General features: G+C 39.5%; 1 pseudogene; it reads right to left on the bottom strand.

Annotated features, from left to right (window-relative positions):
* Nucleotides 1-38,415: 38,415 nt before the first annotated feature.
* LOC116523519 lies at nucleotides 38,416-46,668 on the bottom strand (annotated as a pseudogene).
* Between the last annotated feature and the right edge of the window lie 25,421 nt (nucleotides 46,669-72,089).

The raw sequence follows: 72,089 nt of genomic DNA, 5'->3' as shown, positions 1-72,089 counted from the left end.
ACCTTTGCGTTGGGAAAGAGGAGCGGAGTGGGAAAGCAAGATGGATTGCCATTGTCAGTTGCCAGGCTTCTGCCCAGTAGCAGCAGCAGCAGGGCTGGCGCCTGAGTGTATGGCGGAGACACCCACAGCCTTCTCCGGCTCACTGATTCTCCCCAACCACGCGATTTTCCTCCTTTCCAGCTGGGTGGCGGGAGCGCCTGGGATCTCCCTAGGTCAAAGCCGAGAGGAAGGGGGGAGATTCCATATGAAGGCATCCCGAGGCTCTACTTTAACCCATGTGGGAAGTTTGGGGGGGGGGGGTTGCATCTTTTCCCTGGCTTCTCCGAGCTTCATTCCTCCCGCTTCCGCTCCTTCAGCTGGAGACAATTACACCCCCCCCAAAGAATCCCAGGCACACAAACAAGCAGCTTCCCCACCGTGGGCTTTGTTCTTAACTGACAGCGGGCAAAGGGAATAGAGAGAGGCGGCGGCGAGGCTACCTTTTGCGGGGAGAGTAGGAGCTTGGCCAACCGTGGAAAGGTGCCCTGGGGCTGGGATCCAAGGCACGCTTAACTAAGCAAGGAACTTGTGCGGACCCGCCGGGGCATGGGAACTGAGGAAAAGAATAGAGGGGGGCAGGTGGAGAAGAAGAAGCGTGCCCAGCTGTCATGGGGGCTGCTGAAGCTTGTGAGGGAGATCTAGAAGCAGATGGGATGGGACTTGGAGTCCTACGATCTTGGCAAGTGGGGATTCCTGCGATGGGATTTGGAGTCCGATGTCCCTGGCGATTGGGGGTTCCTTCAAGGAGATGCGGGAATAGGGGGGAGGGGTCTGCACAAGCCCCCCCCACCCCCTTCTTTAGAAGAGCTGGAAGCATTAGAGGAGGGGGCTTTGCACATCCCCCCTCCCCCAAAGCCCAGCGCCTGCTTACAGCAGCCCCAGATCGCCAGTGTCTTCTTCACCACACGCCCCCCTGTCTATTCTTTTCCTCAGTTCCCACACCCCGGCGGGTCCGCACACCCTATTCTAGACTGACCCAACGGGCCGGATCTAAGCACCCCATGGGCCGGATCTGGCCCATGGGTCTTGAGTTTGACACTCTTGTTCTAGACCTTTAAATAAAGTCTCACTTGACATTTGTTATTGAGATTTCAGTTGAATAAGTAAATCAGAGTTGTATGGCAGACCTATAAAAAAGGAGGAAAAGCAAGACATAAGGCAATATTGTGGAGCTCATAATTACTATGATGTGTATTGTTTCCCGCTGCATTTTATTGATGTGTTAGCCTTTTTCTTATATTCCAGAGAAAAAGGAAGTGAAAAAAAGATGGCCAACATTTATTATCAATCTACTTTTCAGTTAAAGGAATGAAATTGGGCCATACCTGATTAAACCTCCTTGGCCACTCAGTCAATTCTTCAGAAAAAGATAACATTTCTCCTTGGGAGTCCATTGTCTTTATTCCTCCAATTTTAAATCTCAGGAAAGACTGGTTGGGAAAAGTGATCCAGTTGATAATATCAAATCCCACCTCCAACTCTCCATTCTGGTTGAAGGAAACTTTTTCCCTCACACTATTGTTGAATGAGATTGTTCTCACAAAATGGTTGAGCTGATTTTTTTTAAAAAAAACCAGAAATTAAGAAGTTTAAATAAACATATGTTTTATTTGTAGAATTCAATTGTTAAATCCTGGAACAGATTTAAGAAAACTAGCAAGGAATGTTATAAAAAGGTAAAGGTTCCCCTCACACCAGTGGTGGGTTTCAAAAATTTTTAGAACCTCTTCTGTAGGTGTGGCCTGCTTTGTGGGAGTGGTTTGCTGGCCATGTGACTAGGTCGGCATAACCAACTTGTAAAATGTGGTGAAACTCATTTAACAACGTTCTTGCTTAGCAAGCAAAATGTTGGCTCAGAAACTCTAGCATTTGAAGATGCAAGTCTTAAAGCTGTCAAGTTACAAGACCCTTGCACCCCAACCCTTTAGAAAAAAAATCCCAGGTTTGTTCAAACCTGACAGCTTTAAGACTTGTGGACTTCAACTCCCAGAATTCCTCCTCTCGTTCTTCATCTTGATGATGTGCGGACGGGTGGGGGAGGGAGCTGGAACCGGTTCTAAACGTCACTAGATTTGTGGAACCTCTTCTATAGAAGAGGTTAGAACTGGCAGGAACCCACCCGTGCCTCACACATAAATGCTAGTCGCTCCCAACTCTAGGAGGCAGTGCTCTCTCTGTTTCTAAGCTGAAGAGCTAGCGCTATCTGATGACAATTCCGTGGTCATGTGGCTGGCATGACTAAATGTTGAAGGCGCATGGAACGCTGTTACCTTCCCACCAAATGTGGTTCCTATTTTTTCTAGTTGCATTTTTATGTGCTTTCGAACAGCTAGTTTGGCAGAAGCTGGGACAAGTAATGGGAGTTCACTCCATTTCATGGTGCTAGGAATTTGAACCACCAGCCTTTCCGATCAACAAGTTCAGCATCTTAGCCACTGAGCCACCGTGTCCCCATATTAATGCAATATCATTAAATATTTCTTACTGAAAATTACTGCATGCTTTTGAAAACAATAAATTACAAAAACTGGTTATTTATTTAAGTTATGATTTCCAGTATATTCAGTAAGATCTTACTAGAGCCAAAGGATTGACATTGCAGCTTTGAAAAGATAAATCTGTGGCCCCTTTCACTCAATATATTGAAGACCTGATTGTTCTTGCCACCTATGAGTGGATACCTATAGATATAGTTTTAGTATGATCAAATACAATGAATTATGCTGTTCATTTATATAGAACAAGTAAATAAAATAGAGCTATATTTAGAAGAAAAATATGTTTTAGAAGAAAGCTTCCTTTGCTACCACCTCTTACAACACTAGACAACACAGTATCAACAGTAGAGACCTTCAAGTTTCTAGGTTCTATCATATCTCAAGACATAAAATGGACATCTAACACCAAAAATATCATCAAAAAAGCACAACAAAGACTGTTTTTTCTGCACCAATTCAGGAAGCTCAAACTGCCCAAAGAGCTGCTGATTCTGTTCTACAGAGGAATTATTGAGTCTGTCATCTGCACCTCCATAACTGCCTGGTTTGGTTCTGCAACAAAACAAGACAAGCATAGACCTCAACGGATAATTAGAACTGCAGAAAAACAATTGATACCAATCTGCCTTCCATTGAGGACCTGCATACTGAACGAGTCAAAAAGAGGACTGTAAAAATATCTACAGACCCTTCACGTCTTGGACATAAATTATTTTAACTTCTACCCTCAAAACTATGCTCTAGGGCACTGCACACCAGAACAACTAGACACAAGGAAAGTTTTTTCTCAAATGCCATCACTCTGCTAAACAACTAATTCCCACAACACTGTCAATAATTTACTAAGAATATATTACTATTATTCTTCTTTTCCTTCCTAGTATCTCACTCTCTCTACTTATTACTATAACCATGTTGCTTGTATCTTTCAATTTATATTGTTTTTATTGTTTCCTAGTAGGATTTGATTAGCTTATTAGTAACCTTGACTATCACTAAATGCTGTATCTTTTTATTCTTGATGAATGTATTTTATTTCCCTTTTGTACAGTGAGAGCATATGCACCAAAGACAAATTCCTTATATGTCCAATCACACTTGGCCAATAAAGAATCCTATCCTATCCTATCCTATCCTATCCTATCCTATCCTATCCTATCCTATCCTATCCTATCCTATCCTATATAACTACTTGAATAATATTTTCATGAGAATAGTATATATAGAATTGTACTGTTTGTTGATATAATAACATACCATATTAGCAATAGCAATAGCAGTTAGACTTATATACCGCTTCATAGGGCTTTCAGCCTCTCTAAGCAGTTTACAGAGTTAGCATATTGCCCCCAACAATCCGGGTCCCCATTTTACCCACCTCGGAAGGATGGAAGGCTGAGTCAACCTTGAGCCAGTGAGATTTGAACAGCCGAACTGCAGAACTGCAGTCAGCTAAAGTAGCCTGCAGTGCTGCATTTAACCACTGCGCCACCCCGCCACCTCCTTATATTTTTATTATATTTTCACTTGTTTTTAAAACACTTTTTCCTGTTCTTTTCTTCTTCTTTTTGACAATTTATCCCCATCACTATTATTTTTGTGCCTTTCTCCTTTTATTATTAATTTAAAAGCAATTAAAAATAATTTAAAAGTTGTAATTTCAAACTTTCCATACTAAAAGATAGATTAGAGCAGTGGTTCTCAACCTTCCCAATGCTGCAACCCTTTAATACAGTTCCTCATGTTGTGGTGACCCACAACCATAAAATTGGTGTCTCGGTTCCTAAGACCATCGAAAATATGTGTTTTCTGGTGGTATTAGGCGACCCCTGTGAAAGGATCGTTTGACACCCCCAAAGGGGTCCCGACCCACAGGTTGAGAACCACTGGGTTAGAGGAATATAACAATTACTGTGTGGATAAAACTATTGGGGCAATATATTTTGGAGGGACAAACTTGCAATTTAAATGCAGTCTAAAAAAATTGAAATTGTAAGAAACTAAAGTGTATCAATTTTGGTAGCTGGAAGTACATATGTATAATACTGCTATCTGAAAAAAAATGAATTTATCAAGTAAAAATGATTTAGAACATCCCAATTTTGGGGCACTCTATCTCTCTATCTCATATCACTCTATCTCATATTAAGGGATGCGGTGGCTCAGTGGCTAAGACACTGAGCTTGTCAATCAGAAAGGTTGACAGTTCAGTGGTTTGAATTCCTAGTGCCGCATAACGGAGTGAACTCCCGTTACTTGTCCCAGCTTCTGTCAACCTAGCAGTTCGATGCAAGTAGAAAAATGCAAGTAGAAAAATAGGAACCCCCTTTGATAGGAAGGTAACAGCATTCCGTGCACCTTCGGCATTTAGTCACGCCGGACACATGACCACAGTGCTGGCTCTTTGGCATTGAAACAGAGATGAGCACACCCCCCTAGAATGACTAGCACATATGTGCGAGGAGAACCTTTACCTTTTATCTCATATCAATACACAGTACTTTAATCTAATTTTCAGATCAGTAAAATTAAAGAGAAAATGATTGTTAGATAAATAAATTTTAAAAAGCCCTTTAGATTCCTCAAGATATTACCTTCCAGAATTGTTTTTTTTATTATGTTCAGTTTGGCTTCATGATTTTCTGCTCTCAACGTGAATGTAGATGACAGCATGGCATGCAAAGCATGTGCTACCACATAGACTGCATTACAGATGCTGTAGCTGTGGCCAGTCATGTCCATTTCAAACACAGATGAAGGAAGATTCTCCAGTTTCTCCTCTCCAGTGCACATGACTTCTTCTTCATCATCATTTATCACAGAGCTGGAGAATGAACATTCAAATGCGTTCTTCCAGAAGAGCTTGACAAAGCTATCCTCTTTGTCAAAGTCAGGCTTTCTCATCTGAAGAAATTTCTGGAATCCCAACACCTTCTTGGAGTGAATTGAAAAGGATAAAGCACCGTGGAGAAAGTCTATCTCCTCATTTCTTTGAAAGGGAAGTGACATGAAGTCCATCTGTGCGGTCATAACCCACACCTTAACATTGGCCAAGAGTGGTATTCCTTCCAAGTTTGACAAACTTGGAAATAGTCTCAAAACTATCATGTCATCAATTTCACCATGAATTATCACTACATTTGCAGTGCTCCTCATGATAACATTGAACAAGTTAATCCCAGCATCCATTGCATCAAGAATGTCATTGGAATAAGAAACAGTTGGTGACTTTTCAATGAAAGCAAAGCAGATACCTCTCTGGGAAAACATGGGAAGCACAAAACATGCACAAACTTTTCACCATTCTCATTATCCATATAAACCAACCCAATCCACGTCCACCTGAATTTTAGGAGTAACTGGAGAATTCCCTTGTACTGAAGATCAACATTTGGGAACATCTATTGAAAGGAAGCAATCTGTGTTTTTATATTCATCTCTGGAGCCAAGCCATAGACGAACTGAAGAAAATGTGGGAATGAAATCAGGAGATAAATTACATAAAATTAAACAGGAAGAAATGGAAGAAATTTAACTATGCATTTGACTATATAAGAAACAATCTTTTACTCAAATTGACATCAGCAAAATAAACACTATATTAGAATTTTGCAAGAGATCATCCACATAATGACATCATTTCTCACTTTATGTCAGTGGAGGAGAATATAGGTACCATGTTCCTGTGGTATCCAATTTGGTATATGCTAAAGTAATATTACATTTGAAAACAATTATGAAAGTTTCATATTCAGAGAATTTATCAATAGCTTTTCAATATTTTCTTAAATATATTAATTTCACATCCTGGTTTTATCTATCCATCCATCCAACTATCCATCCATTCATCCCCTACAGGATTTATAAATAAAGTAATGTACATTGAATACAATTAAATGTAATTTGTAAAAAGTGTAAAAAAGATGTTGAAACTCTAGAAAGAGTGCAGAGAATAGTAATGAAGATGATTAGGGGACTGGAGGCTAAAACATATAAAGAATGGTTGCTGGAACTGGATATGTCTAGCCTTATGAAAAGAAGGACTAAGGATGACATGATAGCAGTGTTCCGATATCTCAGGGGCTGCCACAAAGAAGAGAGAGTCAAGCTATTCTCCAAAGCACCTGAGGGTAGGACAAGAAGCAACAGATGGGAACTCATCAAAGAAAGAAGCAATCTAGAACTAAGGTGAAATTTACTGACAGTTAGAATCAGGGGAACAATTAATCAGGGGAAGTTGTCTGAAGTGGTGTAGGGTTTTATGTGTTGGGCTAGAAGACATCCAAGGTCACTTCCAACTCTGTTATTCTGCATGCTAAATAAATAACAAAGACCATCTATAATCCAACTAAGATATCACAAAACCCTCTGGAAGACCTTTGTCTTGAATGATTAAAGAAAGACACTGCAGATATATTTTGGTGCTAAGCCTTGTAGAACTTTATAGGTTGATGATCTAAATTATACAAAGATGCTTATTGACAGCATGATAAGAGGATGTCTCCATTAATTTTCAGGTACCCATTCATAATTTCTAGCATTTTTTCTTCATTAAAGGCAAGAGCAAAAAAAAAAAAAAACCATGTTCAATGTTTGGAATCTGTAATTAGTCTATTCAGTTTCTTAAATCCTCACCCCATCCCTCACCCTAACCCTCACCCCAAGTTTCCCAATCACAAGAGTAGAAGTTCCTTTGAAGCCCAGGTTCTTTTTTTTTTTTATGTCCAACCTCTGTATGCCAGTTATAGCATACATGGCATTCTTGTAATGTACAATAGGCATGGCCATAAGGAAAAAAAATATGAATGAATGAAAGACTTACAAAAGGCCTATGTTCCAATAAAACTTTGTACCTGTGGCATCTTGTAAACAGATAGGAGGGTTGTTAAATGAAATCCGACAGCAGAAGTAGGTCCTCCAATCACAGCTATTGGTCTGCTTTGCGCATCACAGTTATAGTTAGGGATGAAGCTCCCTTGACCAGAGAACAATTCTAATGAGGCACGATAAGTCCAACTTGCACTAAAATAGCTATTATAGATATAGAAGCCCAAAGTATGATTAGGTAAAATCTGTGGATTTTCGTTGATCTCCTTAATACTAAATTGCAATGACAGGAATTGATGATAAACTGGTGTCATGACGCTGTTAAAAAAAAAACACTACATGTCAAATAACATTTAATGCCAAATACAACATTGGTCTATTTCATTTCAGGATATTACAAAGGTTTTCCAACCATGTGTGCATAATTTACCAAAATTCCCCATTCCCTTTTTTACTCTTTTATTTTATTTTAATCACAATATTAAATTATGGGAATTTTCAAATATGCCAGTGAAAACTCCAGTCTTAATTTTATTTTTACAGCTCACTCATTAGTTTATGTGAACTGAACATTGATTTTCACTTACTAAAGACATGATCTGTATATTATTACAGATAATCAAAAATATTTGCTTCTTGGAAATTAAAAATGGAGAAGGATAGAGGTGGGGAAAATACTCAGATTGAACAGCCAAGAAGCAGATGTAGAAAGAGATCAAGATCAAGGAATATGGGAGACAAGTAAAAAAAAAGAGCATAGCAATTAAAATATTGAAGTGGGCAAGAAATGGTGGAGAGATGATTTCTTGTTTTTGGTGTTTTGATTTTTTTATTTCTTTCCCTTTTTTTGTAGGCAGGTCATATGACTAGAAGTTAGGTAGGATAGAAAGAAAATGTTTTTTTTAACAAAGGATGATATGATTTAAAGTTAGAATAAGAGATAGAAATAAGAGAAAGGGGGAATATTAGTATATACACTTTCATATAATAAAATAAGAGCAATAAGAAGAGAAAACATGGAATAATCAAATAATGACAGATTGCAACTTTATATAAATATGTGTTATTATTAGAAATATATGTTGGTTGGAAGTAATAACTACATTCTATTAATTTTAGTGCCACACTGTTCATACATTGGTATGTTTGTAAAGAAATGAATTATTATTTTTTAACTTATTAAAAAAATGCTTGCTTCTTTGAAAGCCCATGGATTTGACTCGTAGGAGTTTCCTTTGATAGAAGTTTTGCTGAGGTTAACTAACTCTTACTATGCCATCTTTCCTTCATGATATAATCAGAAAGAATGTCATTACCCAGGCAGAGAGTGAACCATCTCAATTGGCATTAGAAAGGAATATGTGTGTGTATTTTAAAATAAACTTACAGAATTTCATCAAAGAGATCGCTAGAGGGTGCTTTACTGAAGTCCATCACGGAAGACAATATGTAGATCTTAGATAAAATGCCAACAATAATGAGGTCTCCTGGTTGGTATTGCTTATGGAGGAAAGGCAATGGCTCACTGATGCTGCATTTAGCCCTTGGAATGTTGGATGCAACCTGGGGGAAAAGCACTAAAAATATTGTTTCAAATACCACCATTCTGAATGAAGCAATTCCTTCTTTAAGTCAGCTCATCTTCGCAGCACTGCCCTTCATTAATTCTGACAGTCTAAGCTAAGTCCCCAGACAGTGTGTTACTGGATGAAAGGGACAATTATCAAAGTTCAGCACCTTAACTATCTTTAACCCCAGGTGGGGAGCAGTCCAGACAATGTTCTATTTTATTGTCACAAATGAAAATAATTTATTTTATTTTGTTGCATTGCATTTCAGCATTGGTGATTCTCACAAATCATTTGGGATCTCTGCAGCTCTCAGGTTCAAATGCATAATTGCAGGGGAAGAACCAAGTAAAAATAATAGATGAAATAAAGCAATGGATAAGAAAACATGTGTTACATCTTAATTGAGATCGTATATGTTCTTTACTGAAAAAGCCACAAATGTAGATAATTTTAAAAAACCTCTTTTGGGATTAGAACACATAGCTCAATTTACCTTATCTATCTTGGGCTTATTGAAATGGGGGGGGGGGTGAAGGAGAAAATGGTATTTAACACTGGTCTACTTCAGTGTGATAGAAAGATGATCAGAAACAGAGATATTCATGAGGATATTCATCATTTCACCCACCTCGGAAGGATGGAAGGCTGAGTCAACCCTGAGCCGGTGAGATTTGAACAGCCAAACTGCAGAACTGCAGTCAGCTGAAGTAGCCTGCAGTGCTGCATTTAATCACTGCGCCACCTTGGCTCCATGGGAACTGAATCTTCCTGCTTGTGATTTTCATTTGCAAGGTGCCTCTGGTGAAAGGAAGGGGACATTAGGATGACTCTTCAGGAAGAGCTGCTCATCTTTAATTCTGGTGTGAACCTAGCTCACCCTCCTGTAGTGCACCTTGGGAAGCACACAAGTATTTACCATAACAGAGCTAATAAATTGGCAGCCAAACAACTAGTATGCATTACTATACATAGTCTCCTGGCTATGTAACAATGTTATAGGGCCATGATGTCAAGCCTATAGCATGCGTGCCACAGGTGGCACACAGAGCCCTATCTGCAGGCACACAAGCTGCTGTCCTAGATCAGATCAGCCACACACATGTGTGCACGCCTCCTGCCAGCCAGCTAGTTTTCAGGTCTCTGCTGCACATGTGCAAGGATCGGGGCACAAGCAGGAGAGATGAGTGCCTGTGCAGAGGGTGGGGTGCACATGTGAGTGTCATGCACACATGTACAGGGGTTGTGTGCACATACACAGAGGGGCAGGGGGCATGCAGGGGGGTAGTGCACACATGTACGGGGCAGGGCATACGTGGGGGGGGGTCATATGTGCATTGCATTAGGGGTGTGTTCACGTGCTTTGGGCACTCAGTGCTGAAAAGGTTAGCCATCATTGCCATAGGGTAATAACAATAGTCAAAAGTTATATAGAAATCTGGTAACCTATAAATAAAACGGATGGATGGATGGATGGATGGATGGATGGATGTTCAGGAAAGCAAACAAACAAATAAACCCTGCAATTGTGAAAGCTTTTGGTGCAGTGCTCCAGACATTTTTAAAAGCTTATATCAATCACAGGCCAAAGCAGTGTACAAAAACAACAATGCAACAAGAATGATATTAAATTAAATCTATCTCTCCCTCCCTCTCCCCCTCTCTTCCGGTGTGTGTGTGTGTGTGTGTGTGTGTGTGTGTGTGTGTGTGTGTGAGAGAGAGAGAGAGAGAGAGAGAGAGAGAGAGAGAGAGAGAGAGAGAGAGAGAGAGAGATCTCCAACCAGTGGCAGTCCTGAGGAACTGATCATAGCAATACAAGGACAAGCACTAAGCACCAGATACATAGAAGGAGAAGTCTATCATACAGAAACCACAAATCCAGATTTTTTTTGGGGGGGGGGGGGATGAGGGGATGTTCCATACAATGTTGTGGAGAATAACACAGCTAAGATTCTGTGAGACCCTCCAGATCCAAACAGTCAGGCAAATACTGCCTAATCGGCAGGCCAGGGACCAGAAGACAGCAGTGGTGGTAGATGTAGCTGCATTACTATTAGTCCTCTCATCATTCCTATCACCCATCTCCTCCCACTTATGACTGCATAACTGTATGTTTGTTGCTTGTATCCTTACGATTTATATTGATATTGATTGTTTCCTGATTGCTTATTTGTACCCGACGACTATCATTAAGTATTGTACCTTATGATTCACAAGGAATGTATCTTTTGTTTTATGTACACTGAGAGCACATGCACCAAAGACAAATTCTTTGTGTGTCCAATCATACTTGGCCAATAAATAATACTATTCTATTCTTTTCTATTCATGACACCAACTCACAGCAACATCAAGAAAAAGGAGAATGAGAAGCTCAAGGATGAATGAAAGGGAGATAGAAAATAAAAGGCAAAGTTAACAAGTACTGTAAACAGTAATAGAGTTGGAAGGGACCTTGGAGGTCATCTAGTTCAACCCCCTGCTCATGCAAGAGACCTGTACTAGGGATTCGAACCACTGAACTGATCGATAAGCTCAGTGTTGTGACTCCTACACTGAGAGAGTGGCTTCAAAATATCTCAGAAACATCATCAGAACTTCCTGTGTGAACATCAGAAGAATGCAGTCTAGGAAGGCATTATGCAGAACCCTCAAATTCACACACCTGTAATAGAGGACCTGAGATTGAGGACACGTTCCATTCATAGTATGAAAAGGGATATGTATTATATGCATAGATACAAGTATAACCACACACACACTGTTAGAATGTTCATGACTGGGAGAGACATGGTAACAAGGTCAGCCAATGAATAGGCATAGCAACTAAGTCAGCCAATGGGAGCTTAAACAGGTCTGAGTCTGTGCGGAGAATTGAAACTGAAACAAGACTGATCTCTGTCTGCTCTGAACTGTGAACTGAAAACTCCTCTCCGCTGCTGCCTGTTTTTGCTTGTAATTACTACTATGTTGGAGAAAACCTATATTGGTATTGTAACACATCTTCATGTGTTAATATGTAAATAAAGAAGTTAATGAATCCAACTGAATCAGTTATCTGTGTGTGTTTTCTGGGTTTGATTTTTATGCAACAAACTCTGACACACACACACACACACACACACACCTCTCAATACATAGCTAAAACACTATTGACTAATTCAAAAGAATTAAGGGCCATCCAGATTTATATTCTTCTAACGATTTTTGGTGCTTAGCCTTTCTTTCTTGTTTAGATCAGGTCTCCATACAATAATAAAACATTTGGGGAAAAAGATGCAAATCAATATTCCAATACTGGAGGATATGATAGAGAAAATCTCCACAGCAACCATATATTTCCCTTTTGTACTCAGGTATGTTGGAACAAAGGACAACCAGACACTGCAGAAGACTAACATGCTGAAGGTGATAAACTTGGCTTCATTGAAAGCATCAGGCAATTTTCTTGCTAGGAAAGCCACTATGAAGCTAATAAAGGCAAGAAAGTCCATATAGCCCAAGACACAGTAGAACATGTAGTTGGATCCTTCACTGCATTCCAGGACTATTTCTTCCACCATTGAACTCATGTTTGCATCAGGGAATGGAGGAGACGTTATCAGCCACACTGTGCATATAATTCCTTGAACGAAGGAGCAACTAAATGCTACATACATGGCAAGTTTGTTCCCTACCCACTGGGTGATCTTGGTCCCAGGCTTGGTGGCCATAAAAGCCAGAACCACAATGACAGTTTTGGCTAAAACACAAGAGATGACCACTGAGAAGACAACTCCAAAAGCAGTTTGACGAAGGACACATGTCACCTTGGATGGTTGGCCAATAAATAACAAAGCACAAAGAAAAGATAACAAGAGAGCCACCAAGAGAACATAGGTCAAGTTACGGTTATTGGCTTTAACTAGAGGAGTATCCTGATGTTTAATAAAAATCCAGAAGACTACAGCTGTAATGAAAGAACAGAAAATAGCAGAGCTGGCTAAAATGCTGCCCAACATTTCTTCATACATCAGGAAGGTTAACGCTTTTGGGAGACACAAATCTTGGCTATTGTTTGGGTACTGATCTTCTGAACAATGAAAACAGTCATCCATGTCTAGAAAAAAGAAAAAAATATTATTTTAGAAGCAGGATAGTTCTGAAATCCCGTTCACTAATTAAATAAGAAACTAAGAGTCAAATAATACTTGTTGACTTTGAATCTGAAAACCAAACAAATTTCTATAATTTGCACATGTATCTAACATCAGTAATAGCTAACGTTGTTAGTTGAGAAGTCATATCTGATCCATCGCGACTTCATGGACAACGTTCCTCCAGGCCTTCCTGTCCTCTACCACCTTTGGAGTCCATTTAAGCTCACACCTATTGCTTTGGTGACTCCATCCAGCCACCTCATTCTCTTCCATCCCTTTCTTCTTTTGCCCTCAATCTTTCCCAGCATTAGGCTCTTCTCCAGTGAGTTCTTCCTTCTCATTAGGTGGCCAAAGTACTAGAGTTCCATTTTCAGGATCTGGCCTTCAAAAGAGCAGTCAGGGGTGATCTTCTCTAGGACTGACCGGTTTGATCATCTTGCAGTCTAAGGGATTTGCAGGAGTCTTCTACAGCATCATAGTTCAAAGGACTCAACTCTTTGGTGCTCAGCCTTTCTTATGGTCCAACGTTCACAGCCATACACGCTAATAAGGCAGGACATATATTGCATTTCAAATAAATGAAATTTGAGAATGACTGGAAATGTTTCGTTAGAACCAATCAACATTATTATATTTGCTTTTGGTATATCAAAAAGAAGTCATGATGGGTAGGTTTGTGAACTGGTGGTATTTGTAATTGGAATTTGAATTCTTAATTTGTAATTATTCATGATACCTTGAGAACATATGCCTACAGAACCTTTCTGATGATGCTATCAAATGCAGGTAAACTAGACAGTAAATGAACTCCAAAAGTCATCTGGATAAAGTCCAGAATTCAGTAATGGGTCTTAACTCACAAGGTAAGAATCACAACATTAAGAGTCATTTTACTATTTAGGAGTTTAGAAGATCAAATAATATAAGTGTCAGGCCTGCAGCCATCTTATCTTTTGGATCTTTGACCTGCCACACTTTCTATAATTCTACTATGCATTTTTGATTGTGATAAAGTAAGGGGGGGGGGTGTATTATGGAGTTAGATGATATGTAGCCATAACAGAATTCTTTCTAGAAAGCCAAGGTCATCCCTGATAATAAGGATAGAAAGAAGTCCAATGTGATCTCTGCTTTTGTTTTAATTTGCAGTTGAAATTGTTATTGTGGATTACATAGTTAGCCACATATTTTGATTAGATTTGACATCATTGTCCATCTATCGAGTATTTCCCATGGATCTGGAATAGGGAAATGTTATTTATATTATGGTTCATTGCACAGTCAGTCAGATGTTTTGACTGAATTTGGCATTTTCATCCACCTATTGAGTCCTTCACAAGAACATGGGATAGGCGGATGTTAATTTTGATGGAGTTAAAGGTATTGTTGGAGGATGTAAGCTGTTCTAACTAAAGCTCGCATACTGACTTCAATGTATCTTCTTCACTGTATTTCAGATATTATTCCAATGCCCTTTTTTCTTCTTCACATGTCTGGTAGAATTGCAACACTACATGCTTACCTATTTTCTTTGGTAAGTAGAATCAGTCAACATCACAGCATGCATGAAGCATGATTCATTGCCATCTTTTTCTGGCCTTTTTCTCTGGGATTTTAAGTTCTATTGACACCCAATCCCTATTTCAACTATACATATGTGTTGTGGCCCAGCAGGAGCCGTTGGAGCTGCCACCAGACTCCGACAGCGAGGGGCTCTATGAGTCAGCCCTGGAGGATGTGAAGGACCCTGGACAGGGTTCCGACTCCGAGCAGGGTGCAGAGAGACTGGTTGGCCACCAGGTGGTGCCTGAGCCTTGGACCAGTGGGGAGGAGACAAGGGAGAGTGATCCAGAAGCCAGCAGTGAGTTGTTCCTGGATGCACGCCATCGAAGAGATACTCAGCGTCAGGAACAATTATGCAATTACAGGAGGTAATTGCGCTCAGCTGGTGGCCTTTCAGCTCCAGCGGGCCTTGGAGGAAGCCAGCTATCTTGACCCATTCCAGTCCGGCTTCAGACCTGGCTACAGCACAGAAACCGCTTTGGTCGCATTGACCGATGACCTCTGGAGAGCCAGGGATCGAGGCCATGCCTCCATCCTGGTTCTCCTTGATCTCTCAGCGGCTTTCCATACCATCGACCATGGTATCCTTCTGCGACGACTGCGAGAGGTGGGGGTGGGAGGCACTGTTTTGCAGTGGTTCTCCTCTTACCTCTCGGACAGGTCGCAGTCGGTGTTAGTTGGGGGGCAGAGATCGAACCCTAGGCCCCTAACATATGGGGTGCCGCAGGGTTCGGTCCTGTCCCCCCTACTTTTCAACATCTACATGAAACCGCTGGGCGAGATCATTCGGCGGCACGGGATAAAATACCACCAGTATGCGGACGATACCCAGCTGTATCTGTCCGCCCCGTGCCAACTCAATGAAGCGGTGGACGTGATGAACCAGGGACTTGAAGCTGTTAGGGACTGGATGAGGGCTAACAAACTCGTGCTCAACCCGGATAAGACCAAGTGGCTGTTGTGTTTCCCTCCCACCAATTTGGCAAATATTCCATCTCTCAGGCTGGGGGGTCAAACATTATACCCCTCAGACAGGGTCCACAACTTGGGAGTCCTCCTGGACCCACAGCTGACTTTCGAACACCATTTGTCAGCTGTGACCAGGGGGGCATTTGCCCAGGTTCGCCTGGTGCACCAGTTGCGCCCCTACCTGAACCGGGAGGCTCTCACAACAGTCACTCATGCCCTTGTGACCTCTAGGCTGGAGTACTGCAATGTGCTCTACATGGGGCTGCCCTTGAGGAGTATTCGGCAACTTCAGCTAGTCCAGAATGCAGCCGCGCGAGCGATTGTGGGTGCACCTCGCTTCACCCACGTAACACCTATCCTCCGCGAGCTGCGCTGGCTACCTGTCGATCTCCGGATACGCTTCAAGGTGTTACTTGCCACCTATAAAGCCCTTCATGGTAGTGGATCTGGGTACTTGAGAGACCGCCTACTGCCGATCACCTCCACACGACCCATTAGATCTCATCGTTTAGGCCTCCTCCGAGTTCCATCCGCTGGCCAATGCCGACTGGCCACCACGCGGAGGAGAGCCTTCTCGGTGGTAGCCCCGACCCAATGGAACGATCTCCCCGTGGAGCTTCGTACCCTCACCACACTCCAGACCTTCCGCACAGCCCTTAGAATCTGGCTATCCCGTCAGGCCTGGGGCTAAAGATTGTAACCCGCCCGAATGGTATGAATGTTGCGTTTTAATCATGTACTGTCTTATATGTAAAAGTCTGTTTTCCCCCCCTTCCTTTGGATTGTGAGCCGCCCTGAGTCCCCCCAGGGAAAAGGGCGGCATACAAATACAAATAAACAAACAAACAAATTAGGCTCCTCAAGACTGCTTGTGACACGCCCCTCTTGCAAAAGTCAACGCATTGACTAAAGAGAACGTAACTAACTTGGCAGGCTGGATTGCTGCCAAGGTTTGTCTGAATTGCTGCCAAGGTTTGTCTGACTTGCTGCCAAGGTCCTTATCTGTTTGTTTGCTTGGCTTTCAGCCACCGAGATTTTGGCTTCTTGCTATTAAAAGTACATTCTATTTAAGCTTGTCTCAGCTTTCGTTACTGGATGGAGGAGGGGGTCAGAACACATATGTTTGGGTTTTGTGGTTTTTTGAGTTTGCTATTGTTCCTGCAGACATGTCATTATTGGGTTGTGTAAAATCATCACTCCATGGAAGGATGAAGCTTGCTGGCTGTTTTTATTTGTTTTTTAACTTCTCCATACATTGATGATTTCTACTAGTTTGCTAATGAAACATCTACAACAAGATAAGTGAACTCAGACAACACAACAGGGGCTCTTTTTTCCTGTTTTTTTTTTTAATACCATGACAGTCCTTGATGAATTAAAAAATCATGATCATCATTTATTTTTGGATACTAAGAGAAGATATGCCTGTGGTTATTGATATCAGTAGATCCTTCAGCTTTTTGCACAATATCTCTTACCTTCGTTGTTAGCAATCTTCCCATCAGGACATTGAAAACAATCATAGCAGCAAAATGGCTTTGATTCTATCCTTTTCTTACTGTATCCCGAGCGGCACTTGTTATTACACAGAGAAAGTGGCTGGACCTATCCATTAGCAAAGGAGAGAATGCTTTAAATTGACAAGATTTTGCCTTCATTATCTATTTGCATATTGATTTATTTGTGACACTTTTTTGTGGCAAACCAGAAAGAGAGACTTCCTCCCAGAATGTCGGAAACAAGATCAGATTCATGTCTAAATTTCCTCTCTCATTTACATAATCCAATCAGGTATTTCTGTCCTAAAACTAAGCCCCCTTAATCTGCGCATGCACAAAATGTTTAAAAAGGGGGAAAATACATTTCTGCAATGAAAATTGTTCTGCGTATGCACAGAACCAAAAATCAAGATGGCGGACCCGTAGGAGGACAGGTTCGGGGGTGTGGCAGGCCTGGGTTGCTGCCGCTTCCAGCAACCAGGCTGCCAAGTTACTACCTATTTGGCTGAACCGGTCCAAACTGCTAGGAACCCACCTCTGGTATATGGAAATAGAAAAAGCCATGGAGGGTTTTATTTCTGAACGTAAATGAAAGGTGGGATGTTGGATCTGTAAATATTTCTAACAGTGGAATTGAAGAGACAGCGCCTGCAAGAATGCAGGGGCCTCTCCAACCGGCGGTCCACTTTACGATCCAATTCCTGAGACGGCTCCCCAATAAGACACAAAGGCTGCTGTCTGGGCAAAGTGGCAATTCTCTGTTCCTTCAGAGTGCCTTTTATTAGAAAAAGTTAGTTACAGCATCATCAGAAAGGAATGTATCAAAAAGGTATATATAATCACACATGGCATGAGTAAACTGATAAAAAGTTCACAGCATTCTACAAATCACATCATGACAAAGGGTGGGCAAAAGATTTACAAGCTACATGGCATTGAGAGGGGGAGAGAAGAGATAGAAAGCTATAACTCAGCATAGGGGAGAAAAAGGCATGTGTGTGGGAGTATCTGGTTCACATAATACTTGTTACACGAGGCTGCATTTATGACCGTGAGGCCATAAAGATGTTTCTGGTGCGATGATAATTCATCCCTTGTGTATTTGTGTTTCAGATAACAGAAGTTGTCCTTCACGCAAACACCCAGAATGAATTCCAACGCCCTCTTATCTTGTTTTTCTCAGAACTGTCTCCCTGACACGTAGTCAATTGGCTTTGGTAAATTTCCACTAGGATCTTAATTCAAATAGCTTTGTCTATTCTTCTTTTGTTTCCTAGCTAATTCACCTAGCCTGTTATGGCGACAGTCTGGTCCCCACATCTCCTCCTTTTTATTTCTTTAAAGGGGAGGCAATTACCATGGGTTGTTTCTTTCTGAATCCCTTTTTCATTGGGTAACCAGAAATTATTAATTCTGGTGCGTTGGCAGCCACCAACATTGCATTATGCTTTTGAACTGTAGTTTCAGCAATACTTTGCATAGTGGAGCGTAATAATGGTAAAATACATGGTAACATTATTAGACCTAATAAAATCATACCAATAAAAAACAATCCTTGTTTCCAATTGTGAAATATACCTCCCAACCATCCATCAGTGTCCAAAAAACCTTTCCAAGTTTGTACTGTAACATGTGCAAGTTTAGTAATACGATCAGATATTTCTTGTAACACTTTTCCATTGTCATCAATTTCCAAACAACAATTTGTAAGATTAAATTTTCCACATACCCCGCCTTCAGCAGCAAGCAAGTAATCTAAGGCTAATCGGTTTTGATATACTGCATTTTGAAGTTGACTTTGGGTTTTTCCGATTGCTCTAAATGCACTAGCAGTTTCATTAGTTATCAATTCTACCACAGCTTGCAGTCTAATAATTCTATTAAGCATATATATTGGCGTACGATAGCCCCATGAGCCATCTTGTGCCCATGATGCAGGATCATAATAAGCAATAATTCTTTCTGGGGGCCATTCATCATCCTTCCAATTTCCTATAGCTATTGCCCTTTTCTTTCTTTTATCATAAACTGTATGGCTAAGTTCAACTCCATCATCCAAGGGGATCATGAAAAATGTTGGTCGTATGGTACCTAATATACAAGCTCCATACCATCCCCCTGGTAAGACAGAAAGAGCAGTTCTCCCACATATCCAATATAATCCTGGCGGTGCTATCCAAGGTCCTTTATAGGTAATGTTTAACCAATTCAGCATTTGTTTTGTCCATAAGGTATTGTTAATTAAACTTTCATTTACCATTGTCTGGTTGGGCCAGTATTGAATTTCATTGGCTGTAGTATTTAATATAGTGGCAGTACGACACTTAGTACTCCCTACAGAATTATGGGATAAATTTATTCTCTCAATGCACCATTGTCCAATCACCTCATATTTTAGGGGCCAAGTACTATATGATGATTTAATATCTGTCATATTGAAATTTGTTTGATTATAAGGTGTAGTCAAGTTCCATTCAGATGCCAGCCAGGGCCAAGCAGATCCCATATTAGTTCCCCCGCATATGTAACAGTTCTTTACTTGTAAAGTTTTTGCTATTCCTTCTGCAAGGGCAATAAAGGTATTTACAGCTATTTTTGGAAATTTGATAGGGGATTTTAGACTTTCCCAAAAGTCACTAAAAAATGACTGCTGTAAATCCTGCCCTGTCTCTGTCATGGTTATAATTCTTAACCAAAATAAACCACCAGGATCTCTTCCTGAACCATATATTCTAATGCCGAATTGATTTCCCCATTGTTGAAGAAAAGTTTTTGTTTTAAAAATAGTAAGATTTACTTGGTTACATGTATCTACAATGCAATCGCTTTTAATTACTACCCTGGTTAACATGGCTGTGGAACTTGGACTATTCCTACTATGTGTAGCCCATGTCACACATCTCCAATAGGGGCAAAAAAATTCATCCGAATTGTCACAGTCCGGATCTTTCCCTTGACTCCATTTTTTAGGGCAAATATATTTATCCTGGTGTGTATAATATCTCTGCCAATCCATAGTACCACATGCATTGGGCCATCTAGCAATTTTACAAGGGTCAAAAATTAGCGAAGCTTTACTATCTTCATTATCCAATCGTACATTAGTAATAAATTGTCCATTGCTGTTCCCTCGTCTTAATTCTAATATATACGATATGGCTTTTTGTGTTGGATTATAACAAGTGACTTGATTCCCCTTGGTACATGCATTATATGTAATATTATGAAATACACATCCCGTGGTTACTGTCCCTTCACAGTAATATTTATTTTTATAAATTAATGTAGTGCCAATTTTACCTTCTGTCCTAACTGTGGTTATGCATTTTTTGCATACCTCAGCATCAATAGATTTTACCTCTCTTTTTGTAAGGTGGCGAAAACTGCCTCCTCCCATTGTTTGTTGATATTCTAAAAAGGACAGAAACCACTCACTAACTGGAGGGTATTTCATGCTTGCCCTGGAAGTTCTTCTGTTTTTATTATTTTATTAGGAAAACCCATTTGATGTTGTATACATTGATACCAACCTATGGAATTTTCTGTAATTTTTATTTTAATTTGTGATAAACAGCCATTCTCTTTCGGGTGGGAAATACCTCTCACATACTTGAATGCCTTTTTGTATTTTGCGGGCAAAAATCGCCATTTAGTTAAACACGGTGCTTCCGGATTTTTCAAATAACAAGTTAAAATAACTTGTGTATTGGCCTCTCCGTATGTATTATGAGGGTAAATACACATCCCTTGAGAATTGAAGTTTTCCCTAGTGGAGTACGGAATTATCGCTCTTTTTGAGCGGTTGTGTGGGAAAGGAATTTCTTGGATATCCTCCATTATTTCCTTCTTATTTTTATGTTCATATTCAAATGCCCCCCACATTATTAAAAGTACAATTCCCATCCCCATCATCATAACCAAAAAATGCAACAAAAAATGCTTACAAGACATAGGAAAAACCCAATAGTCCCAAAATCCCATTTCTTGTCCGGGCAATGGTCTTCTGAAAAAGGGACATCGAGGTTGTCGTGCCCTTGGGACATAAGAACGGCCAATGACTTGTTCCGGACGAATTTTCATCCTAAGTACTTGATGTAAAGAGAGGGATCAAGAGCTTCTTCGTGATAATTGTTATAAAATGGATTGTCAATGGCCTGTTGCACTGTTGGTGTAATACGAAGGTCAGTATGGGATGGATTGGTATAGGAAAAATATTCCTGAAGACACTGTTCAATTATCACAATATCACACGGGATTTTACACTGATTACAAAGCACACAATACGGGCAGTGGAAGCAACAACAAGCTTCACAGGGGCAAAGGCAGAACCAACACATTGGTCACAATAGCAAATTAGTAGTCTGTCGCTTGGAACAAAAATGACAGGCTTGCTTCTGGATCCTTTTTATTATCCGTTTCTACCGATTTTTCATGAAACGGTCGTATGCATCTACCGGGAACCCACAAAACCTTATCCGGGAGTTGTACTGCAGCGTAACCTCTTCCCCAGGTAACGAGTTCCACAGGTCCTTTCCACTGAGGATCTGGCAATTGTCTGTAATAAACAAGAGGGCGGGGAGAAACTACACTATTCTGAAAATGTCTGTCTGCTGCCGTAGAGGCTATAGGAGAGCCTGTGAGATTTAAAAAATTCTGAGTATACAAGGCTTTACTCAAACGGTTTTGAATTTCAGGCAACCCTATCTTAAAGGGGTCTTGCTGCTTATCAAGCATCATTTTTAATGTCAAGTTTGCTCTCTCTACTATTCCTTGTCCTTGGGAATTATATGGAATGCCAAATTTATGGACAATTTTCCACTGATCACAAAAGGTAGCAAAGGCAGCGCTGCTGTATGCAGGTCCATTGTCTGTTTTAATTTCTAATGGACTTCCTAAAACTGAGAAGGAACGCATACAGTGATTGATCACTTGTTTGGTTGTCTCTCCTCGCTGTGGGGTTGCAAAAATAAATCCTGAAAAGGTATCCACCGTAACGTGAATATATTTCCAGGGTGCAAAAGGAGGATATTGAGTAACATCCATTTGCCATATTTCACAGCGATTGATTCCTCGGGGATTAACTCCCATAGGAACTGCTGTTCCTTGCTTACTACAAGTAGGACATTGCTGTATGATTGCTGTAGCTTCTGCTTTTGAAATTTTATACATTTTCATTAGTGCCTTTGCATTTTGATGAAAGTATTCATGACTTTCCCAAGGAGTTGCAAACCCGATAAAACCTTCCCTTGCGGCTTTATCTGCATAATCATTTCCTTCTGTTAACATTCCAGGAAGTGATTGATGGCTTCTAATATGAGCCACAAAATATTGAAATTTTCTATCCACAATTAATTGCTGTAATTGCACAAACATGTTCAACAATTGCTTATCTAATGCTGGTGAAAGATAGGCATTAAACAAATTATTAATTACTTGATAAACATATAAAGAGTCTACTATCAAATTGAATTCTTGATCTTTCAACTTTTCAAAAGCCAAAATAGAAGCGGCTAGTTCCGAGCGCTGAGCTGAAGTCTGCGGGATGGTATGGTAAACCACCCATTGTCCTTGGATCTGATACACACATGCACCCCTATTTTTAGTACCGTCCGCAAAAGCTGTAACCGCTCCCTTTATTGGTAGCTTACTTTGTAACGAGGTTAATTGTAAATATTGTTGATTCAGTAACAAAAATCTATAATCTGTGGGAAGGTGGTATTTAATTGATCCCACAAAGTTACTCAAGGCTAGCTGAAGTTCATCTGATATTTGGAAATATTTTTCCCACCACGGCAATGGATACGGAACGTAAATTGCAATTGGATCCATTCCCATTACAGCTCAGGTTCTTTCTCTAATTTTCAATATTATCTGAGATAACAGTAGCGGTTTAGTTGAAACTGTTCTCTTTGGAGTATTTGCTAAATGTATCCATTCAACAACAAAGGCTTTTTTCTGTTGTGTTTGCAATAAGCACCCTGTGGGCAAATTTTCGGTGTTAAAGATTGCTGCCGAAAGGGGTACTTGTGGAATCATTCTATCCACCCATCTCTTTGTCATAGCTGTTTCAATTATCTGAATACACTGTCTCTCTTTGTCCCCTATTGTTAATACTGCAGCAGGTTCTTTCCCACCCGCCAGCAGTGCAAACAATGGTTGCAATTGGCTCGTGGTTAATCCCATATAGGGACGTGCCCAATTAATAGAACCTAAATACTGCTGTAATTGTACCAGGGTGCAATTATCCATCTCTGGCAGTTTTGGAATTACAGGTGAAGCATAAGTGGTCATAATTTTATGACCCAAATACATATATGGTGGCATTTTTTGAATTTTTTCTGGGGCTATTTTAAATCCTTTATTATAAAATTCTTGTATAATTTCTTTTATCACTTGTGAACCTACACTTTGAATATTTTTCTCTATTGCTATCAAAATATCGTCCATATAGTGGTAAAATAAGATACCCCTATATTTGGCTCTAAAATGTTTTAAAATGTTATTTATATAATATTGACAAAGTGTTGGGCTATTTAGCATTCCCTGAGGCAATACTTTCCATTGATACCTTACTGTTGGTTCACTATAATTTAGTACAGGGATAGTAAATGCAAACAATACCCTATCCTTTTTGTGCAAAGGTATAGAGAAGAAGGCATCTTTTAAATCAATAACTGTTAAAGCATAATTTTGAGGGATAATATTAGGATTAGGTAGCCCACACTGCAAAGGTCCCATTGGTTGTATTACTTCATTAATTTTTCTCAAATCCTGAAGCATTCTCCACTTCCCTGATTTCTTTTTTATTAAAAATACAGGCGTATTATAAGGGCTATTTGATAGTTCTACTTTTTGATCCAATAACAATTGTTGTACAATTTCTTTTAAAGCTTCTAATTTAACAACAGGGAGTGGCCATTGGTCAATCCATATGGGAGTGTCATCTTTTAGCGTAAGTTTCATTAGGGGGTCCATTTCATTCCAATGTTAAGGTTGCCCCAAATTGAGACAACAAATCTCTCCCCCACAAGTTAACATGTAATTTTAAAACAACCGGACGAATACGTGCCTTGGTTGTAGAACCCGGGATAGAAGCCTCTAGCCACTCCGCACTGGATTGAGCCAGTTGAACACCTCCCACTCCTTTAACGGCTGCAGCAGTTTGCAAGGGCCAAGAGGCTGGCCACTGTGCAGAACTGATTACTGACACATCAGCACCAGTATCTAGAATACCAGTAAAGGGAACACCATTAAGTACTACAGTCAAAAACGGTTTTTGAGCTTTTACCCCTGTAGTAAAGTATTCTTCGTGGGTAGTTATTAAGTCTCCCAAAGGCATTTTTTCGCAATGCCTCAGGGGGTTATATCCGTAGGGGTTGGCTTCTAAGGAAACAGGTATTACAATAGCAGCGTCCTCCCCCGCCCTGACTGTGAGCGGACTACCGCAAATACATGCCAAGGCTAGAGAGGAGATATCTGTGTCCTCTAATAAAAAGGGTGAAGCCAAAACCCTACGGGATATAAGATCCCTGTGGGGATACATAATTAAGGGAGTTGCTGGTGGAAAATGAGCCGCCAACATGTTTAATGGCAAAAAGTACACTAATCCTGGAGTAAACATTTCAATTGTTTCTGAAGCTTGAATTACCACTGATTGCACAACTGCTTCTTTTTCTGCAAAATCTACTGGTTCTCTAGGGGAGGTTACTATAGCCATGGGTTCTGATTTATCAGATGGTAATGAAACTATAGATTTATGATTTTTTGAAATAAAATTTGGACAATTTACGTTAAAAGTGGCTCCTTTAATTACCGGGCTGGAACCTTGCCCGCTATCTAGTTTCCCGAAAACTGTTGTCCATTCTCACTTTCCCTCTGGTTACCTTTTCCTCTGCATTCTCTTGCCCAATGGCCATTTTTCCCACATTTTGGACAAGGAGTTTTTGGTCGGACTCCTTCATTTCTATTATTTGATGGTCCTGCTCCTCCTCCCGGGGCTCTACATTGATTTTTAAAATGTCCAGGTTTTCCACAATTAAAACAATTTCCCATCCTAGGGCCTTTAGGTTTTTGATTATTTTGGCTAATTACTAGCGCATCGGCCATCAATTGTGTTTGATAGGTTACTGATCCGACTACTGCAGCTTTGCGCAGGTAGTCTACCAAGGTTTTTGTTGGATCCCCTCTGAGTGGTTCTAGAACCTTTTTGCAATCCTCATTGGCGTTTTCAAAGGCTAATTTTAGCGTTAATTCCTTCCTAGCTATTGCATTAATGATCTCTCTATTAATTGTTTTTTGTAGTTTCTCTATAAAATTACTATATGGTTCTCCATTTTCTTGTCTAATAGAAGTAAAACTGGATGTACTGGCGGACCCCATATCGTCCAAATGGGCAAAGGCAAACACAGCTGCTTTTCCGGAAACCTTCAGAGAGGCTCTCGGGATCGCCATTTGTTGATCATGTGTGGAGAAATTTCCTACCCCTTGCAATTGTTCTACAGGAAAATTGGCATTGGTCTCATGTAATACCACACATTGTTCTTTATAAATGGCTTTCCATAGCATGGCTTGCATCATACTAAGAGTTGTTTTTGCAAGGGAATACCACTCATTTGGTAATAAATTGAAGTTATCAGATAAACTTTTAAATAAACCCTGTACATACGGAGATTGTAATCCATAGTTCACTATGGCAGTTTTCAAATCTTTCATAACCTGATATGCTACGGGGGTAAAGACAGGATTTGCTCCTGAAAAATCAACAGGAAAAGCAGCCATGATCTGTAAATCATCTAATTCTATGTGTCCGCTACTTCTTGCTGCCTGGACTCCCGTGGTCAAAGGTCCGTATGGACACCCAGTATTTAAAACCGGATAAATGTTAGATTTTTCTCCCTGAGGAGTTTGTTGTATGATCTCCTCTTTATTTTCCTCCTTTACTTTCTCTACAACCTCTGTTGTTACTTCTTCATATTTAGGAGGGGCGGTTGGATTTATTAAAGGTGTTAATTCATCCGCCTGTTTTTCGGAAAGAGTAAATGTGTCTCCTTGATGGAGACAGAGGGCGGTTAAAACTGCTTTCCAATTGATCAATATAGATGGTGGCGCCCTTGGTTCTTCATGCAAGTAAGAACCTATTTTTGTCCATGTGTCTATATTAAGAGATCCATATGATGGATAAGATGGACAATTTTGCCAAATGTATTTCATTAATTCCTGAACTCCTTTTTTTGTAGGAAGTTCACCTCTATTCTTTAATATAATTTTGTGAGCTCCAACTATTTGTCCAATTTCCTTAAGGTGAGCCATCTGCTCTTTAGACAAATGTCCAATTTCCTTAAGGTAAGCCACCTGCTCTTTAGATAAATCTGTCCCCATACTTACGAATTTGCGCTGGGTAAGAGATGAGGGTGTTGGGCACGCCACGAGACGAGAAGCCTCTCCTGCGTCGCACCTCGATCGATTCCTGTTGTAAATGAATCACGTCGGGGTCACCACTTGAAGAGACAGTGCCTGCACGAATGCAGGGGCCTCTCCAACCGGCGGTCCACTTTACGATCCAATTCCTGAGACGGCTCCCCAATAAGACACAAAGGCTGCTGTCTGGACAAAGTGGCAATTCTCTGTTCCTTCAGAGTGCCTTTTATTAGAAAAAGTTAGTTACAGCATCATCAGAAAGGAATGTATCAAAAAGGTATATATAATCACACATGGCATGAGTAAACTGATAAAAAGTTCACAGCATTCTACAAATCACATCATGACAAAGGGTGGGCAAAAGATTTACAAGCTACATGGCATTGAGAGGGGGAGAGAAGAGATAGAAAGCTATAACTCAGCATAGGGGAGAAAAAGGCATGTGTGTGGGAGTATCTGGTTCACATAATACTTGTTACACGAGGCTGCATTTATGACCGTGAGGCCATAAAGATGTTTCTGGTGCGATGATAATTCATCCCTTGTGTATTTGTGTTTCAGATAACAGAAGTTGTCCTTCACGCAAACACCCAGAATGAATTCCAACGCCCTCTTATCTTGTTTTTCTCAGAACTGTCTCCCTGACACGTAGTCAATTGGCTTTGGTAAATTTCCACTAGGATCTTAATTCAAATAGCTTTGTCTATTCTTCTTTTGTTTCCTAGCTAATTCACCTAGCCTGTTATGGCGACAGTCTGGTCCCCACATGGAATAATTATGGAAAGCAATCTAAAATTTCACCTTACCTGGTTAAATCTCCCAGGCCACACAATAGATTCTTCAGGAGAAGAAAACATTATTTTTTGATAATCCATGCCATTGATCCCTCCAATTCTGACTCTCAGAAAAGACTGATTTGGAAATACGATCCAGTTCATAAGATCAAACCCAACCTCTAACTCTCCATTCTGAAGGAAGGAAACTTTTTCCCCTGCATTGTTATTGAAAGATACCTTCCTTACAAATTGGTTGAGCTAAATGTAAGAAAGAAGAAGAAGAAAACAAATAAAGAGAGCACAGTAGAAATGTGAGTACATAAAGAATAATGTTCCTTGCTCTTTGCAGAATGCAGAGAACAAACCCTTTAATACAGGTGTCAAACTCAATTTCTTTCAGGGCCGCGTTGAGACTGTGGTTGACCTTGGGGGGATGAGCAGGCGTGGCCTACTGGGTGGGTGTGGTCATCTTGATGCTACTCACTGAGCATGGCTGACGCGGGTGGGTATAGCCAACCAGGTGGCCATGGCCAGCTTGACACCACTTCTATAACTGCTGGCATGTTTCCTCTTGGCATTGGGTAGACCGGGCTGAAGCTACGCCATCACAATTTTTTCTCTTTACACTGGGTTGACCAGGCTGAAGCCACGCAGGCCTGATGTTTCCTCTTGGCATTGGGTAGTCCAGACCCAAGTGATGCAGACAGACCAGGCTGAAGCAACATGGGCCAGCCTGTTTCATTTTCAAGAATGGCCCCATGGGCTGGATCCAGATATAGCCCATGAGTCTTGTGTTTGACACCCCTCCTTTAAGAGTTTTAAGGGGTGTTGGGAGTATATGCCTAGTTTTGAGTAGGATACACACACACAAACAACAACAACAACAAGAACAACAACAACAACACTAGGTCATTGTTGCTTTAAATGAGTGGATGTACTTATCAGGTGTAATTAACTTTACTATAAGAAGGAGTCAAGAGAACTCACTCTCTCTCTCTGCTTGTCCTATGCTTGATGTCTTGATGACTGGAATGTGAACTGCGACTGTAAGCTATTGTTTGTTCTTTGAATTGTGTTTGGACTAATATCTACTATCTACTATCACTGCTTGTGAAGCAATTATCAGTAGTAAAGCTACTTGTTTTTACTAGCAGTGTCTGAAACTCTATTCGTGTGTTTCTACTAGCAACATTCTTTCTCTCTAGCTGTACATTCCGCTGTACTACTTTCTGTCTCCCAACAGAGATACCCCTAACAAGGGGTCTAAAAGTAAGGTAATACTGAATGATTATGCTTGCAGTTTTAGTGCATAGGCTTTAGAATAAAACCTACAAAACAGCACAATTAAATAAAAGTATCAAATCTATGAAAAACAAACAGATAAAAAACTGAGAATAAAAAATTCCTGATTCTAATTTATTTCAAGAGAAAAATAAAATGATTTGAATCAGAATCAGAGTAGAGCTGTAAGGGACCTTGGAGGTCTTCTAATCCTACCCCCTGCTCAAGCAGGACACCCTGTACCATTTAAGACAAGTGGCTGTCCAGTAAAAACCTCCAGTGGTGAAGCACTCACAACTTCAGAGGGCAAGGTCTTCCACTAGTCAATTGTTCTCACTGTTAGGAAGTTTCTCCTTAATTCTAGGTTGCTTCTCTCCTTGGTTAATTTCCTTCCGTTGTTTCTTGTCTTGCCTTCTGGTGCTTTGGGGAAAAAAAGGTGACCCCCTCTTCTTTGTGGCAGCCCCTCGAATATTAGAACACTGTTATCATGTGACCCTGAGTCCTTCTTTTCTCTAGACTAGCCATACCCAATTCCTGCAACCATTCCTTATAAGCTTAGCTGCTCTTCTCTGACTTTTTCCAAAGTCTTGACATTCTTTTTGTAATGTGGTGACCAAAACTGGATCCAATATAACAGGTGTGGTCTTACTAAGGCTTTATAAATGGTACTAATACTTATTTTATTTTTATGCTTCTGTTTATGCAATCAAGGATTGCATTAGCTTTTTTGGTGCTGCCACTGTCAACTCGTGAAGCATTCCTGACCTGCTCTCAAGTTGCCATAGGCAGCAGGATGGGAAAACTGAGCTTCACAGCTGCATCGAGGAACTTCCATTTCAGTCAAAATAAAGCACATTCCAGTGGCAACATCAAGGTCATCTTCAAGGGGATCCACAGTGACCGGAGGGAGTGACTTCTATAATCTGCAAAATTGCTTCATTGGGGAATGTGACTAATGACACATCTTGGAGGGAGGGGGAAACAGGGTCAGAGCCAAAGCATGAATTAAGTGAGGTCATAGTTGACTTCACTTGGATCGTGCCAACATGAAGCTCCTAATAAATAACTACATTTCTTTTGAAGCTTGGCTTGAGACTCATGATTTAATTAGGAGGTCGGAACTTTGACAGCCACATAATGCTGGCTCATATTTAAGTGGTCAGGCACTAGGTTTAAATGATTGATGTATAATTGTTTCAAGCACATTTGAGTAAGGAGAATATTTGTAACATAGAAATTATTATATATTATGTAAAGATCTCACTTCCTAAAGAATATGTGAATACTGGGAAAGGTGAAAATAAACAAAAGACGATGAAAACCAGTAGAAAGGTAGTTGCACTCAGTTATAGTTGCAATGGGTGCACTAATAAAAGACCTGAAAGGTAAGATTCAGGATAATTCATCCTGGAGAAAACCTGTCTACATTGTGGGTAAACATTGACAATTACTTAATAGCACATAATCAATCAAATTCATCAATAAAGTTGTTTTTGAATTTTGCAACAAATATATAATACTTGTTTTTCCAATTTATCCAATAAACTACAAGATCTTGCTTAACTATTTGAGATAAGCTAAAGACAAATTTCAATTTTATTCTAGCAGTTAGTAGTATTCATCTTTTTTTCTTTTCTTTAAACTGATTTCCTTTTAAAAAAATGAATTGGGTAAGTGCTTGGAACTGTAATATTTTAATAATTGGAACTAGGATACATTTTGCAAAACTGCAGCATGCTTGCAATATAAAGTGGAATGAAATAAATAATCAGAAACATATCACATAGCTCACTCACACTAAAAATATAATTTTAGAGATATAAGTAGAGAGTTTTGGGCTTAGACAATTTAGAATGTCCCCATCTTCAATCCGAACTAGGTATAGTACCTAAAAGCTGCTACAATGTCCACCTGTCAATGAATATTTCAGTTTGAACCACAACGACACACGAGCTCACAATAGATACAAACGTATGGTAAACCGCTCCAAACTTGACTGCACAAAATACAACTTCAGTAATAGAGTGGTCAATGCCTGGAATGCACTACCTGATTGTATGGTTTCTTCCCCAAACCCCAACAAATTTAACCTTAGATTGTCCACTCACCCCATTCCTAAGCGGTCTTTAAGGGGTGTGTATAAGCGCACCAGAATGCCTACCGTCCCTGTCCTAATATTTGTATTCATTTCATGTATTCATAATCATGTCTATACTTATATCTGTTATCTAATTCATGTTTGACAAAATAAATAAAATGACCATAAAAAATAAAAGGATGTCTAGATAAATTTAGGCTGTAAAAAGTCTTGAAGAATAGCATTCTCCGCAATCTAGGATCTAGTAGATTACCTGCAAATAGGAATAGCAATAGCAATAGCAGTTAGACTTATATACCGCTTCATAGGGCTTTCAGCCCTCTCTAAGCGGTTTACAGAGTCAGCATATTGCCCCCACAGTCTGGGTCCTCATTTTACCCACCTCAGAAGGATGGAAGGCTGAGTCAACCTTGAGCCGGTGAGATTTGAACCGCCGAACTGCAGCTAACAGTCAGCTGAAGTGGCTGCAGTACTGCACTCTAACCACTGCACCACCTCAGCTCTTCGATATGATCAGTGCTCTGCAATTTACAGTATCCTTGCTTAGAAGTGACTTAGAATTACTTAGAAGTAATGCTTTACCTTCCATAGATGTTGTTTCAGAAGGTTTAGTTTGGCTTCACGATCTCCTGCTCGGTACCTGAATATGGATGCTTGGATGTCATGCAGAGCATGTGCCACTGCAAAGACTGCATTGTAGACACTGTAGCTGTGGCTAGTCATGCCCATCTCAAATACAGTTGAAGGAAGATTTCCCAGTTTTTCTTCACCAGTGCAGATGCCTGCAACTTCCTCCCCATTTATGGAATTGGAGAAGGAACATTCAAATGCATTTTCCCAGAAGAGCTTGATAATGGCATCTTCCTTTTTCATGTTAGGCTTTCTCGTCTGAAGAAATTCCTGGAATCCCAAAACCTCCCCTGAGTGAATTGCAAAGGAGAGAGCACCGTGGAGGAAGTCTATGTCGTCATTCCTTTGGAAGGGAAGTGATGTGAAATGCATCTGAGCTGTCAGCACCCACACTTTAACTTTTTCCAATAATGGTACATCTTCCACTTGGGATATGGTGGGGATTATCCTCAAAATAATCATATCTTCAGCTTCGCCATGGATTAACACTACATTAGCAGAGCTTCTCATAATAACTTTGAAAGTTTCAATCCCAGCTTCCACAGAGGAGAACATATTATTGGAATAAGTAATTGCTGGCAAAGTTTCAATGAAAGCAAAACAGATGCCACTCACGGAAAACAGGGGTACAACGTCTTGCACAAACCTTTCACCATTCTCACTATTTGAATATAGCATCCCAATCCACGTCCACTTGAAGTGGAGCATCAATTGAAGAATTCCATTGTATTCATGGTGCACATTTGGGAACATCTGTTGATGTAAAACAACCTGCACCTTTTTATTTATCTCCGGAGTTGAGCCATAGATGAACTGAAGAAAGAGATGGAAAAGCAAGATAGAGGGAAAATCATCTTCAAGGTTAGGCAAAACAAAAGCCAGGGATTAGAAATTAAAATGGTGATTTCAAGCTTCCATTGTAGCCATACTTTGCATGTGACAGTGAAAGTGTTAAGGGAAGTAACTGAGAAATTATGAAATGTCTAGTTTTCCATGGAAATACATGAGCAGAAGATATGTAGAATTTAATTACATATTGTGACGTTTTGTCAGTCCCTGCCTAAGAAAGTCTGCTCTAATGAAATTGATTCAGTGGTAATGTTTCCATCAGATCATCCTGCATTTCATGAAACAACTATATCTGCATCTTATTAATAAAGCAGAACTTAGATTGCAACCTCTAGTTTTGAATATGATACATGTTGAAAACAATTACTTTCAGAGATAATAAAGTGCACGCAACAGGTTCAGTGGTCGATTAGTTTGCAGATTGTTTGGGTCTAGTATATTTATTTTTATACCCTATGAATTTTAACCGGTTTCTTTCTCCACAATTCAATTTACAAACTGCATTTTTCTTCTCATTTTATTTCACATTTTTCTTTCATTTCTTTCTTTTTATAAAGAGCATGTAAGAGAAAGGATTACTTTAAAATTTAAGATAACAATAATGTTGATGCTATGATTTTTGGCAGCTGCCAAAAAAGCCAACACAGTTCTAGGCTGCATAAACAGAGGAAAAGAGTCAAGATCACGTGAAGTGTTAATACCACTTTATAATGCCCTGATAAGGCCATACTTGGAATACTGCATTCAGTTTTGATCACAACAATGTAAAAAAATATGTGGAGACCAGGGATGGGTTTCAACAGGTTTGCGGCAGTCCCTGCGAACCGGTTGGTCGGCGAACCCGGAAGTAAGTAACTTTCGGGAACGGCGAAGGGCCCAGCCGCCTGCCCGCGCTTCTTACCCGGTTTTGACGAGTTCTGTGCTTCCACACATGCGCAGGACGCATACAGCGCCTGCGCGATCCTCCAGGAGCAGCTGGAGCATCGCACAGACACTAGTACGCATGCGTGCACCGCGCGCGTGCACGAGGACGCCGCCGGCCCCGTTCCAACCGAACCGGTTGGAATGGGGCGGGAAACCCACCCCTGGTGGAGACTCTAGAAAGAGAACAGAGAAGAGCAACAAAGGTGATTGGGGATCTGGAGACTAAAACATATGAAGAATGGTTGCAGGAACTGGGTATGTCTAGTTTAATGAAAAGAAGGACTAGGGGAAACATGATAGCAGTGTTCCAATATCTCTGGGGCTGTCACAAAGAAGAGGGAGTCAAACTATTATCCAAAGCACCTGAGGGTAGAACAAGAAGCAATGAGTGGAAACTAATCAAGGAGAGAAGCAACTTAGAACTGAGGAGAAATTTCCTGACAGTTAGAACAATCAATCAGTGGAACAACTTGCTTCCAGAAGTTGTGAATGCCCCAACACTGGAAGTTTTTAAGAAGATGTTGGATAACCATTTGTCTGAAGTGGTGTAGGGTTTCCTGCCTAGGCAGGGGGTTGGCCTAAAAAACCTCCAACGTCCCTTCCAACTCTGTTATTCTATTTCACAGTTTGTTTATATAATAACCCTTGAAATAAGTGGAGATATAAAACAAGGAATATCAAGTAAGATAGTCTATGAGAAGTCTAAGCATCTCTAACCCAAAAAGAATTATATCAAACAGGTAAACAATTTACAATAAAAATAATAAACTGGGCCTAAGTATGCCTATTAATAATATATAACTAATTAAATCAAGCAAACTAAATAGTTTAAGCCTTTGCAAGATACAATGGACTCATTTATTCCCTGACTCTCTCACCCCATGACAAACGAACATTACAGGAAGGAAAAAATGAATGACTTCAAAAACTTCATTTTTTCTCTGCTGGCATTGTACCTGTGGCATCTTGTAGAGGGATAGGATGGTGTCCAGGTGGTCTCCAACTGCAGATGTTGGTCCTCCAATGACAGCTATTGGTCTTTTCTGCATGTCACACCTGCAGTTTGGGATGAATCTCTCCTGGCTGGAGAACAGTTCTAACAAGGCACGATAGGTCCACGTGGGATTAAAATAGCTGTTATAGATATGGAAGCCCAGGGTGTGATTGGGTAAAATGTGAGAGTTTTCATTGATCTCCTTGACTGCAAATTGCAAAGCTAAGAATTGCTGATACATTGGTGTCATCACTCTGAAAGGAAAATCATACACATAGTTCAAGAAATGACAATTAGCAGAGTTCAAGTGTAACAGATTTTTAAAGAATTGGTATTCATGTCCGTGAATGTGGGGAAATATTGTCACTTTCAGCTGGATGTTTCTCACCAATTTTTACAAGCTCAGCACTGTAAACGTTTGATATGTAATGGTTAAACTAATGATTTCTGCCCCCCCCCTGCATAAATTCTTTTGTAATCCTATTTTCAACTGGGAAATAACTTTGGAAGACGTAATATTTGAAATACATGGTGTTGAAGCACATACCAGCACAGTGGTTTCTTAAAATACTTTGTTCATTTTTTTTGCATATTAACATGAAATCACAATTTAGCCAGATTCTTTATTTTTATCTGTTTAGTTTTCAATTTTATTCTGATCATCATTACAGTAAAAAATTCTAAACATTAGTATGTATTGAATAAAATATAATTCATTATCTAGATTTATGAAAGGGACACAGATGTGTTCCCTTCTTTGAAAATATCTGTTGGACCCACAAAATGTTAGGGTGATGGGAAGTCACAGCTCAACAAATATAAATTTGCATATATAATTTTTTCTGATTAGTTAAAATGTTATTCACTGCCTATGAGGAAACCATCTCAGACAAGATTCCATATGAATATGTGTATCTGTGTTTCAAATAAAATTACAGGATTTCATCAAAGATTACTATAAGGTGTTTCACTGAAGTCCATCTCTGTATAATATATGTAGATCTTAGACAAAATGCCTATGACAACGAAGTCCCCAGGTTCATATTGCTGGTGAAGAAAAGGGAGAGGTTCACTTATGCTGCATTTAGCATTGGAAATCATGCACACTACTCGGGGTAAAAGCACTATAATTAATGCTTCAAATACCACCATGCTGAATGAAGCAGCTTTTCTTTAAGCCAATTCATGTCTCCCAGATCTGTCTTTCATTAATTCAGATGGGCCAAGTCCCAGCATAAGTCACAATGATCAGAGTTCAGAATCCAGTTTGGAATATTGAGTTCAGAGTTCAGAATCCAGTTTGGAATATTGTGTTGCATTTTCTCATTACCTTTTTATTTTGTTGTCTTTCATTTCTGTTCAACCTGCTTGAGGGCCATGAGGCACTCAGAAGTTATTATGGTTAAATGGATAATTATAGAGGAAGAATTACCAACTGAACATTATAAATACATCATAAATAGGAAAGCTCATTGGATATTTCCCATCAAAAATCTTTGTTTTTGTTTTCCAGGGAATTAGGTGATAACCCTTTTTGAAGTGGTTCAATCATATTCCTGGAATTGAAAGTGGACATTGAAGTATAATTAAACTAGTAATTAAAGATAAATTTAAAGGTTTCCCTTGCACATATGTGATAGTTGTTCCCGACTCTAGGGAGCGGTGCTCATCTCCGTTTCAAAGCCGAAGAGCCAGCGCTGTCTGAAGACGTCCACGTGGTCATGTGGCTAGCATGACTAAATGCCGAAGGTTCACGGAGCACTGTTACCTTCCCACCAAAGTTTTCTACTTACATTTTTATGGGCTTTCAAACGGCTAGGTTAGCAGAAGCTGGGACAAGCAACGGGGGCTCACTCCTTTATGCGGTGCTAGGGATTTGAACCACGGAACTGCCGACCTTGCTGATCGACAAGTTCAGTATCTTAGCCACCGAGCCAGTGTGTCCCTTTTAAATTAGTAATTACATTGAGGATATTATCAATATGTAATCAAAAGTTCTACAAAATAAGAAAGAAAACAGAACTGAAAGAAATATAAAACACTGACATTTATTTAGTATCAGTTTATCTAAGTTACAAAGGAGACTTCTCTGTGTAATGTGTCTTCATGCTTCTGGAATTAAGGAGAAACTTCCTAACAGTGAGAACAATTAACTAGTTGAACAGCTTGCCTTCAGAAGTTGCATGTGCTTCAACACGGGATTTTTAAGAAGAGACTGTACAGCCACTTTTCTGAAATTGTTTAGGGTTTCCTGCTTGAGCAGGAAGTTGGACTAGAAGACCTCCAAGGTCCCTTCCAGCTCTATTCTAATTGATTGATTGATTAATATGGAAAGAATAAGAATGCACTGGATATGTTGGCATGCATATTTTAACATATCAGACAAATCTGGACATCTTTTAATATTACAATTTTAATATTTATATTAAATATTTTAAATAATAATCAGTGTGTTTCTAATTTGATTTATTTTGTGCTACCAAGTCATTGTCAATTCTTAGTAAATGCATAGATATATTCTCCCAATGATGATCTGCCTCAAATCTGGTCTCTCATGTCTTCTAATGGTAACACAGATTGGACAACCATTTGACTGAACGGTATTGGGTCTCCTTCTTGAGCAAGGGAATTGGACTAGAAGATATTCAAGGCCTCTTCCAACTCTCTGTTATTCTGTTATTCTCACTGTCAGGGTTACTGTCAAGTAACACCCCCAACAAAAGAAGAGTCTGAGGCTTGAAGTTCCTCAAAGTTCCATTTTATTAGAGAGGTCATATTGGGACATCTGGGAAAACCCGAATCTGAAAGTTTCCAGGTTTTCCCCACCCAAATGAAAGTCCAAATCCCTGCCAAGCACCCACATGTCCATCACATGGCCCAATCAGGCACCTTCCCAACTGGAGATGCCTCCCAGTCATATCCTTCCAGGTGCAGGGCATGGTGTCCTTGACTCTCTGAGAAAGGAATGTTATTATGACTGTATATCTGCCGTACTCCATATAATCCCCCCTCCCATTTTCTCACAACATTAAATGTGGCCGGCCTGAAGGCCCAATGCAAAAGATTCCAGGCATGACACTCACCTCCCTGCTCTTCATTCTATTTGCTTTCTTCCATTTCCAGCTTCTTCCTCTTTTCTTAGCATTAATTCAATCCAAATGTTTATTTTATATTTCTTAGATAATGTAAGCAATATTTTAAAGGGTTAGCTCGAAACTGCACTAGGTTGGAAGAACAACTTCTACTCATATGATGTGGGTTTGTCCTTTTGTCAACTCACTTGACTTAATATAAATCATCTTGTCAGTATTTTCAATGACCTGAAGATAACAGCTTATATGGCAAAAGTGTATAACTAACTGTTATATCAAAAATTAAATTTACTGAGAATGGTGGATACAGACAGATTAATAGATGCTAAAATGACCTAAACCTCAAACTTATAATCTTTGACAATATGTACTTGGTTTCCATTTATGAATTGGTTGCTCATGAAGTAACAGAAAGGCAGAGCTGTATTATTCAGTAGTCAAAATTTAATGTTTGTTATTTCAAATTGAGATAAAGTATTACCAACCAGCTATACTCAATATAGAATAGAATAGAATTCTTTATTGGCCAAGTGTGATTGGACATACAAGGAATTTGTCTTTGGTGCATATGCTCTCAGTATACATAAGGAAAATAAAATAGAATGCATTCATCAAGAATAACACTTAGTGATAGTCATAGGTTACTAATAAGCAATCAACTTATACTAAGAAACAAATAAAACAATGTAAATTTTAAGGATACAAGCAACATGGTTATAGTCATAAGTGAAAAGAGATAGATACTAGGAAGGAAGATAAGAATAATGGTAATACAGCCAGTAGATAATTTGATATTTTTGTGGGGATTAGTTGTTTAGCAGAGTGATGGCATTCGGGAAAAAAACTGTCCTTGTGTCTAGTTGTTCTCGTGTGCAGTGCCCTGTAGAGTCATTTTGTGGATAGAAGTATGTGTCCTAGATTCTGATTTTCTGGGGTTCTTAAAGCAGGTATGGAAATGAAAAATAATTTCTACAGAACCTGGAAGCTTGTATGAAAAACATGGAATTCCACACCCCAGCAGGTTCTTTTACAGAATTGCAAGTTCCAAGGAATGTTTGAAAATGTGCCCTGTTCAAATCTTCAAGGCATTCTATTTAATTCTATTTTTTGACATTTTGTTTACAAGCTAGGCAATAAATAATTCCAACATTCGTATTCACATATACTGAGGAATATACTCCAAAAAATTCAACAATGCTTACAACAATACATGAGTATAGGATTGGTGATTCTTTTTTTAAAAAAGGAAAGGCTATCCAGTATTATATTCTTGTCTTATATTTTTTACTCTTAGCTGTTCTTTCTTGTTGAGATCAGGCCTCAACATAAGAATGTAGCATTTAGGGGAAAAGATACAAATCAATAAACCAGCACTGGAAGTTATAATTGAGAAGATCTCCACAGCAACCATATATTTTCCCTTGGTGCTCAAGTATGTTGGAATAAAGGACAACCAGACACTACAGAAGGCCAACATACTGAGGGTGATAAACTTAGCTTCATTGAAAGCATCAGGCAATTTCCTTGCCAGGAAAGCCACTGTAAAGCTAACAAAGGCAAGGAAGCCCATATATCCCAAGACACAGTAGAACATGTAGGCGGATCCTTCATTACATTCCAGAACTATTTCTTCTGCCATGGATCTCATGTCAACATCTGGGAATGGGGGAGAGGTGGAAAGCCATGTAGCACATATAATACCCTCAATAAAGGAGCAGCAAGATACTATGAAGAAGCCTAGTCTTTTCCCCACCCATTTGCTTATCTTGGAACCTGGCTGGGTGGATATGAAAGCTATAACCACAATGATGGTTTTGGCCAAAACACAAGAAATGGCCACTGAGAATATAATGGCAAAAGCAGTTTGACGAAGGATGCACATCACTTTGGAAGGTTGGCCAATGAATAATAAAGAACAAAGGAAAGACAACATGAGAGCAACAAGGAGGATATAGGTGAGAGTTAGGTTGTTGGCTTTGACTATGGGAGTATCTTGATACTTAACAAATATCCAAAGAACTACAGCAGTGATTGAAGAAAAGAAGAGAACAAAACTGGTCAAAACTATTCACAAAGTTTCTTCATACGTCAAGAATGTTACAGCTTTGAAGAGACATAAGTCCTGATTCTGATTTGGATACTGATCTTGTTGACATTAGAAACAATCATTCATGTCTGCAAAGAAAATCAGATTAGAAATATGATGGTCTTGGAGATGCATTAAAAGGAGCAAATGAAAGACCTGTGATTAGGGCAGCTAGCTTAATATCTAAAAGATGAAGTTTTGTAATTTTCCTAAACTATTCTGTAGTTTCTGCAGTCAGAAAGGACTAAGAGAAGATTTGCCATTCAAGAATTTTGGGAGGCCAAATGGGAGCAGGGTAAGTTCATTTATGAAAAGAAAAAGAAAAAGAATAACTTGTTGTTTAACACATGATTGTAGATAAACATTGATTTTAATAATTCTGGTTGACATGGACATAGGTGTATTATATTTATGAATTTGTGCTTTATTAGTCACTAACTGATAACCTAGTGAAGCCTAGATATGTATTTATCCCAATCATATATTAGAGGGAGCCCCCTTGTGGAGTACTGTGAAGCCATTACTATGGCAACTCCACTGTGCTGTACAGGACAAGCCATTTTAAGGTACAACAGGCTTATCTTAACAGAACTTGAATCCAAAATGCACATTATCACTGTCAAAAGTACTGTGACTTGCAACTATAGATATAATTCAGTCGTTTTCATTTCAGCAGCCCTGACGTTCTAGAGTTATGTTGAAACACACACGGAGACACACACACACACACACACACACACACACACCGAGAGGTGTTAGCGGTGTCTTACCCCCACAGTATTTGTTTCCAGAGAATAAGTCATCTATGTACCAATTTAGTTGAAATAATTTTGTATTTATTTATTTCTTTAAAACAGATGAGAGGACATGCATGCAAACCCTTGCTCATGATGCTAATAGATGTAGTTCAAGAAACTGCAGAGTCAGGAGTGAGATTCAGCCGGGTCGGACCGAGTCGGGCGAACTGATAGCTCCAACAATCAGCTGGGGAGGAAACCAGTTTGTTCCAATGATCAGGTGGGCTCACCCACCCATCCCTGCCCTTTACTTACCTATATCCTCTCAGCTGATTCGCACAGCACAGCGGATTGCCATGCCTTAGCTGTGTTACTCCCCAGAAGTAGCATGGAAGGTACGTTTTGTTAAAACTATGCACCTGTGGGGAGCGTGCATCAGGTGCATGTATGTGTAGAGTGGAAATGCGTGAAGCAAATTATCACTGAACTGGTTGTTAAACTGGCAGAGAGGTGAAATCAAAATTCATCTGGAAAAGTAATTATTAACAGTAGTGCTACATGCTATACAGTTCATAAGCAAAAGCAATAATTTGTTTTCTAAGTGAGAGATGATCCCCAAACTTCAAGTAATATATTAGCATTCTACAGTATATGACAACTCTTACCTTCCTGGTTGGCAATCTTCCCTTCTGGACACTTAAGGCAATCATAGCAGCAAAATGGCTTCCCTTCTAATTTGTTCTTACTATATCCTGAATGACATTTGCTATTACAGAGAGAAAGTGGCTGGGACTGTCCATAATAAAGAAGAGAATGAATGTGATTGTCAGAAAATGCTTCTGAATGAACCAGACTAGATAGACTAATATTTATAAACTTACCTCCTATTACTTCCTATTGGTCATTGCATGGTTTAATATTTAGTGTTAATTAGAGAATATTTTGTGTTAATTAGAGAAACAGAATAGGGGGTATTGAGACAGATACAAAGAGAAAGAAAATGAGAGAGAGAGTGCAGAGGAAGCATGGTGGTAGGATGTTAATGAAAACTTAAGGAATGAAAACTTACTGAAAACTAAGAAAGAATGCAGTGATTTAGTAGTTTGCATAGTTAGACAATGGCTATGAACTACTTTGTTTTTAAACAATACATTCAAAGGATGAACAGAGGTAGATGCAAACATTTTGTATGGACTCATCAGTACCTACATTACAATAACACAAAATCAGCCTCAAATATAAGATCTAACAAGAACATTAATTAATTAATGTGGCCTATAACGTATGGAAGAAAGTAGACAGGATCTTTGATAATTCCTCTCTGGACAAGGAGAGGATTTGAGATCACCCACATGTGCTCATCAGACTTGAATACTTTTCCCCATGTTCTTGCATTTTATCTTCTTTAAGTTTTTTTTAGAGGAGTGAAATGATGAGATTTTATAGATTTACTATAGTTGTTGTGAAGAAAGTCTATTCTTTACATGCTTCTCATTTTTTCATATATACTGTTTACTATAGTAAATCTATAAAATCTCATCAATATGTATGTATGTATGTATGTATGTATGTATGTATGTATGTATAAATCAGAATTGTGCTGATAACAAGGCAACATAAAAAAAATGGCTTTCTGCCTGGATGGCTCCCAGAGTGATCCGATAGACAGAAAAGGGAAGTAGTATGCTCCCTCCCATATTTGGGTATACCATGGGTTGTGACACAATACATACATACATACATACACAGAGACACACACATATATAGAGTACACACAGACACACAGACACACAGACACACAGACACACAGACACACAGACACACAGACACACAGACACACAGACACACAGACACAGACACAGACACACAGACACCGTGACCCGTCAAAACCGCGGAGGACAAAATCGCGCTCGACGAAAGCGCGCATGTGACGTCATCACAGCGTGACGAAAAAAATTAAAATTTTAAATAAAATTAAAATTAAAGCAAGCCGATTCACATAAAGGTAAGGGTTAGGTTTAGGGTTAGGGTTAGTGTTAGGTTAAGGGTTAGGGTTAGGTTTAGAGCGTTAGCCCTTAGGTTTAGCGTTAGGTTAAGGGTTAGCGTTAGGTTTAGCGTTACGTTAACGGTTAGGTTTAGGGTTAGATTTAGGGTTAGGTTAAGGGTTAGGTTTAAGGTTAGGTTTAGGGTTAGGTTTGGGGGGTTAGGGTAAGGTTTTCGCTTTATTTTTACATTTTTCGATCACAGCACGATGTTTTCGTCGCGCTGTGATGACGTCAAATGCGCGCTTTCGTCGAGCGCGATTTTGTCCTCCGCGATTTTGTGGTGGAACCCACAGACACACACACACACACAGACACACAGACACACAGACACAGACACACACAGACACACACAGACACAGACACAGACACAGACACAGACACACACACAGACACACAAATAACGGATAAAGAGCCTGTGGCCTAATGGCTAAGATCTCTGCCTAGTATGCCTAGTATGCCATATAGCCCAGGTTCAAATCCCAGTAAGGGTATGGCTAGCTGATGAGAGCTAAATAGCTTGAAATAGATCTATACTAGTCTCCCTTTATTTATTTGTCAGCACAAATAAAAAAACACAAATATAACAAAGACAACAGTAAAAATATTGGGTTTCTGTCATGATGGACTCTTGTGACGAGCCGAATGACAGATGATGGAAGCAGTTAGCTTCCTCCCATAATTGGGGCTTACCAGGGGTTGTAAAAATCTAATAGATACCTTTCACCCTGGCTTCGCTGATAACGGATAAAGAGCCTGTGGCCTAATGGCTAAGATCTCTGCCTAGTATGCCTAGTATGCAATATAGCCCAGGTTCAAATCCCAGTAAGGGTATGGCTAGCTGATGAGAGCTAAATAGCTTGAAATAGATCTATACTAGTCTCCCTTTATTTATTTGTCAGCACAAATAAAAAAACACAAATATAACAAAGGCAACAGTAAAAATATTGGGTTTCTGTCATGATGGACTCTTGTGACGAGCCGAATGACAGATGATGGAAGCAGTTAGCTTCCTCCCATAATTGGGGCTTACCAGGGGTTGTAAAAATCTAATAGATACCTTTCACCCTGGCTTCGCTGATAACGGATAAAGAGCCTGTGGCCTAATGGCTAAGATCTCTGCCTAGTATGCCTAGTATGCAATATAGCCCAGGTTCAAATCCCAGTAAGGGTATGGCTAGCTGATGAGAGCTAAATAGCTTGAAATAGATCTATACTAGTCTCCCTTTATTTATTTGTCAGCACAAATAAAAAAACACAAATATAACAAAGGCAACAGTAAAAATATTGGGTTTCTGTCATGATGGACTCTTGTGACGAGCCGAATGACAGATGATGGAAGCAGTTAGCTTCCTCCCATAATTGGGGCTTACCAGGGGTTGTAAAAATCTAATAGATACCTTTCACCCTGGCTTCGCTGATAACGGATAAACATATATATATATATATATATATATATATATATATGTTGTATTTGTGCTGATAAATAAATAAAGGGAGAGTAGTATAGATCTTTTTCAAGCTATTTAGCTCTCATCAGCTAGCCATACCCTTACTGGGATTGGAACCTGTGCTGTATTGCATCTTAGGCAGATGTGTTAACCATTAAGCCACAGAGTTCCTCTCCTTATCAGCTGACCCAGGGTGAAAGGTATATATTTAAAGTCACAACCCCTTGTATGCCCAAATATGGGAGGAGGTTCACTGCTTCCATTCTCTGTCCATCGGCTCGTCATAAGAGACCATCCAGACAGAAACCCAATATTTTTTACTGTTGCCTTTGTTACATTTGTGTTGTATTTGTGCTGATAAATAAATTCATTCATTCATTCATTCATTCATTCATTCATTCATTCATTCATTCATTCATTCATTCATTCATTTCTACTTTTTCCATACTTTTTTCATCTTCTACTTTTTAGGCTACTTTTAGTTTTTTTTACTCTTAAAAGGGAAAGGTGAATACATGTACCATAAGATAAGGTGGGGAAAGACACAAAACAATGTTGACAAGCAGTCTATAGAAGTTTTTTTGATTCAAAGAATGCACTAGAATTTCTCACTGAGCAACTTATGAAAAAATCATTTAACATTAGACTGCATTCTACCACATATTCCTTAAACCCTTGTTCCCATTTGACATCTGTCTACGCTATAAGGAAACATATCTAGTCATTACAACTAAATGACAGATTGTGTAGGGTTATCCAAATAGGGAATAAAAAAAGTGATTAAGGATGTTGCATTAACTATTTCTACTCACATCCTAAACTCGTATTCTTAGTTGATCAGAATGAGATATTGTATTGCAAATCCAGGTAAGAAAATCATACACAGGCATGCGATTCTGCTGGTTTGGATTGTTTCGGGCAAACCTGTAGTTCCAGCTATCATCTGGGGGCAAACCGATTCTCTCTGACTTTGAAGTCAGCCCCGCTGCCTCCCCCACGCTATACTCACCTATATTTCCTTTCCTGAAATCCAGCTGATTGGCGCAGCAGAGTGGATTGCTGCACCTCAGCTGTTTTCCTCACCAGCAGTAATAGTGAAGGTGAGTTTTCGGTAAACTGTGCATGCATATGTTGCACACGCTTGTGCTGTGTGCACAAAATGCACACTCAGCGAACTGGTTGTTAAACCAGTAGGATCCCACCCCGATCATACCTCGAAGTTTTCTACACCTCAACCTGTCATTAATACAATATCACACTAGCTGATAATCAATAGATAGTTGGGAAGATTTTCTAAAGCTAACCATATGGCCTAGATAGAGAATCAGAAACCATGTTGTTTCTGAATGTAAATATTAGTAAAATCAGTAATTCCTGTGTGGCTTTATTAGTGGAATAATTATCATATATAGTTGAATTTAACTTCGGTGGCATACCTGGTTAAACCTCCTTGGCCACACAATTGATTTCTCAGAAGAAGAGAATATTTCTCTTTTGGATGTCATGGGATTTATCCCGCCAACTCTGACTCGCAGGAAAGACCGGTTTGGGAAAGTAATCCAATTTACAATGTCAAATCCAACCTCTAACTCACCATTCTGATTGAAGGAAATCATATCTCCTGAATCATTGTTAAACAAAATCCTTCTCACAAAGTGGTTGAGCTAAATTGAAAAACATTTTTTAAAAGAAAAACCAGATAAATATACCAAGAAGTACAAAAAATAATGTAATTTTTCTTTTGAGGAAGACAGATAGGAGGCTATCAGTGTAACACTAGTTGACAAAGCATATTATAAATTAATTCATGTTAATTGAGTTATTATTTTTTAAATACAGTAAGACGTACAGTTGCAAAGTAATAAAAAAACCTGGGACTACCTAAAAACAGATTTAAATTAAGATTTTAAAACATCCATGATTTGAATTGTGTTTGAGGAAGTATTAATATTGGCTAATATTTGGGGTGAGGATGGGGAATTTTTTTTAAATAAAATTATGCATGAACTAAACTGTAAAAAATTAGAATATGTCAATTTTATAGACCAGGACATATATATGGACTATATATACATACATACACACCAGGGACGTGCAATCAGGGGAGGGAGGGGAGGCAGAGCCTCACCACTGTAATCATGAAAAGAAAAAAATGTAAAGGGAAATATGTGTGTGTTTGTGTGTGTGTGTGTGTGTGTTTGTCTTTGTGTTTGTGTATGTGTGTGTGTGTGTGTAAATCTGACAAAACTCTTGAATTTTGTTGGTTAAGGACAGTGGTAACAAACTCAAGTTTCGGGGACCAGATCAGGCTCACACTTAGATCTGGACCAGCCCACGTTCCCTATGCCAGTGAAAGTGGAGCTCAGGAGGGCTGCAGGTGGTCTTTGTGAGCTCCGTTTTCACTGGCAGAGGGTTGCAAGAGGCCATCAGAGCCGAAAACGGAGGTCAGGAGCCCATTTTCTCTGGCTGAGCACCTGGGTCACCACACGTGTTCCGACATGAGTGACGTCAAACAGGCCACACCCATCCTGGCCATGCCCATCCCATCCCTTCCCCCACAAGATCAAACATAACCCTGATGCAGCCCTCAATGAAATTGAGTTTGACACCCCTGGTTTAGGACATTACCTTCCAGAATTGTTCTTTCATAAAGGAGAGTTTGGCTTTGTGGTTTTCTGTTCTGAATGTGACTGCTGATGACAACATGGCATGCAAAGCATGTGCCACCACATGGATGGCATTGTAGATGCTGTAGCTGTGGCCAGTCACGTCCATTTCAAACACAGATGTCGGAAGAGTCTCCAGTTTCTCCTTTCCAGTGCACATGACTTCTTCATCAACGTCACTTATCCTGCAGTTGGAAAATGAACATTCAAATGCATTTTTCCAGAAAAGCTTGACAAAGCTATCCTCTTTGTCAAAGTCAGGGTTTCTCCTCTGAACAAATTCCCGGAATCTGAACACTTTGTTTGAACGAATTGAAAAAGAGAGGGCACCATGGATGAAGTCTATCTCCTCATTTCTTATGAAGGGAAGTGAAATGAAATCTATTTGTGCTGTCATAACCCAGACTTTAACTTTTGTCCATAGCTCTGTTCCCTGCAATCTGGAAATAATGTGGAATGTTCTGAAAAGAATCATGTCATCAATTTCCCCGTGGATGATTACTACATTAGTGGTGCTTCTCATAGTCACCCTGTAGGTTTTAATTCCATCTTCCATAAAGTCAAAAATGCTATTTGAATATGTTGTTGGTGGAATTCCTTCAATGAAATCAAAGCAAATACCTCTTTGGGTAAACATGGCAACTACATCATGTACAAAACTCTCACTATTATCATTCTTTGGAGAAATTATACCAATCCATGTCCATTTAAAGTGCAGTAGCAATTGGAGAATTCCTTTGTACTGATAATTGATATTTGGGAACATCTGTTGGTATAAAGCAGCTTCCTTTCCCCCTCTTCTCTCTGGAGTATAGCTATATATGATCTAAGCACATAGAAATAATGGGTTGGGAGGATGCATACTCAGTTTTATATATTTTTATTTTTTAAAGTTTTATTTCATTTTCATTTTCATTTTATACAATCACATATATACTGTGCATGATTAAGGCCATATAACATTAAGCAATAAACACAACTCTTCTTATATTCCGAAATACAAAACCAACATAGCGCTTCAACCCTCCATACACCCTTTCTTTCTCCCCCCTCCAACTTTCTTTTCTCCCCTTCAACATTCCCCTCTTCTACTTCCCCTCCCCCTCTAACGTTCCTTTCTCCCCCTCCCTTCCATCTCACCCTCTTTCCATTCCCCTCTCACTCCCTCTCTACCCCTCTCTCTTCTTTCCCTCTACTCCTCACTTCGGTGTATTTCTACTATCCATCGATGTGTTCGGCTTCTTATTTTATACTAAAATTAGAAAAAGGAAAAGAAAAAGGCAACAGTATACAAGTGCATTCTTGTTGTTCTAAAGATTAACATAAACTATATTACCCCCTCCCCCCTCCCCCTATAATCCCCCCTCCCTTCCCCCCTTCCGACTTCCCAAATCCCGTACCCGGTATAGCTTTTTATCAAACACAGTCTCGAGTATATTAAAACCAAGTAAGTTAAAAGTGAAAAGAAAAAGGAAAAGAATAGAAGAAAAAAGTACTAAAAAAAAGAGAAAGAAAATCAATAAACTCTCTACATTGAGCTCAGCTTCTTATCATTAAAAAAAAAAAACCTAAGCGGTTTACATCATTCCTAATCTTAATTAATTAATTACCTGCAGGATTTCAGCATATATTAAAACCAAGTAAGTTAACCAAGTAGAATTCTTCTCTAGCTAGGGGCCTTATCCCTTTATCTAAATATCTATCTATTTCCAAACCCTTAATTTGTCCCTTTTATGCTTCCTTCCTCTCTGACACAATTTAAACACATCTCAAGTTCTTCTCTCGGTTTCCTCTTCTCGTCCCTGCCTCTATCTGTATCCATATACATCCATATACATATATATATATATATATATACACGCCCATATACATACACATACATATATTTTATATTCATCCGTACTCCTCTCATATATGCTCCGCCTTCCTGCAAACTCCCTGGATGTATCCTTCCAAGCAGTATATTCAGATAGCAATTTTTACAGTTCCATCTCAAAGTAAGCTCTCATTCAACCTCCACTACCCTCCCGTCTACACCACACCTCCCAACTCCATCCAAATTGGGCCGCGATCCAAGAGAACCACCACGATCTCCGCCCTCCACCCTGGAAAATAAGTCATCAGTAATTTATATATAAAAAAAAATTCAAAATTATCCATTAAGTCTTTTTAGATCCCATACAATATATCTTCCAAAAAAGAAATCAACATCAGTTCGTTCAACCTTAATGTCTCTTCCTCGGTATACAACTATATCATTTTATGCAAAACAAAAGTCACAGAATGTTAACCAAGTTCAAAATTAAGCCAATATTTTGGATCAGTTAATTAAATATAACTTTCTTACAGAGGAATTATATCGTTTTTAAGCTGTTTGATATAGTAAAATATTTACTTTCTCTTTTGTAATGAGTTCATACATGTCTCCTTAATCAATAGTTGATGATCATAGATGTTGCTGCAATCCACCTTATTTTCCCATTCGTCTGGGAGCACGACTGGGTCCTTGTTCTCTGGTCTCCTGCTCTTCCGGAAGGGGAAAATGATACTTCCTGTTTTGTAATTGTGTATTACGTTGTTTCTCTTGTCCTTCTCTTTGTCTTTCTCCAAGTCCAGGTGATTCAGGATGTTCCGCCTTTAAGATCTTATGGTAAAAATCTCGGGCTTCCCATACAGAGTTAAGACGATATTTTTGCTCACCGAATGTAATTATAATACCAAATGGCACATCCCATCTATACTGTATCTGATGATTTCTGAGTTCTTTAACTAGAAAAGCATAGTCTCTTCTGGCTCTTAACATTTGAGGTGGTATTTCCTTGAAAACAATCAAGTCCTGTCCATCAATTTGCAGCCTGGTATTATAAAACTCTTGTAGCGTCGCGTTTCTGGATTCTCTTGTAGCAAAATATATAATTACATCTCTTGGAAGCTGTCTCTGTTTTGCCACCCACGAATTATGACGGTAAATTTTCTGGATCTGCCAATCAAATTTGAATCCCGGACTTCCCACCAAACGACTGAAAGCCTCTGAAAAAATCTGTTTCAAGTTCTCCTGGTCGTTTTCACGCAATCCCCTAACTCTTAATGCAAGCTCCGTCTTTTTATAATTTGTCATAACAAGTTGTTTTTCTGCGTTTTCAACTTTCTGTTGCAGCACTTCAATTTTGGATGTCAGGTTGGCGTTGGCTTCCTCCAGAAGCTCCAGCTGATCTTCCATTCCACCAACATAGTCTGTCAATACTGTTACAAATCCAATCATATCATCCTTTGTTTGAGCAATCCTGGCATCAAGCTTATCACATAAATCTGAAATAAGTTGCTTTATCTCCTCTCTGAATTCTTTAAGAGTCTCAAAAAGAAATTCTTTCGTTAACAAATCTCCAGTAGGGGGCGTAGAAGGTAAGGACTGCGGCTTTGTAACAAATGCTTGAGATATATTGCTAAAAGAACGTCTCCCCGACCTTGATTTCGGTGCCATTATAGAAAGAAAGCAAACAAAGTTTTCAAGTCTGGTCTCTGCTCGCGTTGATTTCAGATAAAATAATTTCAGTAAACTTTTAGAAGTGATAAGAAAAGATCTTCGAGGGAGGTGAAGCTAATTAATTTATATGAGGTTATTCCTTTGATTCTGTGCCAGGAAGTTGGAGATATAATTCTGTGCCAAGAAGTTGGAGATATATCATTATAACAAATGCGGAAGCTATAAAATCGCCATTTTGAAGACCATTAAACAAAGGAGTTTTTTATAACATTGAAGCTGGTATTTTTGATAAGGAAAACAAATAAAGTTCTCAGGTTAGGTCTCTGCTCGTGTTAATTTTCAATAACCTAGTTTCAAAAGATTGTCCTGAGGGGGGGGGGTCACTTGCCTTGAGCTGTGAAATACAGCTGAGAAGTTCGGGGCGGAGTTAAATGACTCAGTCTTGGCTGATCCTCCCCCTCCGTTCACAGCCAAAAAAAAAAGCTGCAAACTTCAAAGAAGGTTCTTGCCGACTGAGACCCTCTCTGCTTTTTTCTAGCCTGAAAAAAGAGATATCTATAGTTATTAAATAGATAACGAACCAGAACTCTGGAGGCAGCTCAGATAAGCTGCCGGCAACAACAAGCCCCTCCCCGGAAGCCAAGCAGTTTCATATATTTTTGAAGTCCCCTAAGAATATAGATGATGGAGTAGACTCCTGCTAGTCCCTTGGATAGCAAGGCGATCAAACTGACCAAACCTAGAGGAGATCAACCCTGATTGCTCTTTAGAAGGCCAGATCCTGAAAATGAAACTCAAATACTTTGGCCACCTGATGAGAAGGAAGGACTCCCTGGAGAAGAGCCTAATGCTGGGAAAGATTGAGGGCAAAACAAGAAGGGGACGACAGAGAATGAGGTGGCTGGATGGAGTCACCGAAGCAATAGGCGTGAACTTGAATGGATTCCAGAGGATGGTAGAGAACGGGAAGGACTGGAGGAATATTGTCCATGGGGTCACGATGGGTCAGACACAATTTCGCAACTAACAATGACAAGAATATAAATTAAACTCAAATTCCAATTTTAAAGTTTGAACCCAGCCATACTTTATGCAGGAAATTAAGGCATGTTAATGGACCAGAATGTTCCCATATTCTTTCTAAGCTTTGATGATTTGGAATTCACCTGGAAAACAAATGTTTTACTAGACCTCTAGGTTTTTGTTTTTGTTTTTGCATTGAAGAATCTACTGTACAGTAGTGCATTGCTCCTTAGGCAAAACTGAATCAACAAAACTAATCTTCTAGATAGTTTGCCCCAGACAAACTATTAAATTGTCCAATATGCAATTAATGGAAGTGATTTTATTTTTTGCATCATATGAATAAGGCAGAACATATATTGTGAACAACGTGGAAAGTCAAGAAAACAAACAAATGGATCATCAAAAGAAATTGGGTACAAATGATCAGATTCAAATATCCTATTTTGGACACATTATATAAAGACCTAGCTTTCTGGAGAAGACTCTAATACTGAATCACGTGGAAGGCAAGAGAAAAAAAAGTAGCAAGTGGAGTTGACTCTGACGCAGTAGCAATGAGTACACCCCTGGATGATTTGAAGCACTAGGTTAGGGAAACATTGCCATGAACAACATCTATCTATGTAGTCACTAAGAATCAACACTAAATTCATGGTAAATAATCAATCATAATTAATAGATTATTTAGTTATTAATAGATATGGATGTATCCACAGTCCTCTTTGGCATCTGAAGTTAGTACTGAACTGCTCCCCAAAATTATTTTAGACCTAATGGCATAACCAGAACACTAAAAATATGAGAGTAGTGTGTGTGGCGGCATAAAAAAATGCAATCCTGGGTTGCATTAACAGAGGGATAGAATCAAGATCATGTGAAGTATTAGTACCACCTTATCAAGCTTCAGTAAGACCACACTTACTGAATACTGAATATCTAATTTTGCTTACTGTTCTGACCCCCCTCGTTCCACACCAAAGCACACTCCGAGCCAAAGATACTTTACGCAATTTATTAACAGACAGACAGGTCCTTGGCAGCAAACTAGCACAGACAAGCTTGGGCAGCAATCCAGCACAGATAAGCCCTGGCAGCAATCCAGCCTGCCAAGCTCACAAAAATGTTCTCCAACATTCATTCCTGTGTTGACTTCTGCAAGAGGGGCGTGTGCACAAGTAGTCCTTTTATAGTCTGAAGAGGAGCCTAATGACCACCAGCTGAGTGCAATTACCTCCTGTAACTGCGCAACTGTTCCTGACGCCTATTAGCTCTTCAGTGCCGGGCATCCAGGAACAACTGACTGCTGACCATCAGGCTCACACTCCCTTGCCCTCCTCCCCACTGGTCCAAGGCTCAGGCGCCACCTGGTGGCCAACCAGCCTCTTTGTGCCCTGCTCAGAGTCAGAACCCTGTCCAGGGTCCTCCACATTCTCCAAAGCCGACTCATAGGGCCCCTCGCTGTCAGAGTCTGGTGGCAGCTCCAACGGCTCTTGTTGGGTCACAACAGGTTACCATATTTTTAAAAAAGATGTAGAGAATATGGAAAAAGTGCAAAAAAATGCAACAAAGGTGATTAGGGGTCTGGAAGCTAAAATATATGAAGAACAGTTGCAGGAATTGAGTTTGTCTAGTTTAGTGAAAAGTAGGACTGGGAGTAACACGATAGCAGCATTCCAAGATTTGAGGGGCAGCCACAAAGAAGAGGAGATCAACCTGTTTTCCAAAGCATCAGAAGACAAGACAAGAAACAATGGGTGGAAACTAATCAAGGAGAGAAGCAACCTGGAACTAAGGAGAATTTTCCTTAGAAATTCGTGAGAACAATTAATCAGTGGAACAGCTTGCCTTCAGAAGTTGTGGGTGCTCCATCACTGAAGGTTTTTAAGAAGATACTGGACAGCCACTTTTGTGGTATGGTATAGGGTTTCCTGCTTGAACAGGGGGTTGGATTAGAAGACCTCCAAGGTCCTTTCCAACTCTGTTATTCTGTTTAAGTTTCTTTTCAGTACATAGAGATCTCACTTTTAAGAAGGTTATCCTTTTAGTTCATTCACAGCAGTATGCAATAACTATTTCCATTTTTAGATGTGCTTGTCAACAAACAGCAAGATGGAAGCCTAGAAAGCACAGTTTATTGCAAGGCCACCAACACCCCATACATTCTGAATTTCAACAGCAACCACCCACCGTCACACAAAAAGAGTTGCACCAGAACACTATGCAGCAGGTCTTGTGCTTTGTTTCTTCTTTTCTCTCCCGAATGTGTTGTACAGACATCTTGTAACAAATCATTGTTGATGCCCATTCTGCCTTAACTGTTCATGTAGGTACCTGCTCTGTAAGTGTTTGGCTTGTTGGGTGCTACAATGAGTTCTCATCCTGCTGTATGGTGTTCCATTATGCCATATCCTCCCATACATCAAAAACATTTTGGAAGCAGTAGAATACAGCTTCCAATATCTGCAACTGGGCACCACACACCACCCAGAGGCTACCATACTAGGACAAATTATGCACTGTAAAGATTGCCTGGAGGTGGGCGATACTTCCAATGTAATCTACCAGATCCCATGTGTGGATTGCCCTTGTGACTATGTAGGAGAGACGGGGAGGAAGCTAACCACCAGACTACAGGAACACAAGTGAGTGGTCAGACAAGGAGACCCAAACTCATTGGAAACCTCACATTGCAATAAATAAGGGCTCCATTCAATTTTGCAGCTACTAAGATTGTTGGAAGAGCAGGCACAAAAACAGCCAGAGAAATGATTGAAGCCTGGGAAGCAGGCCCTTCGTCAATCAACAGGAGTGCTGATTTACCCGCAGCTTATCAAATACTTAGGAGGTGGGGGCTTTGCAGCACAAGGAAACTACAGTAAATGACTTAATAGGCAGCAACAACACGATCTACATCTAAAAAGCTACACACAACAGCCACCATATAAATACCACACCCAGAACAGCTCAAAGCAGCCAGAGAAATTCCCTGAAGATTGGATCCTGCGTCCAAAAGCTCAGAAGACAAAATCTCTGGTCCTAGTGACCAACCTAGATTGGGCCCTGCATCATAAAATAACTACATCCATTTAAATACCAAATGAATAATTAAAAGTCCAATGGTCCAAGCAAGCAGTATACCTGTGGCATCTTGTAAAGGGATAGGATGGTTGACATATGAGCCCCAACTGCAGAGGTTGGTCCTCCAATGACGGCAATCGGCCTATTCTGCATGTCACAGCTGTAATTAGGGATGAATCTGTCCTGAGTAGAAACAGTTCCAATGAGGCACGATAGGTCCAACCTGGACTAAATAGCCGTTGTAGATATGGAAGCCCAAGGTATGGTTAGGTAAGATCTCAGGATTTTCATTGATTTCCTTGACTGCAAATTGTAAAGCCAGAAATTGCTGATAGATTGATGTGATTACTCTAAAAAGAGTAGTACATATTATTTTACAGCATTTGCAGTTTAAAATGAAATACTTGGCATATTGATCTCAATTAGTGAGATTAATAAATCCCATGAATGGGATAGAATAGAATTCTTTATTTGCCATGTGTGATTGGGCACACAAGGAATCTGTCTCTGATGCATAAGCTCTCAGTTTACATAGAAGCAGCAAGTGATAAACCATGACCACAATCATCATAAAATGCATTCATCATAAATCCTAAGATACAACACTTAGTCATAGGATACTAAATAAGCAAACAACATAAATCATACTAGGATACAAAATAAAAAAATAATAATATAAATCGTAAGATACAAGCAACAAAGTTATAGTCATAAGAAGATAAGGAAATAGATAACAGGAAAGATGAGAAGGATAATAATACAGCCCTCCTAGGTAGATTTACACTGTTGTAGGAATTAGTTGTTTAGCAGTGTGATAGCATTGGGTGGGGGGACTGTTCTTGTGTCTAGTTGGCTTGGCATGCAATGCCCTATAGTGTCATCTTGAAGGAAGAAGTTAAAACAGCTTATGTCCAGAATGTGAGGGGTTTGTAGATTTTTCACAGCCCTCTTTCTGGCTCGTGCAATATACAGGTCCTCAGTGGAAGACAGGCTGGTAACAACTGTTTTTTTTCCTGCAGTTCTAACTATCCATTGAAGTCTGTGGTCACTTTATTTACATTTGCACTATTTGAAGTGATATTTCTATGGAAAATGGGGTAATTCGTTCCAGTTTCATTGAAATTGGCAATGAAGAATTTTAAGCAGAATTTTTATGTTTCATTAATGAACGATTACAATAATTCAAATTTATTACAGTCATAGAAAAATAAATACCTGTACTGAAATTGAAACTATTGCAGTAAAACATTAAAGACATTTACAACCTAAATTTATTTTTAACAGAGTAGTTATAGAAAGCAAAATAAAAACAAAACAAAACATTATTCCTATCTACCTTCTCAATATATAGAACTCATAAATATTTAAAAATAAATAAAGTGAACAAGGGGCAAGATGAAGGAAAATAAACTCTTCTTTTTTTTTTTTTTGAGCTTTCCACAAAATAAAACTTCCTCTTTTCCATTTTGCAAACACAACTGACATCAAAACCGCAGCTATGTCTATATAGCCTCATGCGAACTGAATTTTGACTTACATTATATACAATTTGATATCTGCATTAATATCAACAAGTGATTATACAATACAATAGCAAAGTTGGAAGGGACCTTGGAGGCCTTCTAGTCCAACCCTTTGCCTAGGCAGGAAACCCTATACAGATGGCTATCCAACATCTTCTTAAAGACTTCCAGTGTTGGGGCTTTCACAACTTCTGGAGGCAAGCTGTTCCACTGATGAATTGTTCTAACTGTCAGGAAATTTCTCCTCAGTTCTAAGTTTTCTCTCCTTGATTAGCTTCCCCCCATTGCTTCTTGTTCTACCCTCAGGTGCCTTGGAAAACAGTTTGACTCCCTCTTCTTTATGGCAACCCCTGAGATATTGAAACACTGCTATTATGTCTCCCCTAGTCCTTCTTTCTATTAAACTAGACACACCCAGTTCCTGCAACCGTTCTTCATATGTTTAGCCTCCAGTCCCCTAATCATCTTTGTTGGTCTTCTCTGCACTCTTCCTAGAGTCTCAACATCTTTTTTGCATTGTGATGATCAAAACTGAATGCAGTATTCCAACTGTGGCCTTACCAAGGCATTATAAAGTGGTATTAACACTTCACGTGATCTTGATTCTATCCCTCTGTTTATGCAGCCTAGAACTGTGTTGGCTTTTTTGGCAGCTGCTGCACACGCCTGGCTCCTATTAAATGGTTGTCCACTAGGACTCCAAGATCCCTTTCACAGTTACTACTGTTGAGGAAGGTACCACCTATACTGTACCTGTGCATTTTGTTTTTCTGCCTAAATGTAGAACCTTACTCTTTTCACCATATCTTATTACTCCACACTTGAGAGAGTGTGTCACTCTCCTGTCTCACTTCTCCTATGGATGTATTGTTTTCTAAAGAAATGTTGGCTTTTATCACAATAAAATATTTAAAAGAAAATGAAATGTTTGTTCTCCACCATAGATGTTTAAAATTTACTGTCTAATTAATTATTCTGAAGAAAGTGGTAGAAAAGGAACACAAATGCACATTCAGCAAAGACTGGATAATACACAACAATGATTTAATTTTTTTTAATGGAATACTGTTAGCAGCAAACAAAGATAGGTCTGTCAATCCAAATTATTAGGTAATGCAAATGAATCGTACAGAATCTTAAATTCAGCTGAAGTTTTTGTGATTGCATTCATGCAGGTTTTTTTCCCCAAAACCTTACATGAATTACTTACCTTTGTCTTCTTCTATAATTTTGATTATATTTTGCAATCTAATCAATAGCCATAAAATTCTCAGGTTGCCCCAAACCCAGCTAGAGTTGCTTAGATTCCTGGATCAGACAAGGCTAGTTTGGTGCTGCCAGATATATTTGTTGGCATATATATATTTAAAAGAAACTTACAGAATGTCATCAAAGAGATGACCAGAGGGTGCTTCACTGAAATCCATCATGGAAAAGAATATGTAGATCTTAGATAAAATACCTACAACGATCAGGTCTCCTGATTGGTATTGCTTATGAAGAAAAGGCAGAGGCTCACCAATCCTGCATTTAGGACTGGGAATTTTGCATACAATTTGTGGCAAAAGCACTACAACCAATATCTCAAGCACCACCATCTGCATGAAACAGTTCATTTTTAAGCCATTTCTACTGTGCCAGCATCGTCAATCAGTCAATTTACATAAAAGCCCAGGTACCAACTGAGCAAACAACTCTTCGAATTAAAAAATGCCAGGTGGTGAGACTCAAAATCCTTTCTAGCTTATTCCCAATTTAGAATACTCCAGGGAATATTAATGGCACTGTATTTTTTTTCATCAAATACTTTTGCTTTTTCATGTTGTGTTTCCATTCTAGTGGCTCTAGAATTCATGTGGGACGTAACTCAGAATAACTCAGAAGTCATTCTGCTTAAATGAATAATTGCAATAAGTATAGTGTGGGGGAGACCCCTACATGATAAATAAGGAAACTTATTCATGTTGTTGATCACAAAAGCCATTGGTCTTGTAGAAAGGTTTTACACATTTTACAAAAAAATAACAAGAATTATAATAGATTATCGATGCTGTCAGAATGAGTACAAGTGTTCCCTTTGGGTTATGAGATGTAGTGAAATAAAACTAGACAACTTGCTGGGTACAATGGAGAAATCACAACTTGGAATCAAAACACCCCAATGGAATAGTCTGTTTATACAAATACAAATACAATAGCAGAGTTGGAAGGGACCTTGGAGGCCTTCTAGTCCAACCCCTGCCTAGGCAGGAAACCCTATACCATTTCAGACAAATGGCTATCCAACATCTTCTAAAAGACTTCCAGTGTTGGGACATTCACAACTTCTGGAGGCAAGCTGTTTCCACTGATTAATTTTCTAACTGTCAGGAAACGTCTTCTTAGTTCTAAGTGCTTCTCTCCTTGATTAGTTTCCACCCATTGCTTCTTGTTCTACATTCAGGTGCCTTGGAGAATAGTTTGACTCCCTCTTCTTTGTAGCAGGCCCTGAGATATTGAAACACTGCTATTATGTCTCCCCTAGTCCTTCTTTCTATTAAACTAGACACACCCAGTTCCTGCAACCGTTCTTCATATGTTTTAGCCTCCAGTCCCCTAATCATCTTTGTTGGTCTTTCTGTGCACTCTTCCTAGAGTCTCCACATCTTTTCTTCATTGTGGTGACCAAAACTGAATGCAGTATTTCAAGTGAGGCCTTACCAAGGCATTATAAAGTGGTATTAACACTTCATGTGATCTTGATTCTATCCCTCTGTTTATGCAGCCTAGAACTGTGTTGGCTTTTTTGGCAGCTTCTGCACACTGCTAGCTCCTATTTAAATGGTTGTCCACTAGGGCTCCAAGATCCCTCCCACAGTTGCTACTATTGAGCAAGGTACCACCTATACTGTACCTGTGCATTTGTTTTCTTGCCGAAATGTAGAAACTTACTCTTTTCACCATTGAATTTCATTTATTAGATAGTGCCCAATGTTCAAGTTTGTTAGATCCTTCTGTATGTTAAGTCTATCTTCTGGAGTGTTGGCTATTCCTGCCAGCTTGATGTCATCTGCAAATTTGATGTGTTTCCTCATTTATCTGCTCATCCAAATCATTGATGAAGATGTTGAAGAGTACTGGGCCTAAAGAGAGCCTTGGGATACTCCCACTGGACACTTCCCTCCATGTAGATGCAGTTCCATTGAGGACTACATGTTGAGTGCAGTTGGTCAGACAGTTTACGAATCCATCTGGTGGTGATGCTGTTTAACACACATTCTTCTACTTTATCTAATAGTAGGCTATGGTCTACCTTATCAAATGCCTTACTGAAGTCCAAGTAAATTATATCAAAGGCATTCCTCTGGTCCACTAATTTTGTCACTTTATCGAAGAATGAAATAAGATTAGTCTGGCATGATCTGTTTTTGACAACCCATGTTGGCTTTTGGGTACTACTTTGTTTACTTCTAGGTGTTCGCTAATTCGTTGCTTGATTATCTTTTCTTCCAGAATCTTTCCTGCTATTAAGGCAGGCTGATAGGTCTGTGGGTTTCCTGGATCTATTTTTTTCCTTTTTTAAAGATGGGAACCACATTAACTCTTTTCCAGTCCTCTGGCAGTTCTCCAGTGCTCCAGTATCTCTGTAAGACATAGTTCAGTGGTTCTGAGATCTCGTCTGCCAGTTCCTTCAGAACCCTAGGGTCTAATCTATCCAGTCCTGGTGATTTTCACTTCTCTAGACTAACAGGTGCTCACTTACCATTTTCTTCCCTGTTTCAACTTGTGTTCCTAGTCTGATTTTTGTGGTGCTGTTTTTGATAGGTTGGATTCTTTTATCCCTCTGTGTAAAGACACATGCAAAACATGAGTTAATAGTTCTGCTTTCTCCCTGTTGCTTGTCACCTTCTTGCCACTTTCTCCCAGCAATGGATCAATTGTTTCCTTAACCTTTTTCTTGTTTTTTAAACATGTTGGAATAAGCTTTTTTTGTTATTTTTTACTTTTGTGGCAAGCCTTTCTTCATTGTGAGCCTTAGCTTTACATTTATGCAAGCATTGTACAAAGAGTTTCAGAAATCTGTCATTTACTGATAGCATAATAATGATCTACAATCTAGTTGTAACTGCAAAAAGGAAGGGAAAATGTCTTCAGATTTGTTGCATGAGCATTGTTTTTTGCTCATTCATTATGATTGAAAATGCGATTCTTTTGAAAATACACAAACTGACATGAAGCAACAAGAGACAAATTAGCTTCCCCCGACCTCATTGCCCAATTTCTGAATGGCACAAAAATACTTTAATATACTCATTTTGCAAAGCCATGTTCCAGTAAGTAAACTTGTCTTATCTTTTGCTTTATATTCTCAGCAGCTTGTAACTATTTTTAAAAATCTGCATTATTGTATTTTTGAGTGTCCTCAATTGTTATATGTGATAGTGTTTCATGCCAAATTATTTGCAGGATTCTGTTAACAGGTTTCCATCACTGTGAAATTTCTCTCTGTAGAGATGATAATAACATTCATTGCATTCACTGTTTTTCCCAGCCTTTTATTCCATTTTCACTTGGATGCCATCATTTGTCCAACAGGTTTCAATATCACTCTGAAATATTCTTATCCTTCTCATAAGTAAAGGTAAAGGTTCCCCCTTGCACATATGTGCTAGTTGTTCCTGACTCAAGGACGGTGCTCATCTCTGTTTCAAAGCTGAAGAAGCCATGGTCTCATGGTCATGTGGCCGGCATGACTAATGCCAAAGGTGCAAGGAATGCTGTTACCATTCACACAAAGTGGTTCCTATTTTTCTACTTGCATTTTTATGTGCTTTCGAACTGCTAGGTTGGCAGTAACTGGGACAAGTAACAGGAGCTCACTCCATTATGCAATATTGATAGACTTTATTTTTACTAAGGAAAATCTGTGATGGCAAACCTATGGCACGCATGGAACAAGTGGCACATGGAGCCATTTGTTAGGGCAAAGCACTGCCCTGTCAGCTCTGACTTCAGCCTTCATTTTCAGCCATTTTTCCCCTGCGGAGACTTTCCTGAAGCCTCCAAAGGGTGAAAAACAATGCAACATGCAAACAGGAAGTTAAGAAACGGACTTCCAGTTTGTGCGTTAGGCTGTTTTTCTTCGCCAGAGGCTTTAGAGAAGCCTCCTGAAGCATCCAGAGGGTGAAAATCAGCCTTACGGGTAACCCAGAATTCCATTCCCGAACTTCTCTGAAGTCTCCGGAGGACCTCTGTGGGAGTGGGGGAGCCATTTTCGCTCTCCCCAGGGTGCCTCTGGAGCCGGGGGAGGGTGAGAAACAGGTCCATGTGTGGGAGGGTCATACACATAGTGTTGGGGGGGGGTTGCATGCACATGCACAAGGGGGGTTGCGCGCACATAGACTTATGTGGGCATGCCCGTGCATGACTCCCTGTACTCCCTCTGCTTTTGGCACATGATGGCAAAAAGATTAGCCATTGCTGCACTAGATAGTTGAAGAAGAAAAAAGGGCATTGTAAGAATATCGGAATGACTGTGAATAAGATGCACTGAGACTAGTATATTGAGTACTGGAAAGACCTAACTGATGTACAAAAAAGACCAAATGAAGAATACAAAAGCTTAATTTCTTACCCAGTTCTATTTTTTTTTTTTTTTACTTTTGGGACATTGAAGTAAGGGTTAAATTCAAACATTTTGATGCTGGAGATAAAATTTAATTTGGAACATCAATTTGTACACATTTGATTTATCCTACTATAGCCATGTTTTAGGGTAAAATCAATAATATAGTTAAATTGCTTTAAAACAATCAAACTATTCAAGAGGTATATGCTTAAGATGAATATGTATAATCAAGGAAAGTGAAAAGTAGGAGTTGGCTGGAAAAAATCACCTTCTAACATAACTTTATTTAAAGTAATCTGATATTGATAAGTAACATTTATAAATATTTTCAATTGAATCTTCAGTCTACATTATAATTACATCATTGCTTTAAATTATATGGTCTACCTTTTCTAAAACCTTAGCACATCGAGCAATGAAAAGATTAGGAAATGAATATTTTAAACATAGAAATAACATCATTCATTCCTAAAAGATGTGGTTAATAGGTAAAAATTACAAATATAAATAGAGGGACAGGTGGCTCAGTGGCTAAGACACAGAGCTTGTCAATCGAAATGTCAGTAGTTTGGTGGTTTGAATCCCTAGTGCCATTTAATGGAGTGAGCTCCCGTTACTTGTCCCAGCTTCTGCCAACCTAGCAGTTTGAAAGTACATAAAATGCAAGTAGAAAATAGGAGCCACCTTTGGTGGGAAGGTAACAGTGTTCTGTGTGCATTCAGCATTAAGTCATGTTGGCCACATGACCACGGAAATGTCTTTGGATAGCACTGGCTCTTCGGCTTTGAAGCAGAGCTGAGCGCTGCCTCCTATAGTCAGGAACTGCTATAAATATGAGGGGAAGCTTTACCTTTATAAATATTAAATTGGAACATTTTTTCTTACATCTTTGCTTTCCAATGTGCTTACTCACAAAATTTGACTAAGTTCAAGAATGTCAATGTTTTGGACAAATTTTGGACATATTGCAAGCACATTGTTTTGGCTCCCTTTTAAAACAAATTTTAGATTTCTTAACATTCCATAAAAAATAAAGAATACACTTTTCAGTGATACCTAAAGAGAAAGTTGTTGCTTTCATTCATGTTTTATTCTTGAAATAAGTTGAACATGCAGAATTTTCCATAGTGCTGCTGAATGAATGAATGAGTAAATGAATAAATGAATGAATGAATGAATAAAACTAAACATTTCAAAAGAAGACAAAAGAGATATTATCTTCTTATAGGTATTTGACTTTAGATCAGCAGACATTTCGAGAATTGAACAAAAATACCCCAAGTACTTGTTTTCCTTTAATTAAGAAATTCTACTCCATTTAACTTCTAGAGGATGGAAATTATTCTTATGACAATATGTTTAGTTTTTCCCCCTTTTCAGCTGTTCCTTGTTATTTAAATCAGGCCTCACCAGAATAATGTAACATTTGGGAAGAAGATGAAATAGTAACCCCCCACTGGAGCACAAAATGGAGAAGATCTCAACAGCCACCACATATTTCCCCTTTGTGCTCAAGTAGGTTGGAACAAAGGACAGCCAGACACTGCAAAAGACCAACATGCTGAAGGTGATGAATTTAGCTTCGTTAAATGTGTCCGGTAACTTCCTGACCAGGAAACCACCAGGAAGCTGATAATTGCCAAGATACCCATAAAACCAAGGACACAGTAGAACATGATGGTTGACCCTTCATTACATATCAATATAATTCTTTTGGCAAAGAATACATGTCAACATCCAGGAACGGGGGAGAGTTTGATAGCCATATGGTACAAATAATGGTTTGAGTAAAAGAACAAGAAAGGACAACAGAAAGACCCAGCCTTTTCCCATCCATTTCCTAATTCTGGATCCTGAGTAGATATAGTTCATACCTTTTTTTAATGAAAATTATCAGTACTTTTGATCAGTGACGTCATCAAAGTAAACAAACCCACGTGCTGATTACGTCACCAGATCATGCCCCCTAAGCGGAAGTGACGTGCACAGCCCCCCCCTCCGGATGTGACGTGTATACCCCTCCTCCCCGGCTGGGGTGTGCATAATTGACCCACGTGGTGCAAGATTTCATAAGATCATAACCCTAGCTGAATATTTGTAAAGGCCTAAGCAGCCCTAGCTGAATATTTGTAAAGGCCTAAGCAGCCCTAGCAGGATATGTGTAATGGCCTAACCCCATCAAATAGGGTTGAAACTTACCCCATCAAGAAAGATGCCAAGACTCTGTGTACATGATTAGTTTAACCCTAGATTAATTCTATGGACATTCAAGGGTGGGGGTGGGGTTGTGAAATAAAAAAATGTTTTTTATTTGTAATCAATCTCCTAATGGCTGCATTTAAACCCACTTTTTTCCCTAGAAGGAATTTATTTCTAAGCAATGTTGGTTTTAATTTTTGTTGAGACATGGGGGTCTGCATTTAACCATTTTCTCTAAAAGGTATGGGCTGCATTTAAGCCCACTTTTTTATCCTAGAAAGAATTTATTTCTAGGCAATGTTGGTTTTAATTTTTGTTGGGACATGGGTCTGCATTTAACCATTTTTCTCTAAAAGATTTACTTCTAGGTAGGTTGAAGCCCGCCAACAGGAAAAGACAGGAATATTAACAGGAATTAAAATGTTCACAATAGGCAACCCCGCCAGGTTGCATGCAGTGGATAAGCCTGTTCATTCATGCCAGGGATAAGCCCTGACAGCCCTTACTCGCCCACCCACCCCGCTCCTCTGTGATTCCAGGCATGCGTAAGAGACATGTGTGGGGCAGGCCCAGACACGTCTTACCTGCCCCACCCCACCCCTCCCTGTTATTCCGCGCATGCGCGAGGCGCACTTGTCATTAGAAGAGCTGGTTAGTTTGCTTAATTTCAGCAGTCTCTTGAAGATGGCAACCTCTGATTCCAAAGATGTTTTTAAAACAACAGCAAAAGCCAGCATCGAATGCTCTGAAGAGGATCATATGCCAGAATGCAACAAACCCTATATGGCAACTTCAGAAGGGGATTTGTTTGATATAAATTTGATCCCCAAACCTCCCAAGCATGGGCGTAGAATAAGAAAAAGACCTGTCTTCATTGAAGAGAATATAAATTTTGTTATTGTAGATTCTGCAAAATATCAAATGGTGAGTTGATATAAAAATTAAGAAAACAGTATTTTGATTAGTTGAAACACCCCCCCCCACCCCCAATCTAATTCTACCTTATTTCCTGTTTTAGAAGCGGTGGAGCCTCAAAATGTCAGCATGCCGCAAGTTCTGAAAGCGTGTGTTATTAAAATAATACATCATTGTTTAATGGGATGTTTAAAATCAGAAGATAATGTGGATGGAAACAATGAAACAGAACTTATTAACAGCTTATGTATTCGGCTTTCTATGCCACATGTTCTCTGGGTCATCATCAGTATTACTGACAAAATGGATAAATTATATTTCACCCGGGATACATTTGACGATCTCAAGACATTCATACAGTGTATAAAGAATAGCCATGAACCGCTGTCATTAATGTCAAAGACTGAAGCTGAATTACCATTGGCTCTGAAGAGGATCATATGCCAGAATGTAACAGAAATTAATTACAATAAACTGTTAAAGCTATGAAATTTATAATAAAATGTGATTTACAAAACATGAAAGGTGTATTATATTTTTTCTTTTGCTGACCCTTCTGTTTAAACTTGTCAGATGTTAAACACAGAGATACAGTTTAATTAAAGCTCATGTGATATTACTACATTAGCTTCTATTCAAATGCTTCTTTCAGCTAGGCAGGGCGGGCAGTTTTTGCATAAGGTGTGAAGAACTCCCCTTTTCTGATGTGATTAATTTGTGACGTCACTAAGGTGTATAAAAGCAGGAGACTATACAGGTCTAGTCATGTTTACTGGTTTCTGGCATAACCATACCTCTGGAGCAATTTGAACTGCTAAGAAGACCCCTGTTCAGAATGGAATCTACTATTGTAAGTAATTTTAAGCCTAATTTTGAAACACTTAGATATAAAATGGTTTTTATAGAGTGGTTGCTTATTTGTTTGATTGAATTTTTTCTTTCACTAGAATGAATTGACAGATTCAGAATGTTTGATGGGTGTTACAATTGTAAGTAATTTTAAGCCTAATTTTGAAGCACTTAGATATAAAATGGTTTTTATAGAGTGGTTGCTTATTTGTTTGATTGAATTTTTTCTTTCACTAGAATGAATTGACAGACTCAGAATGTTTGAGGGCATATGAAGGTATTTATCTTTCATACTTTCATATATTTAGATTCTTATAAACATTCTGCAACAATTCTGACTATTGGGGTTTTTTTTCTTTTCCTCCAGAATGGGTGGACGATCAAGCATTCGCTGATCTCACTATTCCTGCAGAATCCCAGGGGTCCCAGCATAACATGACCCCTCAGCCTTCCACAAGCCGCACAGCACAAAGTCCGCTAGGAGGTATAATATCTCACATTTTATCCAACTATAACTCTATTAGTATTATTTTTTAGAAACTAAATGTGGTGTGTGTGTGTGTGTGTGTGTGTGTTTATTTGGAATGTTGGTGATAACTTTTTTTTTTTTTGTTTCTTTGCTTGTTTGTTTAATCAGAACCGTCCTGCAAAAAAGCAAAAATGCATGGCGCCGGGCTTCCTGAATCCCTAGCAGACAGTGTTAGTTGTGATACTATGACTGTCTCTCAACCAGAAGAGGATACACACCATACTATGTCCCAGCTACAAGCTCCTGGCTCTGTAAACTCTCAAAATGTGAACAATGTTTATCTGGATATGGTGCAGGCGTGGGAAAATCCTATCCGGAATTTTAGAGCTGTGGAATATTATCAGAGATATAGATTTATTAATCTTGATCAAATCCGATCTTTTGTAGTTGCTATAGAGGCCATACATAATGTGATACAGATTCTTTTGAATAACGTAGCCATGAACATCGGCCCAAATGATTTTGTTCAACTACGGTTGGATGCAGAGGGGTTAAACCACCATCCCATCTTTTCTCATAGGAGGTGTATGAATGATTTAAAACGCTGATGATTTTCTGACCAGTGTTGAAAATCTGCTACAAAGTAAGGCTGAGATATTGTGGGGGGGTGATTTGCAATTAGTGGTTACCATCGTGAAGAACAAGGAGGGAGGGGGCTTAGGAAGTTAAATACTTTGCTGCTTACCAAAGTACTGGAGAAAAAAGACAGCATCTAGTAGATTTCAATGTGGAAGGCGAATTTCTTTGTTTTGCCAGCTGTTTGCTCTGTCTGATTGGTTCTGATGGTAGTAAGCAAGAAATTATTACCAAGGCCAGGGAACTTCACAGCAAACTGGGTATATCCACAGGAAACAGGATTGACTTTTCTCAGGTACACATCTTTGAAAAACATTTACAGGTCACTATAAAGATCTTGTTTTACATGCAGGACGGGTGGCGTTTTTTTGTTACAGGTCACCCGCAGCAAGAAAAAATAGTATTTATATTATTGCACGACAGGCATTACTATGGTGTTAAAAATATCAAGGGCTTTCTGGGCGAACGCTATTTTTGTAAATTCTGCCACACGGCTTATCACCACAAATTTAGTCACGGGTGCCAATATATTTGCAGAGCATGCCTAAAGCAAGAGTGTCAGCAGGTTGAGGTGGAGAAGGGGTGTGCTGTAGGTGCAAAGCACCTTGTCGGTCTAAGGAATGTGCTGAAAGACATGCACAACTCGCTAAGGAGGGAAAAGTTGAGTGTAAGACTAAACAATATTGTGAAACGTGTGGTCTTTATGTCTTTACCCCCCACAAAAAGTGCAAGGAAGTCAAATGTGGGCAGTGCTCTGAGAAGGTAGAAAGCTTGGAAGGTCATTTATGCTTTCTAAAATCGTTGGACCGACCACGAATTGGCGAAAGATATATTATTTATGATTTTGAATGCTGCCAAGAAACAGGTACCCACATACCTAATTATACATGTGCCAGGGATATGCTGAAAGATGAGGACGATAAAGATGTTGTGAGGTGGGATTGTTACGGTGTTAGATGCTTGGAACAGTTTATAAAGAAATTTATAAATCATAAGTTTAAAGGTTGTACTTTTATTGCACACAACTCCAAAGGTTATGATGGATACCTTGTACTGAGGCAGCTGATCCGAGAAAAGGTTAGGGTTCAACTTATAAGTCAGGGTGGGAAACTACTGTGTATTACCCTTCCAGACTATAAGATTCGGTTTATTGATAGCCTCTCATTTTTACCACTTAAATTATCCAAATTACCCAAAGCTATGGGGTTTCAAGGCTGCAAAGGATATTTCCCTCACTTATTCAATACAATGGCCAATCAAGACTACGTGGGGCCACTCCCTGAAACCAAGTATTACAGCCCAGAAACTATGATGCCCGGGAGAGAGAAGAATTCCTGAAATGGCACACTGCTAATAGAGGTACGGTTTAAACTAAAGAAGCTCTGGCTTACTATTGCAGACAGGATGTAGATATATTAAGAGAGGCATGTATTCGATTTAGGGATCAGGTGATGAAAATGACTGAGCGTGAGTACAGCAGTGGGGTCGGGTTGGATACTGTTGAGGAGATTCAATGCATTGACCCCTTCCAATATATCACATTGGCATCTGTCTGCATGGCACAGTACCTGTTCATGTATTTGAAAAGCAATACCATTGCTTTAGATCCTTTGGACAATTATCACAATACACAGAAAAGGTATTCGGCTCCAGCGATTCAATGGTTGTTGTATATAGAGCACACTGAGAAGCTCAATATTCAACATGCTCTGAAGGGTGGTGAAAAGAAAGTGGGCAAATATTTTTGGATGGTTTCGCAGTCATAAATGGTACCCCCACAGCTTTTGAATTTCACGGGTGTTTTTTTCATGGGTGCCCTGTCTGCTACTCTGAAAAAGACTTCAACAAATTACTTGATTCAACATATGGTAGCCTGCACAGCCGTACTAGGATTAAAGAAGAATACCTCAGGTCACAGGGTTATGCTGTGCGCTGCATCTGGGAACATGAGTGGCGAGCCATGGTGGAGGAGGATACCTCTTTGAAGCAGTTTCTAGTTGAGAATAAGCTCCCAGCTCCTTTGAATCCTCGAGATGCTTTTTTTGGTGGTAGAACAAATGCTACATGCCTGTACTACAAACCAAAACCTGGTGAACAAATCTTATACTACGATTTCACCAGTTTGTACCCTTTTGTGAATAAGACCAAGGAGTATCCAATTGGGCACCCTCAAATCATCTATCAAAACTTTGGGGACATAAAGCAATATTTTGGGCTAGTCAAAGTCAAAGTGTACCCGCCAAGGAATCTCTATTTCCCAGTCCTACCTCACAAATCAGGGGGCAAATTAATGTTTAGTTTGTGCGCTACCTGCACAGAAAAACTGCAAACCTCCCCCTGTAAACACAGTGATGAGGAAAGAGCTCTGACCGGTACATGGTGTACTGTTGAATTGAATGTAGCCTTAGAAAAAGGTTACAGAATTGTTGAAATCTATGAGATCTGGCATTTTGAAAAAACTTCAAATGAGCTATTTTCAGGATATATGAACATGCATCTCAGACAGAAACAGGAGGCCAGTGGTTACCCTGAATGGTGCAAAACAGATCAGGATAAAGAGCAATATATTCAGGATTACGAAAAGATGGAAGGGGTCCATTTACGACGTGACCGTTGAAGTAAATCCTGCCAAAAGACAGATTGCCAAACTCTTTTTAAATTCATTGTGGGGCAAGTTTGGGCAGAGCACCAATCACCTGACCACATCAGTGGTGACAAACCCTGAGGAATTATTCAAATATCTTTTTGTACCCTATTATGATGTTTCTTCATGTGAGTTTGTAGATACAGAGACAGCTGTCGTGACGTGGAAAACTGCCAAGAACCAACCCACCAAGTCCTCATGCACTAATGTATTCATTGCCAGCTTTACGACCGCTTATGCACGGCTAGAATTATACAGACTACTGGAGGGGCTGGGCGATAGGTGTCTGTACCATGACACCGATTCAGTCATCTTTGTAAGTAGAGAGGGGGCGTGGACACCCCCTTTGGGTGATTATTTAGGACAACTGACAAGCGAAATTCCACCAAACACTACGATAACAGAGTTTGTTGCGGCCGGCCCAAAACGTATGCTTATGCTTTATCCAACGGTGAAGCAGTGGTAAAAGTGAAGGGTATCACGCTAAATTGTGGTAATAGCAGTAAAGTTAACTTTGACAGTTTGAAAGATTTGGTAGATGATTATTGTCTGCCTGATGCAAAGAGAAAAAAGGAGATCAGTGTAGAACAGTTGGGAATTGTCAGGGTTAAGAAACAGTGGACCTTAGAAACGAGGGTCCTCCGAAAAACTTTAAAAGTTGTGTATAATAAAAGGTTATTAAATAGTGAGGATTACTGTACACTGCCTTACGGTTATTAAGGGAATGGAAACATTGCACAATTTGTACACCCTTTTTCCTGTATTATAAGTGGTCCGTCCAATTCTGGTAAATCTTTTTTTATCAAACAAATGTTAGAACATGGTGATGGGGTATTGTCTCAAACTCCTCAAAATATTGTATGGTTTTATAGCTGTTGGCAACCTCTGTACAAAGCTGCTTAATAAATTCCCTTATATTAAGTTTGTGGAAGGTCTTCCGTCTTCTTTTGAAGATGATGTTTTGTTTCCGCCAAATCAAGTAACTCTAGCTGTGATAGATGATCTCATGGCATCTGTCGGTGACAGCGACCAAATAGAGAAGGCTTTTACACAGTACGTTCATCACAGAAACCTGAGCATTATTCTCATACTACAAAACCTGTTTTTTCAAGGTAAGAAAATGAGGACAATAGCTCTGAATTCCAAATATTTGGTTTTATTCAGAAGCCCCCGTGATCAAATGCAAATTGTCACACTGGCCAGGCAGATGTATCCCACTAACACAAAGTATTTTTTAGAAGTATTCCAAGATGCCACTCACAAACCATACGGGTACCTGTTAGTAGATTTGTCAGCCAGCACTCCAGAATCCTATAGGCTAAGAACGGGCTCTTCCCCCCTGATTGGCCTACTGTTTACACGATGAAAAAGAAGAGTAAAAAGTTGTAACCCAGTTATCTTAGCACTAGTTCATTTAAGATGTCAGAGAGGTTACGTAGAAATTGGGGGCTTTTAAAAATCTTAGTAAAGTCCGGACCAAGACAGAGAAAAGCCATTTTATGCAATGCTAATAATGACCTGGTGGGGTCAATAGCAGAAATAGCACTGAACACCCTAAAAGGAAATCTTCCTCTGAAACCTTCACAATTCCGGTCTCTAAAGAGTAAGAAGGGTATCATTAAAAAGCTGAGCGATAGAAAGGTTTCACTCAAAAGAAGAAACAGATCATACTTCAGTCGGGCGGCTTTATAGGTCCCTTGCTAGGGGCTGCTATTCCTCTGTTGACTAGCCTGTTAGCAGGGTAAACCATGGACCATGCAGAGAAAATGTATCTGGTGTCGCGTCATCAGATGGAGCAGCTACAGGGCAGGACGCCTACTATGGGTACTACAGCCACTAACCGTTTGGATGATGAGATGCGCAACATACTTCAGAGGCATGATTTTGAGGATGACAAGATTAAGCTCTACAATTCTGTACTGCAGAGGTATCTAAGACTGACCAGGCAAAATGAGTCTGAAAAGGACAAACTGAATCTCATTTATCCACCGGGGGAGCCTCAACCACCTCCAACATTACCAGAGCAGCCACCCAAACAACTCCACAGACCACCGGTATGGATGATCCTAAGCGTGTGAGCACTCGTTATAGGAAAATGCAGAACTTTTGCTGAACAAAATGAAACAGCACCAGGACGTCTCAACCTGGGATGAACGGGGTACCTTTTTATACAAAGGTGTACCTATTCCCGGTACTAATATTTTAGACTTGGTGAAAGGCGCCTCGCAACACCGAGCCCCTACGGAGAAGCGGAAACCTAAAGGATGGGATTTTATGAATGCTATGGCCGAAGTGAATGTTCCAACTTCTGTGTTGGGTTCTACTGCCGTTAAAGAGCAAATAGAAAAGTTGAAAGATACTCTGGCTGTTAAGGATGAAACTGCTGCTAGTCCCGACTCTGTTATGACAGCCCCTTTTGGGGCTCAGAAGACTATGTTTACAGGAACACCCTCTAGCCCTTGGACAATAAAACCTAGAAGCCAGCTCAGGTTTGGTGACTGGCTCAATTTTTAAAATGAATAAAAACACAGTGATCATTAAACATTTAAGTCTTTTTCTTTATTTTACAGTAAGGCATGCATGCCTGTATGCACTGGTGACGGTTACAGGGTCCAAGCCCCCTCCCACCTTTATAGTTTTTACAAACAGCTTTACCATTTGATCATTTTTAGTATCTACATTGGAGTACATCTTTAAAATATTTTCATAGGTTACTCCTTTAGTACGGTTCAGCAGAAAAAATGCACAGTGTTGTCCGCAGGTCACAGCACTGGGGTGTTTGCAATTGGCGTTGGTGAAATGTGTACTTCTCAGCTTGCTGCTCCAAAACATCACTATGGTCAGGAAAGTCATGGCTATCCGGAGGTCTTCCATAAGAATCAAAAAATTCACCATATCCTGGAGATGGAAAGTAGAGCCAGTGCTCCCCCAGGAAGAGTGTGAGGATGGGTATTTGATTAATCCAAAAGGTCTTTTGGTGATCTGTCTCTGTGGTAACAGGTCACAAGGGTAGACCCCTAGAAAGGCCTTATTTCCGGAGAGCAAGTGGAGGAGCTGCTGTGTGTCCATACTCACATATAATCAAAAGTACATTCCGTGTGTGACTTATTTCAATAAGGTTTTCAAAGATTGCATAGAGTATCATATTAACAGTGTTGGGGAGGGGCTGTGCAAATCTAATTTCGGCTCTGAGGTTGCCGTTCCTGATCAATGAATAGTGCTCAGAGCAGCCCTGATCAGGACTCAAGTCAAAGCAATACAAAGTATACCCTCGGTTAAACTCTTCCCGGCTGATTAACAACGGTCTGTCTTTCATGCCTTTGCCTGTTGCTTGCACCATCTGCATGTACTCTCTCACAAAAAGACCATGCTCATAATCGGGCTGAAGAGGCTTTGCGGGGATCTGTTCACCATCACAATGCAGGGCGCAGAAATTGACATTGCAGTGTTGAAAATTGAATGGATTTCTTTCATAATCCCCACTAAAAGCGGCATTGTCCACAAACCCAATCA

Source organism: Thamnophis elegans, unplaced genomic scaffold (genome assembly GCF_009769535.1).
Source record: "Thamnophis elegans isolate rThaEle1 unplaced genomic scaffold, rThaEle1.pri scaffold_38_arrow_ctg1, whole genome shotgun sequence".
Lineage (NCBI taxonomy): Eukaryota > Metazoa > Chordata > Lepidosauria > Squamata > Colubridae > Thamnophis > Thamnophis elegans.
Note: the sequence above shows the minus strand (reverse complement) of the source record. Positions and strands in the feature narration are given on the sequence as shown.